The sequence below is a fragment of the Ictalurus punctatus genome, chromosome 23 (genome assembly GCF_001660625.3).
Source record: "Ictalurus punctatus breed USDA103 chromosome 23, Coco_2.0, whole genome shotgun sequence".
NCBI lineage: Eukaryota > Metazoa > Chordata > Actinopteri > Siluriformes > Ictaluridae > Ictalurus > Ictalurus punctatus.
In genome coordinates, this window is record NC_030438.2 from 3033656 (window position 1) to 3105744 (window position 72089).

The window sequence follows — 72089 nt, forward strand, 5'->3', positions numbered from 1 at the left end:
AAATCAGCTTCTTTTTTTTTTACTTGATAACAAATAACTCATCCCAAGTCAAGCATTATGGACTCTTTTCTTCTATCTCCTATTGTCCTAGTTCAAACAATCTCACAGCACACATGTCCCTCTGAGATAATCTAATCAGTTAGGCTCACACCTTCCTACTTACCACCAAATGCAATTACTTACCACCAAACACTGGTGGGGAACCATACTACATGCTTCCACCCAGGCTACAGTCTCTCCCAGGGTCTCTCCCAAAGTACTACATCCATCATCCCGCTTCACCATTGACTTTATTCCAGACTTGCCCTCCTCTCAATTCCAAGCTACCATAGTACTCTTCCTTCCTTACCTACCGCATTCTGATGCACAAAATGTACTGTTATGGCACTTTATCTTCAAATACGTCAGCCTCAACTTTGGTGAACATTTACAACAGACACCACTAATCCTAGGGGTGGTAGTTCAGTGGTTAAGATATTTGAGTATTGATTGGAAGGTCATGAGTTCAAATCCCACCACTACCAAGTTGCCGCTGTTGGGTCCTTGGCCGAGGTCCTTAACTCTCAATTGCTCAGCTGTATACATTAGATAAATGTAAGTTGCTCTGGATAATGCTGTTAATGTAAATGAGAGACCTAATCAAGATATTGCTTGTTTCCTTCCTAACTTTTATAACGATCACCCAGAAGAGTGGTCACATTTCTTCTCAGTGATGATTATGCCCAAAACTGCTTTCGTCACTCAACAACAAGGTGCATGCACCTTGAGAACAACAAAAGGAATTTGCTGAGAGATACAACTCTGAGGATTCCATCTCACTCAATGACCATATATAGCTAGCGCCTAAGGACTTTAGAACATGGGCGTCCAGTCTAATCCAGAAAGGGCCAGTGTGGGAGCAGGTTCTCAATCCAACCAAGCAGAAGCCACACATGATAGTCTATTGAAAGCCAAGATCAACTGATTAAACAGGTGGAATCAGGTGTGGATCCTGCTTGATTGGAATGAAAACCTGTACCCACACCGGATAAGTTGTGGATAAGATAAGGAACCCCTGCTTTAGACCATTCATAAATCTCTTGCCTTGGCTCATTCAAAATAATCAAACACATCAGTGAAGAAACCTATAAATTACAACTGCTACATCAATACCTCATCTCACTAAGCTTCAATCTTTCAGTCTATTATATAAAGCTAGGTCTACTCCATCAAATGAGATGAGATGAGATGAAAAAGATCACAGGTTTGATAAATGGGGCTTGATTGCAGTTGTAAATGATTGTAGAGAAATCAAGATTGTGAAAGGAAAGGGGGAAAAATTGATGTGCTTTTAAATATGTGAGAAAAACATGATGAATCAATATAATGTGTTAACTTACACCAGGCACTGCATGAGTAGAGACAGCACCATAAAATTCAGAAAGGTAACTTCCATATTTAAACATTAAAGCTCTAGATTCATTTGGATCACTACTTTGATATGACACACATATGGGCACTGAACTCTGTTTCACAAAAAATACCTATAAGTGCTAACAAATGGTTTAGTTTGACAGTTGGGTTCATATGTGGCATTCCATGTCATATGTGCATAGTATGAAGCCCAATTTAGTACAAAATATTTGTATCATTTACATTTTAAAAACATTTAAAAAAAAAAAATCATGTTACTGCACTGCTTAAGTAAATATAATGTGAAAATATCTGTAAATATTTTAAACATTATTTTACCACTGTATATGATCACAAAGTTTATTTTTATGCTTTGTTGCAGTTAGATCTGACTAGACGGAAATATTGCCCATGTGCTGTTTAGATTTTGGACATACACTGTAAAAAAGCTTGAACATTGTTTGTTGTACAGTTTCTAGCTAGACAAATCTCATTTGTATTTTAAATTGCTGCCCAGCATATTGCTAGTGTTCAGTGTAAATTGTTGCTTGACATTTAATAATACTAATTATCTGACAGTTTTAATTGTAACTTAATATTACTATTTATATGTATAGTACTAATGGTTGGTTAAAAATCTCTGACCCCATCCACATTTAAGTTCATCCCATGTAGGTTTTAGATTGAGAACCTATACCCTAAACAATTATCACATCTCTTATAAGCAGGAAAATACAATATAGGCAGGTAAATGTAAGCTGTGGTGCTGACTCATGTAGCCATGCTGTTACATGGCACAAGCAAAACGGTATTACGAGGGCAGGACAGCTGGTGAAATTAATTACAACAGCAGAATGTTTGACCTTACTCACTCTAAATGACTCCACCATGAGCTGTGGCTAACATGCAGGTCTCTCTCGGTCAGTGGATTTTGCTGAACTGGAAATTGAAACTATGAATAATGCACTCTGTCTTTATTAGGTGGTGCTGTCAGTCTTGATTTGGTTGCCAAATTGGCTCAAAAAGTTTATCTGTCTGTCTGTCTGTCTGTCTGTCTGTACAGCAGAACAGAACACACAAAGGCTTCTGGAACAGGAGAAGTCAGCAAGTGTCATAGGCTTCACTTTCAGAGCTAAGTATACTTCATCACAGAAGTAGCTTAGAGATTGAGTGCCCTTCAAATGTCAACTTGATCCGTTTTCATCCGGTTTGGATTTCATTTAGTGCCGTTTGACTGTACACCTGGTGCACACTCTCTCGATGTAAGTGACCTCAGTGCATTTCATTGCAACCAGAAGGAAAATGTGTAAGAGATAGATAGATAGATAGATAGATAGATAGATAGATAGATAGATACTGCAATACTGACTCGGTTAATACATAGTTAATCCTTTGTTACACTCCTAATGTGTGTTATTCAATGTTATGTGTTGTATAAGATAAGAAGGATGGATAAGCCTTTTCGATAACAAAAAAAAAAAAAAACATGGGTGGCATCATGGGCTTTTGGACGGTAGAGTATATCTTATTGCAGTTATAGCAGGACAGAGATGCATTTCATTGATCACAAGGAGGTCATTATGTATGAATAAGCTGAATGGGCTCTTTAAAGGCTTTCTGTAGCTGGATGCTGTATGATTACAGCTCCCCAGAGCCATAGTACTCTGCAGAACTGCTTCCATTTACTCATGATAACTTCATTTTAACTATAATCTTTGGATACAAATGAGTCATTTTAAATTTTCAGTAAATGTGAATGATTTATTGAGTGTGAAACGTCATGTGCTCAGTTCTTATTTAGTCAAATAAACTGGAACAATAATTTAGAAAATCATAGTAAATATCACATATTTACATCGTTCTCGTAAGATAATTTTACAGCATGACTATGACAAGCTGAACCGTTGTCAGCACTTTTCAATGAGCACTGGATGGGAGGAATGTGGGAGAAATGCGGAGCATTCTCTGTACTTCTCTCATTATGAGTTTTGAGAAGATGTGGCAAGCAAATTCAACTCAATTCTGCTTTTTTTTCCTATAGTACTTTTTACAACAGACATTGCCACAAAGCAGCTTTACACAAATTTTGGTAGATCCCGGATAAGCAAGACAGATGTGACAGTAGACAAATGTTCCTAAGATTCCAGAAGGAACCAGACTACTACAAACAGTACCTCTTATTTGAATCGACTCTCACTGCCATGGTGTCATTGTTTAAGGTTTTTCCTTTATTGTGTACAATCCTCAGTCTATCTTTTTTATTTTTTTGATTAGGCATGCTTGTCATGTTGAATATACATGACAACATGACAACTCTATCTCTCTAATGCATAATAAAAATACGATGAGTCTGTGAAGAAAATATAGCCATAACAATGGACTCGATGCATGGTTGCTTCCGTATTTAGTCTCAGTGACCTCTGCTACTTCCAGTGCTGTGATGTGAACAATGTCAATCATATTGTGAGCTTACTCGCTCTAATAAGAAGGAGAAGGGCTTTAAATTTTATGTTTCAAGTTATATCGACAACTTTGAAAGTAAGTATTATCAAGCTAACCATCTAGCTAGCTTCATTTGTGACTGTTGACCTTTTATTTATTTATTTATTTATTTATTTATTTTAAAAAATATTTCGTTTTTATAGTTTCTCTAATGTTATTATATTAATACAATATGTATGATTCTTTAGGACTATAAATGTCACTAATTTGCTGCATTTTTTTCAGTTTCTGATAAAGATCAGGTGACAGGAGAGATTAGTGTCTGAGGGTGACTTGTTTCAGATCTACTATGAGGAGGTCAGAGAAGCCACATAGTCTGAGGATTGGCAGACAAAACTAGAGTACTGAAGGATGAAGTCTATGTCCTGTGAGAGTCAATGGCTCCATCAAATCATCACACTTGAAGTGAGGACTGAAGACTCTTGTATTAGGAGTGATATTAAAATCATCATACCGTATATTTCTGAATCCACTTTTTGCGTGTTTCGTTGTCCAAAGGGCAATTATGCAAAGTAAGAATTAAACCTTGAGGATGTACCACATAATGGGACACAGCAATACTGAGATGATGCACCTTCATACCGAAGGTATTTGAACTCATTACTATACTATACAGTATGTATATATATATATATATATATATATATATATATATATATATATATATATATATATATATATATAAACAAAGCTTTTCACTTTTCACTTCAAAAACTATTTATGCTTAAGTTCATCCATGCTTCAGTGGATTCACCTGGACAATTTAGATTTGTAGTCAAGTGCTGCTGCTGTACACGACTCTTATTCACAATCTGCTCATACTAAACAACCTTTCAACAAACACTCAGTACTGTTTGTCGTTACACTTCTATACCTGTATACTGTTGTCACTCAGGTGAGTTTGCTTCCTCTCAAGGTTTCTTCCTCCTGTTGTTTCATGGAGATTTTACTTTATTTCCTTGAAGGGTGCTTTGTGACACTATCTATTAATTAAAGTGCCATGCAAATAAAATTGATTGACATTGAATTGAAATGGCATAAATAGTCTACTCAACATGATTTCAGTTTCACAGTTATGACCACACAGTAACATGACATTTAATTGTGTTCTTGTTAAAATAAGGAAACTGTAAACATATCTTGTGATGTACTGAATATCCTCATATTGGTTTGGAAATTGGTTCACATTGGTTAACATAAAGGGAATTGATGAGTGTGTGTAAAGGAGTAAATAATAAAAGCCCTTACATTTTAGCTCCTTCTGGTCGAAAAAAAATAAATAAACAAACAGGAGGAGCAAGTTTTATGTGATTTTTGACAGTCAGTTGTTTTGCTACACGGGATCTACCACGATATATTGTGTCAATGCATTTCCTCTGTTAACTACAAAACACTGACCCAAATAAATGACTCCTATTAGAAAAGTACTACTTCTGTTATATTATCGATTTTCAGGTTGTTAAGTGTGCTCGATCCATGTTTACATACAGTAGTTTAATTTGATTTATGGATTTATTAGATTAAAGAAAGTAATAAATGCCTGACAAGACTGTTCTGTCTCACCACTGCTAACAGATTATCATTAACTTGATAGCTTTCTCTAGAAATTTGAAACAGTACAATAAAATACAATTGAGTTGGTATTTTTATAGCACCATATAAAGTGCAGTCACATTCACAGTTTCGGAAATAAAAAAAGTAACTACCATGCAGTTTTTCCTTAAGGCTCGTATATGCTGGATAGCTCTAGTTTTACAGTGTGTGATGGTGGGCACACTGCTGACACCTATATTTAGTGTGTTTAGTGTCATTAAAGGACAGGTTGTGGATATACAGTGTAAGTGTAACAGGAGCGCTGTACAGTAATGATGTTCTAGTCACCCCTTTGCTCTTCAGGATTTGAAAAATAATTTCACTTAGGGCTGTGACAGTGTATGACAGTAACTTTAGCGTTATTCAAGGACATAAGAAAAACAGCACTTGAAATCTGGTAAAGAATCTATAATGCCCTGCATATCGTAAAGAGTTCAACACTGTTCTTTTAAACTATACGTTAAACAATGTTCTTGCAGTTTTAGTCATTGAATAGCACTGCTGCTGCAGTACCATAAAGCATTTAATTTCATCCCCCTCAAAATAGAAAAAGAAGAAACTGTGTTGTTGTTACGAAACACAACTCAAGCAAGAAGTAAGCGCAGGAGTGACGTCTTTATTTAGACTTAAGCTAAGAACCGGAAACTTAAACACTTATACCTTAACTCGGAAGGAGTCATGAAGCACAAAACTTAGAACAGGACTAACACTCGTTTCACTCAGGCATTGAACATTCATTTAACTCAGGCATGAAACGTTCATTTAACTCAGGCATGAACACTCATTTAACTCGGGCATTAACACTCTCAACGACCTGCCCTTTCCGGATAGGATTGGACATCCCTGTGTTAGTGGCTATACAATAATGCATTTAAGTGCAAATCTTGGGGCAGCTTAATAAACTACAGCTGTCTTACATACAGAGACTGTGTCTCATTCTCTAAAGTTGAGGCCCAATTTGGAATAGAATGCTGATAGCCTGAGACTGGAGTATATGATTATCAGAGTGTAATGCTGGAGTGTGGCTCAGCAACAGCAATGAATGTGCTACAGACTGATATTAAGGTTGTGAAAGTTAAGCTGGACCTTCCACTCGACATAACTGAAGAAATGCCTAATCCAACTCTTTTACCTACATGGTACAGTCACTCAAGCAAGTGACTAGACTATTCCACAATGTATCAACTGCTTTATGCACTGTCAAAAGCACACTTAAGCTGTGATCTGAGAAAAGCACACACATGCTTACCGCAATTGCAGATGCATAAGCACTGAGGTTGTTATTAATGTCTCCATTAATGGTCTGATGCAGCCTTGCGCATAATGCATGCAGTCAAATATAAAGGAGCGGACATGATTCATAAAGTGTCTGATGATACGGTGACTGTGGGTTATATCCCTAAAATGTGGCACAGTTGGTAATGATATAATGCCAAAATTCACAGCCTAATCATGCAGCCCAAAAGTACTATTGCATGTACCAATTGAACCCAAACAATACTGAATGTGAATGTCCAAAATAGATTTGTCCACTTTAGAGACTCACTCTAAAACTGGGTTTCCGAAACCACAACAGTGGATGGATGGAGTTTTTAATCAGTTTTCCCCATAGCACCATATAAGGCAAAGCTGTATTCCCAAAAATAAAATAAATACTTATGAGTCAGCTTGAAAACCTTATGTTCAGTCCATTTAAAGTGTGTTTGAACCACTTTCATGCAATTTTCTGTTTTTCTCTCTCCAGATTCTTTGATGTCTCTCTAAAATCCTGGCCATGAAACTCTTATGGACCGGGCTTCAAGGTTTTAGAATATTTTAGTCATACTTATATTAGTTGTTTTCATCTATCATGAAATATCCATTTATGTCTTTTCTCCTGGTCTTTGTTATGAGTACTTTGCTCCTGTTAAATGGTAAATGCATCATTCAAGGTAACTGAACAGTGTAACAAACAGTATCATCTGATCAACTTTAACTACTAAAAATAACATTGTACTACAATCCTTATGTGAAATGTCTGAAGGAGAAGCTTTAATGTAAGATAGGATTTCTTTATCTTGTGTTTGTGGATATTTCAGTTTTGCTTTGCTGACACGGACACAGCAGTGCTGCTCTTTCTGGGAGTTTTACTCATAGATTGTCATTTGTTGTTGCTATCAAATTCTTTGGGATTAGATTATATAACACATACTAAAATTATCTAGAAATATATAATCAGAAATGTTTCTAACACTTAATTTTGGATATTCCATTGTAGATGCACACCAGAAAATCAATAAACAATCTATAGACTGGCATTAACCTGTCAATCAACAAATTCTAAATAACACATCAATAGTTTATAGTTGTTTAGATTAGTTTTTTCTTTTCTGGTTCCCAGTCTTATCTCAGGTTAATTTTCCAGTTAGTTTTGACCTCTGACTATTTATGACCCTTTGTCCAAAATAACAAGCGTGCAACGTAATTCACATGATGGCAGTTAGGACGGATGCAAATGCAGATAAGAGCTTTATTAGAGTAGAGATAGACAGACAAATCCAAAACGTGAGACAATAGCGTGCTCAAAAACAGGCAATAGGTCAGGCGATTGGAAAACGGGCATAAACAAGGCTAATCAGGAATCGAGAAACGTGGACGAGAACAGGATCAAAACTATGAAACAAAACACGATAAACAACGGATTGGTACATGGAAAACTCACGTAATACTTCGCAATGAACAAAGAAAACGAGGGGTTTAAATACAAAACATAATCAGGGTGAACACAAAACAGATGAGACTAATAATCACACATACGGGAAACAACCAATGACAATACGGGGGCAGAGACAGGACAGAAATCACAACAAAACACAAGTGTCAGAAGTAAACAAAAAGTCAGTGTCACTGACAAACCCGGAAGCATGCTCACACTTTGAGCTCGCGCTTCCGGTTTCTGAGCGTGACAGAATGTTGCTAAAGCAACAAGTGACCTGTATACATTTGAGACATGCCACAATTCCAGAATCAGTGACACGTGACTTTTAGAAATTTAAAAACATTTTTTATATATGGTTCCCTGATGTCTTCCAAATTCTCTAAACAGACAACTGCTTGGAAACTGTCAGGTGTTCAGTGTAATAGAATGTATATAACTTTTCTACAACCATACATATGCAGTACACATGGCATACACTGTATACATTCAAACTGCAATATTTCAAAACTGTGTTGTTTATGCTACAGAAGCACAGGTACAATTCTTAATTCCACAGAAAATAGAAACATCTCTGACAGTGACTGACAAACTATCTGAGGTCATTTTCTCTAATAAGAGAGCTTGGACAAAGAACTGATGATTCTTCCCTCTGCTCATAGAAAGACAGGAAACAGATGTTCACACACAAAAAAAGCATGGATACCATTTCGATGTTCCATTATTTGCATGACTCAAGAACAGAATTTCAGAAGACCTCTAACCAAGGGCCATTTTTTATTTCACCAACGAGTGCTCTTCAGTGGCCTCCAAGATTTATTTTCATATTAAATTCTGAATTTATGGCTTCCTACATTACCCACAATACTGTTTGAATACGTGCTGATAGTGGCACAGTGGAAATTTACCCTTGCTTCATTTCTACATAAAGAGACTGATGCAGCAGTGCTTTGGCATTTTAGTCTGTCCAGCTCTCTTACTTCCTCCTCTGTACACTATGCCTCAAACAGATGCGATTCTAAAGCTTCAATTTTACTTTTAATTCCATCATCAAAGTCATTGTGCCTGTCATCTCATAGAGCACTAACTAGACGAGCCAAGTCTCAACCGTGATTCAGTTAAATGATTCGGAATGATGCTTTTAATATATACTTTAATTTTTAAATACCTTGTAAGTATACAGTTACTAACAGATGCAACTGTAGCTCATCTGTTGCATAAATTCCAGCACCTCTATTCCCTGTCTATCTGAAAAGCACCTTTTAGCATGAGCATGGCTAAAATATTGTTCAGATTTATATCCCTAGCACAGCAGTGATATACTCACTATATAAATGAAAATCATCCCACAAATTCACTGTCATTACTCAATCTGAAAAACCACAACACATCTGAACCTTCAGTGCTGTCCTGTGGCCATTTAAATAGTGTTTACAACTGTTCCCCTCAAGGTGGTGGTGGTGGTGGTGGTGGTGGGGGGGGGTGTCGGTTGAATTAAATTATATAAAATCTCATTACACAGATAAAAATGCATGCAGCTCCCATTGTGACAACAACACACATCGTTAAGGATGTTCCATTATCTCATTACTATGTTGTATAGTTTTCATAGTGTTTTATCATGACTTTTTCCACCTGCTTTAAAATTTGATCCATACACACTGACAGCTGTTAAATTGTGGCGCATGGTAACTGTTAAAGGTTAGAAAGACTGGAGAGAAGAGGAATGAGTGTGAGTTGCACTGGAGCAGAAAGAGTGTGAGTCATTTATCATGCTAATCTAAATGCCCACTTATCATCGGACCTCATATAAATCACTGTCATATCTTGCATGAGTCCTCATTATGTACAGGGTGCTCTAAAAATCACAGCTCAGCAGTGAAAAAAATGAGATGTGTGCTTCACCCGCAAAACATCATCAAGGATTTTACCCTTGTCATCCAATTTTTTTTTATTTTTTTTTATGGGTTTAGTGGGTCTAGGGCATGTCTTGAATGCTACTGGCTGCTGTGCAAATTAAGCCTCTTGATACAACCTACCCTAATTTCCTGTTTAAAACTGAAATATGTCAAGACACAGAATCAAATCACAAGCCTTAAGCCATTTTATGGGCACCATGAGTTTCAGGTTAATGCCTTTAAAGTTCCAACTCTGGTGAGCTGCAATAACCAGTGTATTAACAACTGAGCCTCAACTAGGCCTAGTATTTAAGACATGGTTTTTTCAGTATTGGGGCTCAGATTTTTTTCTTTAATCCTACTGTTTAGGGCTCTGACTCTTGTTCTTTCTTAGTGTTAAAGGCTCTGACTTTTGGAAATTTCCAGTTGCTAGAACTCTGAATTTGTATTTAATCCTACTACTTATGGCTCTGAATCTTGGTTAGTCATAGTGGTTATGCCTCTGTATCATGGTTACTGCTTAAGGCGTTGCTCTTGCTTAGTCCTCCTGTTTAGGGCTCTGACCTTTGTTTAGTGCCAGTTGTTAGGGCTCTGAATAATAGTTACTCCTACTGTTTATGACTCTGACTTTACTTAGTCCTAGTGTTTAGTTCTCTAACTCTTTGTTAGTCCTAGTGTTTAAGGCTTTGACTCTTGCTTACCCCTACTCTGATTCTTAGTTAGTCCTAGTGTTTAGATCTCTTATTCTTGGTTTCACCTAGTTTATCTGGATAGCATACAATGTTGAGTAATGTCTAATTACAGTATGAGTTTGCAGAGACAAACAGATAGAAATAGAGGATGTGGTTATTGATTTAATGTTTTAAAGTTTTATTATCCCTCCAGAAGAAGTCATCATACTATATATTGATGCGACTTTAATAATTATATCAGGTTTTGGGAGGGAAAACATTACCTTGAATACTTATGATATAAAATATTTTTTCTTTTCCTTCTAGTTCCGTTCACAATCTATAGATCTGTCATAATAATAATAATAATAATAATAATAATAATAATAATAATAATAATAATAATAATAATATCATCACTACTCACAGGACAAGCTTATGCTTACAATTCAACTTTAAGTACAGGACACATTGTAGTGCTTGACCAGAATATGAATAAGTAGAATAAACTCAGTGAAAATAAACAGACATGAATAAAACACAACCTTAGAGGGCACAGGAAAGAGAATAAAACCACAACAGGAGCATTTTGAAGCCTTTCAGCATCAATAAACTTCAACTTCTGCCGCAAACAAGCCATTAAGCTTCCCACCATGATTGGAAAAGAGATCGGAATCTGCCACAAGCTCAGGATGTTCCCCTTTGCACAGAAAACCAGGGATAATGAGTGTGTGCATGTGTATATGTGTGTTTCATGCTCTTCTCTTTGTCCTAGCACTCCCTCAGATCAGTGAAGCTTTGCCAAAGGCACCAAAACAATATTTTCATTTGCTGTTTTAGCAAGTGAGTCTTGCAAAAACAGAATCAGTTGCTTTTTGGTGATCAAAAAAGATCTGCCTTATACTTTTATATGTTTTAATTCACTCACTATTCAATATACAATGTACTACTTTTAAAGAAGCATCATTTTTTTGTTATTACCAAGGGCATACTGGAGACTCACTTGCAATCCCGAACTTAGACAATGCAACATAACAGGTGCCGCATTGTGGTGATGTACTTTACCTGTGGAGGACAGTATGTTTCCTGTATACATGCAACATGATAAAAGTGTGTGGCTTGACAATCCAGTGTTAATAATCAGTTTTTGTGGTGTTTATGAGATTAATATTTTGTATGCAGCATTAAAATACCCTATATAGTCACCTTCAGAATTACTGTCACCTTTGTTAAAAATGGGTGTTTGGTAAGTTACTTTAATAGAAACACATGTACACCTGCTCAGGCCTGCAATTGTTCAGTCAGCCAATCATATGGCAGCAGTGCAATGCATGAAATGAATGCAGATACAGATCAAGAGCTGGCTCACATCGAACATGACAATGGGGACTTTGACCGAGACATGGTTGTTGATGGGCTGGTTTGAGTATTTCAGAAACTGTTAATCTGAGACTCTAGCGTTTAAACAGAATGAAGAAAAAAAAGTTAGTGAGCCATGTAACTCAAATAAGCACTCTTTACAACTGTGGTGGACAGAAAAGCATCAAGGAATGCACAACAAACTGAATCTTGACATGGATGTACTACAATAGCAGAAGACCACATCAGCTTCTAATCCTTTTAGCCAAAAACAGGAATCTGAGGCTATAGCAGGCACAGACTCATCAAAACAGATGCCTTCCTGTCAGATTGAACCATTCTGGTCATTCTTCTACAGAAGAAATGCTGCTGACTAGGTGTTTTTTGTTTTTCGCACATTATGTATTTACTCGAGAGACTGTTGGGTGTGAAAATCCCAGGAAAGTAGCATTTTTAAAGAAAATCCTCTGAAATAAATTGGTACCACCTTGCCACCATAAAGGCTATAAGAATACAGAGAAAGGAATCTGAGAGCACTCCTCAGTACAGAATCTCTCAAGATCCTCCAAGGTTCTATGCCTTCTCTTATGGCCATGCCAGAAGCCTGGTTCTGTTTTCACCAACCATTTTTGAAACGGTGAACCATTTTGTTGAAGGATTGGACCATGACCCAGTTGTAGCTTCTTGTCAGAGGCAGTTCGATTTTCATTTAATCTCTCTTACTTCATGGAGTTCATAATGCCATGTATATTATCAAGGTTCTCAGGGATTTTGGAGGAAAAATAGCTCTTCATGAACACAGATCCTCCAGCATACTGAGCAGTGATTATGTCTATGTTTACCCCCCCCCCCCCCATCCCCCCACCCCCCAAAAAACAAAAACAAAACAAAACAAAACAACAACAAAGCAATAGGAATAGGATATCCATGAGCCTAATGGAGAGTACCATGTCAGTGCCGGTGCCAGAACTCTGAGGAGTCACAGCATGGTGGCGAAGTCAATGTAAGAAACACACCTTAATGAAATCTAATAGTAAGATCACAAAGTGGAGCTGAAACCAACAAAGGAGATTCCTTCTGGTTGTGTATTTCTTTCAACACTTTTCAAAGATATTATAGAAGTAAGCATTATGGTTCATTGCAGCTCATAAACCCTTAAATGCCTACGTTTTGCCAATCATTATTACATATTCGGGTCGTTTGAGATCCGGAGTATATAACTAATGCTGCCGGATCTCTAAAATGTCCTAATATTTTATTATCAATTACAGAATAGTAAAACACAGCATATTTTGTTATATTTTGATATTTTATTATTTTTATAAATTATATATATATATATATATATATATATATATATATATATATATATATATATATATATATATATATATATATATAATGTGTGTGTGTGTGTGTGTATGCACTGTTGAAATTACACACTTATAATACATGCTAAAATAGTATAGTTCAATGATTTCAGTCACCATAACAAAATTTAAATTATTACAATATTTTATATTTTTGTTATTAAATTAATTTTATCATGTGTAATTTTCATAGCTAAAAAATATTATCAAGTAATATTATGATAGACAAATATGCCAGCTTATGCACTTCGGCAGGTAAATTCAGCAACTGCCTCATATTCGGGATCTGGAACATTCAATACGTCATAATCATCAAAATCAATAGTTTGTTTGCTGACAACTTCATAATCATCTCCACCATCAAATGACCCTAATATTTGATTAGAACCTTGTTCTTCAGTAAATCGCTGAGCCATGACAAGTTTTGTAATATTTCTTTTATGTCTGTGGTAATTATGATTGACACATTACATCATCATTATTTACCAAACATTCCCACCTTGGGTAATAAAAGTGAATTGTACTTGAGCCGTGAGAGATTCAAATAAATAGATTGAGGAATACTAAGAAGGTGGAGGTCTAATGTGAAAAAATAAATGATGGGGAGGGTACTGGATAACGTCCCGGGTCACTAACAACCCGAGGTATGTGTTTAAATGTTAAAATAATAATTCTTATGTTTAAAGGTATGTAATTACAAAACTGTTATAATAACTATTTAAGAATAACTATGATTAAATATCAAAATAAATGGTAATGTGCTGTAATAGAAAAACATGAATCAGAATAAGGCCTTCCTGGCTTAATATGAATTAGACTTTGCAGGTTCCCACACTAATACAGCCATCAAAATGCGAAAGAATAATTCAGCCAAAAACAAAATGTTCAATGTACACGATGGTCCCTGTACCCACCAAAATTTTACATTTGGCTCAACTGATCCTTTAAAAATAGTCAAGCATGGAGAGGCTAAGAGTAATTTCATTTCACTGTGAATGTTACTAGGTGCTGTGTTTGAGCAGCGGCAATATAACATTAGTGCTGAAAGCATTTGTGCAGAGTACCATATTAGGGGAAATCAGTGAGTATTGTGGCACCTCAACCCAGAAACAAAGTTGCAGCAAATTTGTCTTGATGCATTGCTGTTTCACCTCTTTTCTTGACGAATGTTGCTTTATTAAAATGAGATTGAGAACTGTTTTAATGTAATGGTCATGGGAGCTTAGAGTTGACAGTTAGGAAGACTACTACGCTTTGGCACAATATGCTATTACGCTAGGACAGCCGAAGACCAGCCCGATCTGCAAATGGTCTGCCTGACCATGCTGGCTTCATGATCAGGTCCAAATAGTGATCCTTGCATACAAGTCAGATTTCACATGACTCATTTACACACATCACCAGAGCGTACTGAACCAATCATACCTGGAAAAACATATAAACCAAGATAGTAGCGATTCACCTCATATGCTACCCAAGTGTCCCAGTTCAATGAGATCTCAATCAGTTATCTTACAGAGGGCTCATCATCTGCAGATTGGAGGGACTGCATCCAAAGCTAAATAGCCAAACATCTAGCACTCCACATGTGATCTAATATCATAGGACATAAATAGGAAGTCATAAGTGCATCTGTACTTAGCACTCTGGCAGCGCAAATCTGGGCATAGTGCTTCTTTGCTAGCGACCCAACATAAGCCTGAACAGCATTGACATGCTCATACACAACCTGCTTGTGATTCCTCATGTTAGTCAGAACAGGCACCATTGTGAGCTGGAATCCATACTGAATGCCCCATGTAAGTTGGCAATAAAGTTCATGCAAAAATTCTTAAAGGGATAGTTCACCCAAAAATAAAAATTGTCTTCAATCACTCACCCTCATGTTATTCCAAAGTCTTATTCCATAAGACTTTCATTCATATTCAGAACACAAATGAAGACATTTTAATGAAACCTGGGAGATTTCTGTCCCCCCATTTACAGTCCAAGTAACCAAAACTTTCAAGCTCCAAAAAGTTCATAAAGGCATTGTAAAAGTAGTCCGTGTGACTCCAGTGGTTTAATCCAGATTTTATGAAGTGATACAAATGCTTTGTGCATGAAAAAAAAAAACTCAAATTAAGTCTTTATTCATAAATTATCTTCACTTCCGCATAGATTTCCAACACGCGTTCATGAGAGAACCATGACACGTGTTGTGTTGATGTGAGAGCAGGCAAAAAATGCAAGTCCTCCTCTATGTCGAAATCTGCAGACATCTTTGTAACAAAGCTCTCACATCATACATACATCATACCCGGAAGAACATCATACCTACGGTCAAGAATGGTAGTGGCAGCGTGATGGTGTGGGTATGCTTTGCTGCGTCAGGGCTTGGGCAACTTGCAATAATTGAGGGAAACATGAATTCTGTTCTCTACCAGAAAATATTAAAGGAGAATAGCCGGTCTTCAGTCCGTAAGTTGAAACTCAAACCCAACTGGATTATGTAGCAAGACAATGATCCAAAGCATAGGAGTAAGTTCTAGAAGAAAGTGAAAGACTGATCTCCAGTTATTGGAAGCATTTGGTTGCAGTTATTGCTACTAAAGGTGGAACAATCAGATTTTATGTTTAAGGGGCAATTGGTTTTTCACATGGGTGATAGGTGTTGGACAACTTTTTTTTTTTTGCTTCAATAAAGCAGGATGTACCCCGCCTTGTGCCCGATGGTCCCTGGGATAGGCTCCAGGTTCCCCGTGACCCTGAAGGATACGTGATATAGAAAATGGATGGATGGAAGTATTGTGTGTTTACTCAGGTTGCCTTTGTTTTATGTTGAATTTCGTTAGAAGATCTAAATCTATTTGGTGTGATATATATATAACCGCAATTCCGAAAAAGTTGGGACAGTATGGAAAATGCAAAAAAACAAACAAAAACAGTCATTTGAAAATTCAATTCAGCCTGTACTATATTGAAAACACATTAACAACACATTATTAGATGTTTTACTATGCGAATTTTATTTATTTTTGAAAATATACACTCATTTTGAACTGCAACACACTCCAAAAAAGTTGGGAAAAACCCTGTCTGATTGGTCTCGCCTCCGTTCACTGCCATCTTCTTTTACCGACGTTCAGCAACTTAGTAACAAACCACTTCAAGTGAATGACTATTCGGGGCTAAAGAAAAAATCTTTGGGGATACAGCCCTGAATGCCCAGGCCAGGTAAACATGATTTACTTTAAAAATGTATTTTACTTAAAATTGTTTTCTTAACAATAAATTTGTAATGCAATTTTATTGGCATCAGTAAATGTAATCAAATTATATAAATTTAAAATGTAATGCTTACATTACTGTGTTATACGAAAAAGTAATTAGAATACAGTAATCTGTTACTAATGTGTAATAATGTTTATACCCAACTCTGTTGATGACAGAGCTTGGTCCTGTTTTTTTTTTTCTTCCAAACTTCCAAAGTGGAAATTTTTTATGAGTAATATTGTACGACAAGTCTACGACTGTTGTCAAAGTATCTATAAAAGCTCTCCCTTGTTTTTGTAGCATTTTAAACCTGTATTACTCATCTCTAAGGCGTGTGTAGCCCTAAATGCCCTTTGCTTCACTTTATTTTGTACAACAAACATCTAAAATACAGTATGTGATAATATTTAATTTATTATTTATAGGTCTTAATAAATGCCTGTAGCTTTTATACCATGTGTGATAATAGCATATGTACTAATAATGTTATGCACTCTTACAGTAGGCTATAAATCTCATGTGCTTATGCAGTTACGAAGCTACGGAACAGCTACGAAGGTGTTAAATTCTCATTTATAATAACGTTTAATTAATTACTCCACTCTTGCCCTGCCAGATAGGCATTAACCATTAATTTAACAAGAGAGCATAGACAAATAGTGGCCAAAATGCCACTGTGGGTGTTTTCAGAGACATATTGAGAAAATGGCATAATTAAAATCATACTCTAGATGAATCGGGTATTCATAAACTCACCCATATCTGTTTTTTTGACACCAATTAGCATGAAATATGAGCAATGGTTTTTGGAGGCCAGACCTCATCTGGCCAGTCATTACAAATGGCATTAGATGGTAAAAATGCCATAATGGCTGTGATTTCTGTCTAAATGAGTCAGCTAGGAAACCAGAGGAAAGGAAAGGAACTAATAATGAACCACATTCTTACATTCACAAATGATTTTGCAGAAACATTTTCTAATTGAGCCAGAGAAACAAAAAACAGAAGCTAAATTGGACCTGGATTGCTGTATGGCTGATGATTTTCCTGGGTCTAACAGACCTCCAATAAAACATGATATTACATTTTTAAGATCCTTGTATATGAACATGTAATTCACATTCCAGCTGCATGATGGGTAAAATGAGCTAATGTTTATTTCTTATTGATAGAGAGGCTGGCCCAAATGTCTGTTCTTGTTCTTATTGTGATTGTGGAATAAGTCAGCTGCCTCGCCTTTAAACAGAAACTGAACAGGAACAGAAAAACTGTAAAATCAGATCTAAACACAGGCACTGTTACAAACACTAGACGTCACATAGATACTATTCTTACATATTAAGAAATGCTATGAGTTTTAGAACCTGGTCTAACATGACTTCTTGATAGCTGTTAACTTATTTCAGTGTATTTATGAGATGTTATTGATGTTTGCTGAAAAGAAATTGTGCATATTATACATAAAGTACTGTAAGCAAGTCATGTTTAACACTGAGAATCACTGTTCAAATGTAACATTCAAAAAGATATGTGCTGACATAGGGCCAGGTTTAGTGAAGAGTTAATATCGAAATTTAGCACGTCTATATTTAGACTTCAGATTTAACTACAAAAAGCATGGCCCCTAAAGCCAAATTTATAATCACTTTCGACCTTTCAAATCTGATTTGTCAGGTTTTAATTAATTTTTCAAATACAGCAACTCTGCCAGTGGGGCCAGCTATAATTTATAATATTAATATTGCACATACACAAATATTAATACTCGTTTTAATATGGTATAGTTCCTATAGTAACAGCTAATTCACAGGAACTTGTGCACCACATAATCTGCACTATATGGCCAAAAGTATGTGAACCTGTCCATCACACCCATATGTGGGTCTTCCTTAATTGTTGCCACAAAGTTTGAAGCACACAATTTTCTAGGATGTCTTTGTATGCTGAGGTATTATGAATTACCCTTCACTGGAACTAAGGGACCCAAACCTTTTCCAGCATGACAATGTACCCGAGGCCCGAAAAGACACGGTTTGTCTAGGTAGGTGTGAAATAACTCAAGTTTCCTGCACAGAGCCCTGACCTCAACCCCACTGAACACCTTTGGGATGAACTGGAATGCTGATTGCGCACCAGGCCTCCTCACCCAACATTACTGCCTGACCTCACTAATGCTCTTCAGCAAATCTTCACAGCTACGCTCCAAAATCTTGTGGAAAGTTAAAATTGTGGAAAATTCTTGTGGAAAATTAACAAACGTGAATCAGGTGCAGGTGGTCATGTGACATGTAGTGCAGTGCAGTGGCTGATGGGAACTGAAGTCCAGTGTTTCCTTGATATATGAGACCACCATGTGGAAGTCTACAGAACAGAGGACTGTGCTTTGTGGTTTCTTGGTAATGGCAAGCTTCTTTTTATTTATCATTGAACTTTGAATGATAGAAAGGGAGGCTATAGAAGGAATGTCTGTTTATAGCCATGACAGTATAAGTGATAAAAACTTGCCTTGTTGACATTCCACATTAAATCGGATAAAAAGTATGTGTTAATGTGATAATAATGATGTTTGCTTATCCACTGACTTTTTGTAACCTATCCCATACCACATGTTTTTAATATTTACTTTTTCTCTGTGTATCAGCAGTATAGAGGCCAGTAGGACCTAATAAATCACAAGCATCTATGAAAAATTACTCAAGGTCCCCAGGTGACTAATACAGAGTGAAAACCATACCGGAGAGTGTTTTATTATTTATTTTTTTATTTACAGAGGGCTTGGATTATCATGTTCTAGCAGAAAAGTTTGATAAACTGCCTAACACTGTTTAATATGGTTCACTAAAACACATTTCAAAGATAAAGAAAGGTTAACCTTCAGGCACAACTTTCTCACAACCAGCAATCTAATGACTTTTTTTTTGTCATAACATTTGTGACAGAAGCCATTTTACAGCTTCACACCTCCTAACAATGTGCTGAAGAAAATGAAAATGCCAGCATGTGTTGATAAAAAGCAGGTTTTCAAGGTTGAATTGACCTCTGTGGACTAAACGCAATCCCATTATGCACCAATCCAGAGGGGTTGTTTATGCCTCAAAACTGCCTTCCATCACTAATCGCAGCCAAATGTTGTTTTAACGGTGTGAGCATGTCGTGGCATCAGCTATAAAATCCTCCTCCAGCCGAGAGCTATTACATTAAACAACTGTCTTAAGATATCAGCATCTAAGAGGAATGCTGATGATGCTAAACGACAGTAATGCCTTAACGATAACTGTTTTCTTGTGGGAATTTAGGAACAGAGATGACAGAAATTAGCTTCCTATTTTGAAAATCAGGATGCACGTTAATCACTTATGCTCTTTATTTTTTTTTCAATATACAGTTTATACAGGAGAAATTTAATATGATCAAGGTTCCAAACACAGTGTTGTGTGTGTGTGTCGTGTACAGTGCATCGGGAAAGCATTCACAGTGCTTCACTTTTTCCACATTTTGTTATGTTACAGCCTTATTCCAAAATGGATTAAATTCATTATTTTCCTCAAAATTCTACAAACAACACCCCATAATGTCAACGTGAAAGACGTTTACTAAAAATAAAAAAACAAAAAAAAGCACATGTACATAAATATTCACAGCCTTTGGCATGACACTCAAAATTGAGCTCAGGTGCATCCTGTTTCCACTGATCATCCTCGAGATGTCTCTACGACTTGACTGGAGTCCACCTGTGGTAAATTCAGTTGATTGGACATGATTTGGAAAGGCACACACCTGTCTATATAAGGTCCCACAGTTAACAATGCATGTCAGAGCACAAACCAAGCCATGAGGTCCAAGGAATTGTCTGTAGACCTCCAAGACAGGATTGTATCGAGGCACAGATCTGGGGAAGGGTACAGAAACATTTCTGCAGCATTGAAGGTCCCAATGAGCACAGTGGCCTCCATCATCCGTAAATGGAAGAAGTTTGGAACCAGCAGGACTCTTCCTAGAGCTGGCCACCCGGCCAAACTGAGCGATCGGGGGAGAAGGGCCTTAGTCAGGGAGGTGACCAAAAACCTGATGGTCACTCTGACAGAGCTCCAGCGTGTCTCTGTGGAGAGAGGAGAACCTTCCAGAAGAACAGCCATCTCTGCAGCACTCCACCAATCAGACGGAAGCCACTCCTCAGTAAAAGGCACATGACAGCCCGCTTGGAGGACTCTCAGACCATGAGAAACAAAATTCTCTGGTCTGGTGAAACAAAGTTTGAACTCTTCGGCCTGAATGGCAAGCGTCATGTCTGGAGGAAACCAGGCACCACTCATCACCTGTCCAATACCATCCCTACAGTGAAGCATGGTGGTGGCAGCATCATGGTGGTGGCAGGGGATGTTTTTCAGCGGCAGGAACTGGGAGACTAGTCAGGATCAAGGGAAAGATGAATGCAGCAATGTACAGAGACATCCTTGATGAAAACCTGCTCCAGAGCGCTCTGGACCTCAGACTGGGGTAACGGTTCATCTTACAACAGGACAACGACCCTAAGCACACAGCCAAGATAACAAAGGAGTGGCTACAGGACAACTCTGTGAATGTCCTTGAGTGGCCCAGCCAGAGCCCAGACTTTAACCCAATTGAACATCTCTGGAGAGATCTGAAAATGGCTGTGCACCGACGCTCCCCAGCCAATCTGATGGAGCTTGAGAGATCCCGCAAAGAAGAATGGGAGAAACTGCCCAAAAATAGGTGTGCCAAGCTTGTAGCATCATACTCAAACAGACTTGAGGCTGTAATTGGTGCCAAAGATGCTTCAACAAAGTATTGAGCAAAGGCTGTGAATACTTATGTGCTTTTTTTATTTTTTATTTTTAATAAATTTGCAAAGATTTCAAACAAACTTCTTTCACATTGTCATTATGGGGTGTTGTTTGTAGAATTTTGAGGAAAACAATTAATTGAATCCATTTTGGAATACGGCTGTAACATAACAAAATGTGGGAAAAGTGAAGCGCTGCGAATACTTTCCGGATGCACTATATGTATTATTATTAAGGTAAAATGTCCATGGGAGTATCAATAATCCCTTCTAAAGTGCCTGTTTACTTTGCCAATCGAAAGAAAAAGGATTAAATTAACCATGACAAACTGTTTCTGTTCCTCCATCCACTCCAGCTCAATCTCCAGCTTTCCATCTGAGTCCTGATATTCCATAAAGAAGCTCTCTCCTTTACAGTCATAAGACACTTCCTCATGGTTTGATTTAGTAATAGCTACAGGATCACTTACACACCAGAATGGTGTCTGGGCTTCAGCAAGAACCGTGAGAGTCAATATGCAACAATGCTGAGGAGAAGAAGAAAAAAAAAAAAAAACAGTAATCAAAATTTACATTAGTGAGAAAATCCAAAATTCTAGTTTAACAGAGAAGTCTTAAAAAATATTCATAAATTAATCTGAGGATTACCTCAATAAATGTCCCAAACTTAATGCAATTAAATTAAATATTTAATTGAATAATTTAAACCTAAATCTGGATTAAGTTAAGGAAGTAAATATATTTCCAATCAGGCTATTCACGTGAAATTTTCACCAGACTTTGTTATTAACTCAAGAAATCCACACATATAAAGAAATCCAAACATTAAAGTCCATGATTAAAGTTATGTGTAATAAAGAGGAATGACAGGAAAAAAAATATTGAACACGCTAACTGAAATTTTTTTAATACTTAGTAGAGAAGCCTTTGTTTGTAATGACAGCGTCAAGATGCTTCCTGTAGAAGGAAATTAATCAGTCGCAGTATTTAGGTGTGATTTTGGCCCATTCTTGTAAACATATTGTCTTTAAATCCTGTTCAGTTGGATTTAAATCAGGTGATTTACTAGGAAATTTTAACCTTATAACTTGAATTTAAATTCTAAATTCTAACTTGGTTTCAAAAAAAAAATAAAAAATAAAAAAAATCAAGTGAGAGTTTCCTTTGCTGTATGCTTTGGATTGTTGTCATGCTGGATGGTCCACCCATGTCTCATCTTCATCATCCTGGTGGATGGCAGCAGATTCTTCTCAAGAATCTCCTGGTAAAGGGCTCCATTCATCGTTCCTTCAATTATATGACGTCTGCCAGTACCATGTGATGAAAAACAGCCCACACCATGATGTCTGGGGAACATTTCATGTGAATAGCCTCATTGAAATATATTTACTGAAAAAAATGTTGATGGGTTCAATACTTATTTCCCCCACTGTGTTATAATAATAATAATAATAATAATAATAATAATAATAATAATAATAATAAAAGTAGACATCAGCAGTCAAATGCTAGTTTAAAAAAGCGTCTTGAGTCGTGCTTTAAAAATGCCAAAGGTCTGAGCTTCCCTAAGTTCGAGAGGAAGAGAGTTCCAAAGGGAAGGAGTATAGACAGAAAAAGCATCGTCACCCATAGATTTGGAGTGTAAGGAATTAATAAAGCAGATAAGTAATGAGGAGCCAAGCCATGTAATGCTTTGTATATCAGCATCATAATTTTAATATCGACACAGAATCTGACTGGGAGCCAGTGCAAGGACTCCAAAACAGGAGTAATATGACTGCATTTCCTGCATACTCTCATAGGATAAAATTTATGTGATAACCTAAAATTCCTTGATACCTCTATGCGTCCCTGTAGTACTTCAGTCCTCCAAGGCAAGCTGGTTTTTCCACACAGAGGGGTTTGTCGTGATCTGCTGTCTTTACTGATAACTTGCAAAGGGATGTACCCATCAGCAATCTGATCTGTACACCACACAGTACAAAAACAGTTAATATTATAGCATTCTGCTTCCTACACCGCTAAGAGCTGAGTTCTTTACGCTGAGTTACGTTTGGGATTTAAAAAGTTTAAATGAACTTGGGTTGGTCTCAGTCTCATGTATGGCTTCAGAATTCACAATGTAATAGAGTCCAAATGTCTAAACTCACCACCAAGAACTGATTTTATTTAATCTGTTTTAATCAAATTAAAAAAAATACCCCGGTGACCCTTATTATACAATAATTCTTTATTTTAAAGCAAGTGATTCCAATCCATTTTCATATGAAAATGTGTTTAGTTTCTGTCAGATTGTTGTGACACTGTATTTCATTCAGTCTGAACAGTGTTAACTGGTGTCATCTCTTTAAAAGATTAGATGAAATGCTAAATAAATACGGATGCTCCTCTATGCATTTTGTGTTATAGAGCAAATGATGTGTTCTGGTTGTTCTTTATGTTCAGTAAAATTTAGATCTCTAGCACACTCTACTGTCCATGCGTCAAAGTAAGGGTGAGCTGTAGTAATATATAACTGCATACAGTAGCTAAAAACACAAAGCAAGAGAAAGCTCATTAGTTTTCCATGAAGGAAATGGCTTATGGCTATTCTTCTGGCTAAAAATGTAGGGAAATACACAACAATGCAAACTTTATCCTTATAACTTTAACAAAGTTCAAACTGCACCTTTCCTGCAGAACAGCTGGGAAAAGTTGACTGATGCAATGCTTTCGACTGTGTTGTGCAGCTCAAGGTGCACACTGTAACCATGCAAGCCATAAACAGGATCAATGTCATCAAAATGGGCTTGCATGTCTGTTGACTCATACGGACTGGGAAACAGAAAGAGCGTGAAAGATTAGGGGTGAAAGCAGACCTAAATCTGGATTTGGAGTTGGAAAACCAAAAATATAATGTGTATATTTGGATTACATTTAAGGTGTTAAACATACTTTTAAACATATATAAATATATTAATTAAATAATCTAAACCCAGGTCTGTATTAAATTAAGATAAATCAAACTTAAAGCCGTATTAAATTAGAGTTAATCCAAAACCTACATCTGGACTATATTAGAAGGATAATCCAAAACCCATATTTAATCCATATGCGGGTTTTTGATTAGCCTTCCAATTTACTCTATATTTTGGGTTAAATCTCTAATTTAATCCAGATATTAGTTTTCCATTATCCAAAGCCTGTATATGGTGTAAATTAGAGGGACAATCTAAAAACTACATCTGGATTAAATTAGAGCATTTACCCAAAACCTACATCTGGGATAAATTGGCGGGATCATTCTAAACTTCTTCTGGAGTAAAGAATAGGAATTCCAAAACCCACATCAATTATTCAAAACTATGTATCTCCAGCTGGGTTAAATTAAAGGAAATATCCCAAACCCAAATCTGGATTAAATTAGCAGGATAACCCAAAACCTACATCTGTGTTAGAGGGATAATCCAAAAGTACATCTGAAATAAATTAGAGGGATAATCCAAACCTACATCTGGAGTAAAATGGAGGGCTAATCCAAAAAAACATCTGGAGTAAATTAGAGGGATATTCCAAAATTAAATCTGGAGTAAAATGGAGGGGCAATCCAAAAACTATATCTGGATTAAATTAAAGGGATAATCCAAATCTATATCTGGATTAAATTTTAAAAATAAACCAAAACCCCACATTTGGACTAAATTAGAAAAATAATACAAAACCTACATCTGGATTAAATTAGAGGGACAATTCAGCACCACATCTGGGTAAAATCTGATTGATAATCTAAAACAGATGATCAATCCAAACCTGAGTGTGTGTGTGTGTGTGTGTGTGTGTGTGTGTGTGTGTGTGTGTACGAGTGAGTGAGTGAGTGTGTGTGTGTGTGTGTGTGTGTGTGTGTGTGTGTGTGTGTGTGTGTGTGTGTGTGTGTGTGTGTGTGTGTGTGTGTGTGTGTGTGTGTGTGTGTGTGTGTGTTCTGTGTATGTCGTGACAATATTTAGGATCACCAGAAGATGGAGTTGTCATGCAAGTAATCTGCTCAATCCCCCCATACTCAATTTTTCATGCTCAACCCTGTGACTAAAACGTGACAAGACTGAGATGCATAGTCTTAGTAATTAAGTGACAATAAATAATGAATCAATACATACGTAGTGGATGACCCCAGGAGATTTCTTTCCACAAGCCTGTGATAATGTAAGTTCACTAGGACAAATGCAATTTCCTGTTGCTTCTGAAAACAACAACAACAAAACCAATAAATGTGTTAAAGATTAAAACATTTCAAACTATTCTATTTGCTGATAGGTAGTGTAGTACAATGGAAATGGCCACAAGAAAACAAATCAACAATATGCTGCTGCTTTGGCTGAGTATGTTCCTGTTGAAAATTCCACCCCCCCACCTACAAAACACAAACTAACATGAATTGAATGCAAAATGCAACATGCTAGTTAGCTAGTCATTTGTCTTTGTAGAGACTAGGGATGTGATTGACAGAAAAAAAAAAATCTCACAAAGCACACGACTTGACATAGCTCTATACAATATCTCTAGTATTTTGTGTTGTGCTGTACCGCATTGTTCTCTTTGCATTACAGTGTTCATTTTTCCTCAACATGTGTTTAAATGTGATATGGCAATTTGTACTATCACCGTGATGGCATTTATCACAACTTTGCACTGTACTGTATTTTATCAGTGTTTCCACCTAAAAGTGTGTTCCTGATTCAGTTCCATGCAAAAAAAAAAAAAAAAAAACCTGTCTAGTTAAAATAATTGCTACCAGACTACACATTCAGACTGACTGGATCAGGTGAGTAGTGCGTTCGAGATGCATTTTAGGTCTTTTAACTGGAGCATATTAGCTTTAAACACACTTTGTTTGAATGTCATTAAGGTGTAGAGTGTTTATCTGGTTGGAACTGACAAGAACATACAAGTAGCAAATACAAAATAAACTAATAAAGTAAAACTAATAGTCCTAAAAGCTTCTCAGAAAAAAAAAAAAAGTTTGGAAAACTGACTTCCAGTTTGCAACCCTTGTTTGTGTTTGGTTGTGCCTCCTGTCATTGTTTTCTGAGACACATTACTCTATGGGCCACCATAGATCCTGGGGGCAGAGCTTTGTGTACATCTGTGGGATTCATTCAAATGTCGAACCCACCAAACTTTAAGAGACCTAATCTTGAAAAAAAGATACTAATTTTACCTAATGTGGCTTTAATAAATTCTGCTTCTCTTAGGGCTACTGATTTGTACAACCCTACGTAGGTTTTAGGGTTAAGGTTCAAGTCATAAATGGAAGTCTATATTAGGGTGTTGAAAGTAGAGTGAACTGCAGAAAAAAATAAGCTCAGTAAGCTGAAATGTGAGATCAGAGGTCACATGTGTACATACCTGCCAAACCCCCACAGTTACACCTTTCTCAATGTACAGCAAAGAGATGACCCTGTCTGAACTGCATAATTTCCCACCGTCCTTCTTCACAATAAATTTTCGTAAGAGTGATCTCCAGCCTGGTCTACAATAATAATAATAATAATAATAATAATAATAATAATAATAATAATAATAATAATAATTAAACATTGGAGCATAGCATCCAGGTTAGCATCATGCAAGTCTATAATCATCACACTTATCTTAAAAGACATTGTTTGGCTCAGAAACAACATTCGTACAGAAAAAGTTTCATAAAATATAAAAGGTATGTGTTAAAAAAAAATGCTGTGGCAGCAGGGGTGGGTTCAAGTGCTTCCTATGAAATGGAAGGAGACTTGCAGAGAATGAGTGGGTAACAAGTGATTGTCTACACCTCTGTACGTTTTATTGCAACCTATTTATGAGCTCTGTCTTTTTTACTAGGTGGCCAGATGCCAGTGAAACAGGGCCCTGGGGAGTCAACTTGAAATTGGCCCAAGCAACTTAAGTAGTTGTGTGTTTAATTTAGTTTTAATTTAGGTCTAATTTCCTTTCGATTATAAAGAAGCAACACTGAAAATCACTCAAATAAAGAAGGAAAATGGAAGCTTACAGACAGCTCTGCTCTCTCCATCCCCAGCATCATGTGACCTCATTTCCAACTGTTCCAAAAAAAACTATAATACCATCCAATTAAATTCTACCTTTAATGCTGTGATACTGAAGTATTTGCTGAAGAACAAAGTGATTGGTTTGATATGAGTGTCATGATTTAGGCATGCACGATTGTGCTCCATGCTTAAATGGTAACTATACACGTTCCTTGGTCATTAGCGACATTAGCCTTGCCCTAGTTACAGGGCAAGATGCAAACTTCAGTCATCAAGCATGTCTTTTCTGAGCAAGAAAAAACTTGTTTGTATTACTTTTTTGGCCATATTTTTTTCTTTAAAAGGCCTTACCTGTATGTGACTGGACAGTTAATGGGCACAAGCATCACTCCATGCAGCTCTAGTGTAGTAGGTTTATCCAGAATTGGCCAGTTTCCTGAACTCCATCCAACAGTCAGAGAGGCTTGGCCAAAGTACACGTGAGAGTGTTTAATTCTGTTCTCATGTCCTCTTGCTTCCTTCACTGTGATCTCCCACATGACACCCAAACTCCTGATGACAACAAAGACAATAAATGCAACCTAGGACAGGTGTAATATTGGACACACACACAGACACAGGATACATACAAGATTTTTTTTTTATTTTTACTTTAAAAAAAAAATAAAAAAACAAAATGTGTCTTGGCTACTTGACAAAAAATTGGATAAATGTAGAACTGCACATTTAATTGTTGGCTGAAATATTCTTTTAATAATCTGACCATGATTGTTTTTTTCATAGTATACTTAGCAGATAAAGATCACTTCCAAAGAAAGCCACTTGTTAAGATCTACATCGAGGCATGGAGTTAAGGAAATAGCTAATATGATGCAGTGGCACCCTATGACATCAATCAGAGTGAAAGAAACGAAGGCAGAAGTGCTGAATCCCGTAGAGGTTTAATAGCTGTTGTTTGTGTCTCTGAGAGTGTAGAGACTATTATTACGGAGGTAAATCTCATCCTTCTGTGCCTCTGTAAACCCAGCAAGCCGACAGGGATTTGTCTAGGCACGAGGACAGAGCCAAGCAATTTATTTCCACGATTTGACAAAACCTTCAGAGCGGTAGAACAATTACTTTCACTCCCTCTGCACTGCACAAGACCTCAGGGTTGAGAAATCGAGTGACTCGGCAGGTCTAATCAGGGGTTAAAACAGCAACAAGGATCGTCAGGTGCACTTTAGTTCCTCGTTTCCCCAAATGAGTGCTGAGAGGATATGAGATGTGGCCTTCAAAGAAACCTTTAATGAGTGTGAAGACATCAAGGGGATGAAAGACACCGACTTAAGGAATAAGGAATAACAGATGGACATTTAATGCACTATACATTATACATTACATGTTACAATTACACTGCCGTACATCTCAAATAAATGTAGGCTATTTATATTTAGAAACACATACCTGAATGTTTGATTCGGATGGGTCAGAAGGTGTTGATTAATTTTCAAAAGCAGCATTTCCGACAATAGCTCCGGCTTCAAGGTCTGTATTAATGCACTAGATCTAATACATTATAGTTTCTATTATAAGAGCTCATTTACAGGGACTTGTATGGTGGATATGCCACGTAAATGGATTTAAAAATGTGTAATTGTTGATATGGTGATGTTTTCTGTGAGAAGTTGTTATTTTGCATTTTTGTAAGGGGTCTCCAGTGTTAATGCTTTATAACAGAGGTAAAGCTATTCCTTTAAATTTAAAGACAAATGGATAATTTTTTTTTTTAAATATGATGTGCAGTTACTACATAATTGTTGGCAAAATACTGTAGTATAAAATGAGTAAAACACTTTTATTGAAAAATAATCAACTTCGGGCTGGTAACAGTGTATGTCTGTCTGTCTGTCTATCTATCTATCTATCAATGCTTTACAAATACTATTCTATTTTACAAAACTGATACAGGACAGAAAAACCAGTTCGATCTACTCCGTCAGAATGAGTATCTGATACTTCATAAACACACAAATCTCAGACTAATTAGCAGAGAGATGAAACCACACACTGAACCTCAGAGACTTTTAACATGGCTCTGGCTTTTGGAGCGGCAGCATTTTCGCTGTCAGAAAACAAAACAGAGTCGGCCATGTGTGAGCCACATGATCGCTCCTGAGATTTATCCTAATTAGACTGAGCCAATTAGCAAATGTGCTGGATGGCTCTGGCATGTTTGGCTAACATCTCAACCCTTCAGTGTTTGCTATTTAGCAATGCCTTGTGGGATCACCTCAGGCCGTCTTTTTAGATTTTGTAGTAATACAACTGTAAAGATGTAGTTTAAATACCTCACATACTGTATATATTTCTGTCCATCTCAGTGTTAATCAGGATAATAGTCCTGATTGAGACAGAGGTCTAGAGTCTCTGTCTGTGTTTGGTGATCTCCACAGGTGGGAGTGGAAATAAGAGAGAAAGAGAGAGACAGCTTTCATTTTCACATTTACACCAACCACTTTTTTCACACTTACCATTTTACCAACCAAGTCTCAATTTAAAATGATCTATGGAATATTTTGAAATAGTGATGCTAAAGCTACTACACTAAAAGGGTAGCTCTGACCTGACCTGGACATAAGAGTTAAACAGGGGACAAATCAAATTTAAGTGGAACTGGGAGAAAAAAAACAACAACACAAACCCCCCACAACTTTCATAACAAAAGTCTATTTTTATTGCTCACCTGAGAATTTCAACTGTTCGAATTGGCAGTCCTGTGTAAGAATGAATGGATTTGAGTTTTCTCTTCCAGCTTCCATTACGACTGGCCAGTTCTTTAAAGAAAACTCTCCTCCAGTATCCCTTAGGCTTTTCCTGAATGCTGGCCATGTCCACTCCATCTGTCACATCCTTTATTAGCCTGGATGTCTTCGTTTTTGCTCGCTGACAGGTGTAAAAGTGATACCACATGGTGCTGAGGATAGACAGTTCATTATTAGAAGTGGAAGATAATTTGGTTTAAAAGCTCCTTTGTGTGCCTAAATTGTCATACATTTTCATAACCCTTACAGACCTATATTAAATGAATGGTTAGGGGACAAATCACATTTACATAATGTTCCCTTCAATCCGAATGTAGTCAGTGAGCCAAGACACGTTTGGTAACAGATATTTGCTTCTTTAGTTCTGGAGCTCTAAGACTAATGGTGCCAAGAAGTAATGAAAGTCTGTCTCACCCAAAATCACTTCCGTATCTGCCTCAACCTACATCCAGTTCTTTAGTGTGGTCACACACAGACTTGCTCATTTAGTGTTTAGGATACAGTATGACTGGCTGTAACATTATAAAGGCAGCCATCTTGGACAAATGGAATCACATTTTCTTTTATGGGGTTTAGTATCATTCCATCTCCTAGCCCCCTCCTCCTAAAGTTTGAAGATAAAATGCTAAACCATGCATATATTTCACAATAATGATGTGTAAATATTTTATTTCCTTTTTAATCTTCGGAGGAAACCACAGAGAGAACAGAAGCACAGAGAGAACATGCATGCTCTGCGCACAGGCCGGAGGCTGGGATCGAATCCCCAGCCCTGGGTGTGCAAGGCAAATGTGCTAACCACTAAGCCACTGTGCCAACATTGCGTATTGCCGCTATTTTACAAAATCACTTATTTAAGAATTAAATTACAGAGCCTCAGAAAGTTAATGTTTATATGTTCCAAATGTTTATACGTTTAAAGGTTACCAAATCATAACATAATCAAAAACATAAGGGAGCAGACCAAATCCATTTTTCCCCTTACTAATTTACTCAGCACTTTGATGACAGAAAGTAACTTTTACCTTTTATTCACACCATTTATACAAATCACATGTTAGCTTTGATTAAAACGCATATTATATTGTAGTTAAATTCAAGAAACTATTAGACATGTTTGCACACAAAAAGTGATTTAATGTAGATTAGAAGGAGGTAGAAACTGAAGTTGTGATAGTAAATGTCCTGGGCATAACAGACAATCTGTGCTGTAGGTCTGATCTGAGGAATTCACTTTTCGCTTTTTTTTTTCCATTTACGAGTGTGATCGCAAGATTTGAAGAGCACGAGAAAATCTGAAGCAGTGACAAGCTAAAGATCTGGACATTTGTCTGGTAAGGGTAAAAGTAAAACTTACTTGTTTTCAGCCAGCTCATGGAAATGCTTGTTGACGAAGCCAAGGCAGAAAAGGGATTCTGCATCCAAATATGAAATAATCTTCTCAGTGACCTCTGGTGGCATCCTAATCCCAGTCAAAATCAAAGTCATATATTTGATTATATTAAAGGCATTTTAAAGTTTATTTGAATTCCACTCAAGTTCACTTTATATGCAATTATTAACATCAATACACATTTTCCTTAAAGAAATAGTTTTTAAAAAAATAACAGGTAAAAAAAATCTAATTTACTCCTACTGTCCACTTACTTCATGCAGCTCAACTGCAAATAAATGTTTGGTGTGTGAAGTTTGCTTCTTTAGATTTACAAAGCTAATGTAGCTAATAAGTAACAGGTAAGGACTAAAACATGACACGGAGTGCTATTACAGGAAAATAATCACCAACTGTCCTATAATCAGAGCTGCTGTTATAGAAAAGTAACTACTACTATATAGCAGAACACTATGGCATAGGAAGGTTATCTTTAAATGCATGCCCAAATCTTCAGTAAAAACTTGCTTCAAATGACATTATTAAGATACATAATCCCATGTTTACATAAACAATTTAAAAAAAAATTAGGAGGAGTAGACTCCATACTTTGGGGGTATCTAAGATTGCTGCCACTATAATGTCACTGTGGTCAGCTACACACAGTTTGGTTCATGTTTACATAAGGATTACAGAAATTCACATAATAAGTGACATTACCAAAGCACTTGGAGTAGTTAGAGGCAGATATTTACAAAAATGTTCTGGGTGAGATAAACTTCCTTTGCTTGTTACCTCATAGCTCCAGTGCAAAACTAAAGAAGTAAACATCAGTGATCAATTACGGACATTTGTAGTAAGGGGGATAATGTGCATGCTTTTTTTTCATTTATTTATTTTTTTTAACAAACTAATTCACAAACTTCTGTGGAATAACTAATCTCTGTCTAGATGGTCAAAATCGAATCAGCTAGGTATTATAATCTTGACATCCAGGACCTTTTAAGGTAAAACAAAAAGGTTCATAACAATTGTTCTGTTGCTTTACTGCTATTATACATTTTGAAATGACCTACATGACTGAAGCCATAGTTTACACATGACTTGCCTCTCTATGTAGTTTGTAGAGCTCCTGACGGATTTGGGTGAAGGTTTGAGACAGGTGGATGATCGGTAGACCATAATGCGTTTCAGCCTGTGAAATGAAGACATACTATAAATAGCTGCAGCACATATTTGAAGAGTAAATGTGTTGAATTAGTGTTAACTCTTTTTACAGTGTGTTGGCTGGATGGTCAATATGCATCATGCTGAACAGTAAGACAATCTACATTACTATCGATTGCGAGGGAAATTATTCATTTTTACTTTGTAATAGTGTTGTTCTTGTTCTGTTTCATGTTCATCAGAGGATAACGCCTAAGAAGGCCATGTCATGTCACTTAGATCAGTACAGAATGTTTATCTGCTATACAGAGAAACAAACATGTTCTTCTGTTCAAGGTTCGTCTGCACATCTTCTAAGACCCTGAAACAAAGCCTGTTTGAAGTGCATCAAACCACTTTTTATCGGCACACAGAAGTGTGTCATGCTCTGCGTTTCATATATATAGTAGTGGTTCAGCACAAGCACTTCAGAGCGCTCTCATTATTCTATCCTGTATTAACCATCTTTCTGTAATAAACCTTTTTTTACCTTCAGAGGACGAGTCTGTGAATGTTATCTAATTTCCACGACAATTTGGCATCTCCTGGCTGGGCTGCGTGAGTCTTTTCAGCTTTTCTGGACAACAAGCAAACTGGAGGACGCCCATGGAAAAGTTTCACCCTAGATCCGGTGTTGACATGCAGGCGATTTGCCCTTTATTATGCAGAGTGAAAGACCGATGCAGCCTTACCACTGACTGGTAGGAATCTTCAAGAATTTAGAATTTGAATTTTATGAAGTCATTGTGTATTGCTGTTTTGTATGGAAGGGAGTCAGTGATATAAGAAATGCGTGTATTACATTGAGAGAAGTATTACATGGAGCGATTTCTTATGAGAAGTTCCAGGAACTTCGCCTCTGCGACGGCAGAGGTATTGGTGTTTCTTAGATCACAGCTTCAAAATTAAGATATATACCAATGGGTATATATATAGAGAGGGAGATAATAACGGTAAAAATATTTGCTAACGGAAAGAGTCCGGTTCGAGCAATAAATAAGTAAAGAGAGTAGAGAAAACTGTAAGTCCTACCAAATTGCTGTATGTGGACTCGCCATCACAGGTAAACTCTTTCACATTCTTAAGGTTTGCTCTATTGAACCTATAGGTTATATGATTAATTGAATGTCTAGAGATTTGGCACACACTAGAACCTTTTCTGTCCGTGCACGAGAATGCATATTCACTTGATTTTCATAGCATGTTAAATTGATTAAAACTTTGAAAGTTACAGAAGCTGTGTAAAAAAAAAAAAAAAAAAAAAAAAAAATTATATGGGAAAAAGATGCAGCAAAGCACATCCTGTGACACATGCTATAGTATGTACAGGGTGTCATATGTTGGTCCTAATATCACATTTATGCGAGTGAACTATGGAGAAGGCTGTTTGAACCAATATGATGTATGGGTTAAAGAATGTGCTTTCCCAGAAAAAAGGTCGTTTTAGTCTCAGACAGTTAGAACAACAGAAATTTAATTTGGAGACAAAGGAGAGAGAGAGAGAGAGAGAGAGAGAGAGAGAGAGAGAGAGAGAGAGAGAGAGAGAGAGAGACCCCTAAAACAAACAGCGAAGTATGGTTTTTGGCAGACTGGAAGGCATTTGCTGAATGGCAGAGCGAAGCACATAAAAGAGAGAAAAAATGTCATGCAGGGCCCTCATCTGTTTCTCAGTGTGCTAAATTGCAGAAAGTCGATCCCGACCTGGACTCCGCCCCACCGCGCCGCCCACAGCCAGGAAGGAGGAAGGAACCTGCAGTTTCAGAGGCACCTCCTAACGATGAAGTAGCCCAGCCTACACCACTCCATCCGAATCTGTCAGAACTGAGCCACCAACCCCCACCGAACTATGCGACAGCCATCCCATCATCACCGGTGGCATTACAAAAGAGATCCCAAATGAAGAGACCAACAACATTGCTGCCTGAGGGCTTCAGACCAACAAAATCAGACAGACAAGGGACAGTGAACGCCATGGTAAATGCCCCAAAACTAGAAGTGGCCGGAGAAGGAGGCCCTATGCTAGTTCACAGACCCTGGACATTGGAAGACATCAGGAGCATGATGCAGAAGTAGGAGGACAAAAGTTTGGGGATGAACTTCAGATATTCTGCAGAGAATTCAGACCCACCACTCATGAACTACGACGACTGCTCATGGCGAAACTTGGCACGGACTGGGTCAAGGTTTCACATGAATTCCCAGAGAACGATGTCCGCCTGATCAACCCACAGTAGGATGATGGAGTCAACGCAAGGTACAGAGCACAAATCGCAGCGCTCCAGCAGAGGCTGACAAACACCTTTCCTGTGCGACTGGACATGACAAAAATAGCAAAGTGTAAACAACAAGACTCAGAGACTGTATTACAGTACCTGTCCAGGCTCACTGAGATCCATGACGCAAACTCAGGCTTGGAGAAACCAAACCATCTGGCAGATGGGCAGGCGGCCGTCACAGCATGGGAGGCACATCTCAGAAACAGCTTTATGAACGGCATGAAACCAGAAATTGCCACTATAGTCAAACAACAATGTATCACCTGGGACACTAGAAACCTCACACAAGTGGAGAGGTATGCCATCCATGCGGAGAAGCTCTTAGGAGATGCAAAGGACAGAAAGACACAGAAGAGGGGAAAAGACCTCCACACAGCCACACTAACCATGTTACAAGCTGTTAGCGTGCAGCCCCAGCGGATACAACAACCGGGGGGCAAGGAAGAGGAGCGGCATGGAGAGCAAAACCAAAAAGACACGGACGAGGAAGGCCGGGTGGCAATCCCCACAGACACAAGTTCACATGTTTTATTTGCGGAGAAGTTGAACATTTTGCAAGAGACTGTTCAGAGCAGAAGCTGACTGACGGGCCGAGGAAGGGAAGGGTGAGGCACCTAGGAACAGAAGAGGTGACATCAGACACCCAAACTATCAGTTAGCTCACAAAGAACAGGAATATATGCACACACCCTATTATTATTTTATAGCGCTATTATTGTATTATACGCTATTATTGTTTTATAGCGTTAAAATAAACGCTATAAAAAGTAACAATACCAATACCAAACAGCTTAATAACTCTCCAACGTACCTCTGTGAGTTCATCTCGGCGTTTCTGTTGTACAGTTAGACCGGCCTTGTTTCGCTTTAGCCGTTAAAAAACTCCCTTTGTCCTTTACACGGATATCTGTTTTACAGTGAAACCTAATAGGCACGCGTCCGGTAACTACGGCAACACTGCAAGCAGGAAGCCGTTGCGAGTGCTAGCTATTACAAGCCGTCAGTGCTTCCGCCATATTGGAGAGGTCTACACTCAATTGTAAGTCAATGCAGTTCAATCGACAGACGTGGCTCCATCGGCAGTCGCCATATTGGAGAGGTCAACGTGAGCAAACGCAAGTCTATCTACAAGTTCGAGTCTACTGGCAAATCTTTATGTTCAGTTTATGTTCATTTTCATGAAAATTGCTTTGTTGCGTACATTATACATTTCAGAAAGTATATTCAGAAGATATACCATGACGACATTTGAATTCAGCCTAATTACTGTCAACTGTCAGCTAAGGTGTAGCATGTTAATGGTATCATAAATAATAATTATAAACCAGGATAACCTTGAGCAATTTCTTTACTTCTAATGATAAATTGTAATCTATTACGTGCACTAATAATAATAATAATAATAATAATAATAATAATAATAATAATAATAATAATAATAATAATGCAAAAAGTAATTTAGAGCATATATATAAAAGATTTACTATGCTAAAGCTAAAGGCTTCCCTCTAGCTGCCATCATTTTTGCAAATAGTTTTAGGTAATGCTAATATAATGAAACATGATGGGATGTGGTCTTATAGGACAATAATGATTGACAGGGTCAGGGTAATGCAGCACAATGTGAAGTCCCTGCTGAAAAAAAAACAATAGAAACCATCCCAGACATTCTAATGGTTTCCACTACAAATACCATTGCAAACAATCAGCTAACCATTAAATCCATTACTATTATTGGTCCTTAATGGTATACACTAGACATAACAAGCCACCAATAGAAGGCAAAAAATAACCAGTAGAGACCCACTGTGACCATTACAGTTTCCATTAAAACCAATACAATTCACATTATAACCATTAAACCCATTACAAATTCTATGAGGGTTTCTGTTGGGGTTTCTTCAGCAGGGTTCATTTTAACCAAAACAAAATTGATTATTTTCCACATCTTTACAACAGCACCTCCCAGAGTCTCTTATTCCTTTTATACAAAAGCAATTTGCCAGCTTTAATAATTTTTAAGTTAGTTCCTGTTATCACTCAAAGCATGGGTGGCTGTGGCTCAAGTGGTAGAGTGGGTTGTTCACTAATTGTAGGATTGGCGGTTTGATTCCCAGCCTACATGACTCCACATGTCGAAGTGTCCTTGGGTAAGACATAGTTGCATGGCAACTCTCCTACCATTGCTGTGTGTGTGAATGAGACACAATGTAATGTGCTTTGGAACCACTAAAGTTAAAAAAGTGCTATATAAGTGCAGACCAAGTTTCAGCAGCTTTAACAGTCATTCCCTCAGCACACTCTCTTTTTCTCTCACATGAATTTAATCACACAAAAAGAAACTGGAAAACACAAAGTCTTCTGCCCTGAAGGTGGACAACATACTGATGGTATATAGCACTGACATCAAAGACTTCTTCTGTAAATGTTAAATAAACCTCTTCTTACAGAAAGCTATACCATATACATGATTTTATGTGTGTTTCTTTGTTAAATGACATGTTTTTTTAAATAGTTGATTTTATGAGTTACAATAGAAATGATAATATGTTAGGAAGAGTGCATTAATATAAACCTATTTCTCAACAACTTTCTTTCATTTATTCCTCTTTGTTAACTGCTTAACCTGGTCTGGATTGTGGTGGCTCCAGATCCTATACCCAGAATGCTGAGTGTGAGGAGGGAATATATCCTGGTTTGGATGGCAGTCCATGCACACACACACGCGCGCACACGTACATACACACACAGATTCAAATACTTATTCACACACACATTCACACATTCTTGGGCAATTGCCAGTAAGTGGATTGACATTTAGCATAGCCAATACACATGTTTGTGGGTGGTGGAAGGAAACCCAAGCTTCGGATCCATTCAGGGACCCTAGAACTATGAGATGAACAACTTTCCTGTCAGAATGAATTCTAACATGGCTCATCCTAACTCTTCCCCAAATATTAAATCAATCAATCAATCAATCAATCAGTCAATCAATCCAATGAATAAATTTGTATTTTTAAGCACAGGCCTAATGTTCATTGTGCCATTATTCAGACCGTGGAGGAATAAACAGGTGAAGACATGGTGAAGAGTAATAATAATGCTGCTTGTTGGAGTGGAGAGTTACAAACAGTAGCGCATGACTTTTATTTCACATGGCTGAGGATCTGCGATGCAGTAAGATGCCCTGAGGTTTGTGAATACGAGTCCCTGTGCCCTCTCAGCATGACATTTTCATGTTCTCTGATGTTTTCTCAGCTTTCTCCGATCCGTGAGTGAGTGAGTGCTCTTGGGGCTTTAATGTCAGTTTCTGCATCGCTTGTCACTACACGCTACATGATGGCTGTCAGAAAGGTAGCCAAGGCCCGTAGAGACTGCAGCTTCAGCTCCACAAGAGAGAATTTATCTCACAAGTGAGAATTTATCTGTTTATAGGCCAGACCAAAGTAGTTCCTTCACCTCATGATGTGTGTGCCATTTTAAAAAGATGATTGACATATAAGCTTGCATTACTTATACCAGACTAGGATAAATTTTAATACTTCACGAGCATGACACTCATTAAATACATATTTCATTTTGGAATATAAAGATGTGGTGCTTTACATTTGTGTCATCTTGTAAAAATGATTGTGAAGTATGTAAATAAATGTAAAACATGGTTAGACTTTTAGGCTGTGGGGGAAAAAAAAACCCTCATAATATCTATACTGATATACAAAAATCAGTGTAATGTTATACATCAGAACTTTATTAGTATCCCAATACAAATACTCAGATTGTTGGCTGTGGCATTCAAAATATGCTCAACTGGATTTGAAGGGCTCAGTGTGTGCCAAGAAAACATACCCCACACCATTAAACTATTACAACCAGTCTGACCTAGGCAGGTTGGCCTTTTTATTTTGATTATACATACAACTATAAAATGATTCCATGGCTTATGAACTATCAAATTTAGGTACTGTCTGTTTCAGTTTGATTTGATTATATAATAATTATTTTTAAAATAAAAAATAATGTGGCGCACACAGAGAGGTGGCCATATGGAAAAGTACCTCATGCCCACGGTTAAATATGGTGGTGGCTCTTTAATGTTTTGGGGCTGTTTTTCTGCCAGAGGTCCTGGACATTTTGTTACGATACACGTCATCATGGACTCAAATATATATATAAACCTGTGTTTTGTTTGCAACTGTTTGATATCAATGTCAGCAGAGTATTTTTGTGATTTTTTTTAAACAAAAGCTCAAAAGGTTAAACAATAAAGCCAATTATCACAGCCTTTTTTTGCTCATATTTACCATGGGTGCCAATATTAGTGGAGGGCACTGTACATATCTATCCAAGAATGAGACATTGATTTCAATTCAGATGTTAGTAATTAAATTAATATTTCATATTGAAAAATAAAGATGTGACAGCTGTCAAAAAAGTTGTTGGGGCCCGTAGTGACTTCAGCTTCAGTTCCAAATGTAAGAATATATCTGTATATGAGGGATATGACATCTAAGCTATTTATAAATATAAATATGTGAACTGGTTTTTCCATATGTTCCAACTGGTGTCAAACTACTATTTATGTCAAATTTTGACATTTTCTGCTATATACATACATAAATGTATATGGATAAATGATCTCTGGCTCTATTGGATAAATGTATTTGTTTATGTATGTAAATGTATTTGTTTCCAATCTCTGGCTCTATTGGATATATTTATTTGTTCATTTAAGCATTTTAAATCATGCCACCTGATTACAAACTGTATTGCTTAGGTTTTTGTTCTTTTTCCTATGTGTAACTTAGCTAGCAAGGTTTTAGAGATCTTCAGACAGGCTGACTATGTTAATCAGTGTGTTCATTTAACTGGTTCTTTACAAAATATGAACTTTTCAGGAAGACACCAAGGCAAGGTTATAATAACAATAATAATAATAAAAAAAATTAAACAACAACAGCAACAAAACAACAACAACAACAACAACAACAACAACAACAACAACAATAATAATAATAATAATAATAATAATAATAATAATAATAATAATAATTTGTTACTCTATACGATATGCAAGGAATAAAAAGGAAAATAATCCACATTCTGTATAACATCCTTTGTCCTGAAGGATTTCCCATGGCAGAAAACTTCCAGACTATAACAAAATGTTGATGCTTGTCAACCTATTAACAAGGTTGACAATTAGACTTAGATAAAGATTATCATTGATGTTAAGATTATTCTTAATGTTATTCTTATCTTCTAAATCTTAAAAGCCTTAATATTATGTGCAACATCCATCATAATATCCATCGGCAAGTGAATTTATGCAAACCTAGCATTTAAACTACAGCCATAACAACTGTAAGAGCAATGCTGTTATAGAAAATTAATCAACACTTACAGTACAGAATCAAGAATTCTACAGTGTTGTGAAATAGAAACATAATTAACCAAAAACACTTTTACTGATACACAAGTCAGTGGCAGGTGAAGATATTGTATAGCATGAGTGGGTCAGTAATTAAAGCAATCTTGGCATATAAAGCTTATGTAACACCCCCCCACACACACACACACACCACCACCACCCTTTTCCTATTGCTTCTAGATGGTGTGATGGCACTAGTTATGTAATATTGCCAATTAGTTACTTCAGAGTGACAGTTAATTAAAGAGGTTAAGTGACGGTTCAGCAGTCTTAACACACTCTGTCTAACTGAAATCATATTCTTCAAAACTTTTACCCTAGCTTTTTAAAAATGTCATTATATAACATAGCGAGGTCAAGAAGCTTGCAACTAGTTTGTCAACTCTCATTAATTAGTGAACTTAGATGATCAAGTATGTCCACACAGGTCATTTTAATTAACACTCTTCCTTGGATGATCTCAGTAAGCCCAGGATTACAGTTCCTTGTGTTATACTGTCACGCTGGTTACCATCACTTAAAAAGCGACTGTCCCTTTTATTAAGTCTCACTCACCTTACCCATGCTGCCTTTCCTACTTTTTCTGCACTCACTAGTACACATACAGTATAAACATCCTCATAAATGACTTTTGTGTTTACAAAATTTCTAATATGTTTCTGCTTTTCACAGTTATTGTGTTATTTTATACTGTATCACTGACACAAGTAGCTGTTTATCTCTTAAAAAAGGATTCTTCAGAGATCTTAGCTTCTTAAAATGGTTCTACATGGAACTGTCTCAGATAGGGAAACTACATAGGGTTCTACAGAGAACCTTTAAGGGTAGTCCAGAGGGATAAGCTGGAGAAATTGAACTCATATTTGTAGGTCTATATGTTTGTCTAGACTCTTATAAAAATGTTTCTCAAAAGTTCTTTGGATGGTTAACAGAAAATGTCTAACTGTCTGGGGTTCTATTAATAGTTTTTTTAATAGTTCTACATACAACATTTAAGAGTTCCTACAACGGAATTTTTTTGGGTGCCAGATGGAAGCATTTTGCTATCTATCTATCTATCTATCTATCTATCTATCTATCTATCTATCTATCTGTCTGTCTGTCTGTCTATCTATCTGTCTATCTTTTAGACAAAGGGTTAAGGATTTGGATATTTAAGGATCCTTAGCTTCCTGCACTCATAGAAACAAATGGTGGTCTTCAAGGGTGGTTTAAGTGTTCATTCAATCAAGGGTTTTTAACTTCCTTAAAGAGATCTACATGGAAACTTTTCTGTTAGAGAATCTGGCATAGAGTTCTATATAGAACCTTTAAGGATTTCCCCAGAGGGAAAACTCTAGAAACCTAAAGTGTAACATGGAATCTTCTACTTGGGACCCTCTCTGATATGGAAACTATATGGAACCTAGAGGGATTCCACCAGTGGGCAAACCTTTATGCTTCTAGAGCTCAGTCTTAGGAAATGTCTTTTTTTAATCTTCTTTCTATAATTAAGAATCACGAGCTTCATAAAATGGTTTCTGATAGAGAAAGAATTTGGTGTAAGTTTAGACATAGAAGAGTTCCCCAAGAGGAAAACTGAAGAACCCTTAAGGATTCTAAAATCTAGAGGTTTTTTTTTTTTCCCATCAAGCCTCTCTCTCTCTCTCTCTCTCTCTCTCTCTCTCTCTCTCTCTCTCTCTCTCTCTCTCTCCTCTGTTTACAGTCTTAGAAAAAGGGTTCCTTGTGGGTTCTCCAGATGGTACAGTTCTAGCTTTCCAAAGACGATCTGATTGGAGTCTGTTTTGAAAGAAAAAACCTTGTTATAGAAAAGGGACAAATTATTTTATGCTTCTAATACTAGATGGAACATATATTTCTAAGAATGTATCTGTTTCTCTATCTCTGTACCTATTTTATTTTTAATTCCTGCCTATTCCGATTGCGAATCAGTTGCAGTTGCATGTTATAAATACTTGAAAGAGGAAGATAAATTAGAGTGAGAAAGAGCTGATGAGTGGCTCCATCAATAAAAGTTGAACACCATGTTCCCTTCCACTGGATGGAGCTAAAGCACCTTTACTTGTCTGGTCCTTAAAATAAAGAAGCATAGGAACACTCTTGTCATTTACCCAATGATTTCCTCCTTGTTTTGTGCTCTAATTAATTTGTGCTATATCAATCTGACCACCTTTGTTCTGGCTCTTTATTCTCAAAACAGTTCTTCTTTCAGCATTTTTGCTAGATGATTTCTCGATGGTATATTTTGATATATTTTGTTCACTGGTACAGTCATGCAAAAAAAAAAAAAAAAAAAAAAAAGAAGAAGATGATGATTTATTTATTCATTAATTCAGGAGCCTGGGTGATTTTATGGCGAGGAAGTCCACGGAAATCCAGCGTTCATGCACCGTGCGTGTGCGTGTGTGTGTGTGTGTGAATAATCCTGAAACTGGGCGGGAATTGTCCTTATAAAGGAATGAAGGGGAGGACGACTTCTCTCCATTCTGCTCTCTGCTTCAGAAGGACGCAGATGTCCCACACAGCAATGGATTTACCAGGTAAAAAAAAAAAGGAAGAACTTAAGAGGAGAGAATATACAGCTAAAGAAAGATTTTTTTTGTGGATGTAAATGAGCAGGAGAATTTGCATGTGATTTATTGTAATGACTTCATATACACGTTGGATTTAAATCTATAGATATAATGTTATCTGTAGTGCAGTTAAAAGGATAAAGTTTAAAGTTGTTGATCTATGGTGGAGGCAGATGATGGTCAAGTGAACCTTAAAGGCAAAATGTCAACATGAGTTACAATTTTTAAAGTTGCTTGAATGACAGACAGTTTCATTTGTAAATTCGAGATTCATTGCAAAGTTTATGAGAACAAAACTGTGTGAAATTTTTATTAATATAAACAGAGATTGTGCTTTGTAGAGATTTTGGTCTTTTAAAACTTAATCTGTACTGCACTTTTCTTTTTCCCCCAGAATATATCAAACAAATTCTCTGAATACCTCCGATATCAGTTGAGAAGAAGGAGGGAAAAGGCGAGCATCAGTTAGCGTTAGAGAAATAAAGACAAACAAGAGAGATCGGAGGAGGCGATTAACGCCATAAGAATTCCTCGAAGGAGTTGGATTTAACAGATTTGTAACCTTGCCTCTGTGATTATGATGGGACGCTACATCGCACAGATGTTGGTGCTTGTCTTCGCTCTCCTCCTGGTGCTTGGCATTGACGTGGCATTGGGTCAGAATGACACCGAACCCGTCGTGCTTGAGGGGAAATGCCTGGTGGTGTGCGACTCGAACCCATCGTCGGACGGCGGTGTGACATCAGCGCTTGGCATCTCGGTGCGCTCTGGGAGTGCCAGGGTAGCGTTCTCGGCCGTCAGGGGCACCAATCATGAGCCGTCTGACATGAGCAACACCTCCACCACCATCTACTTTGACCAGGTCTATAACTTATTCATTGCTTATGGATTTGGGGAGTTACTATACACTACACCTGCAATGCTAAATAACCTACAGGGTTCTGACTGCACAGATATACAACGTAGGTGTTAACAAAGCATACTGGCTCTGTTTACGTGCTTTCATTTCTAAGTGATGAGGTTTTGGAATGCTTAATAAGATAAAAAATAAGATTCAGTATTCAGTTAACACCTATGCTGTTCAGGTTCTGTTGGGCATATATCGTTAAAATTGGCACCTATAGTGTTTAATTAAATTATTCCAATGTCAGGAAGACTCAGCTTTCAGATGATAGTCATCACTGGTGAATTGTAGATTCACTTTTTATTTTGAAATTACACTTTTGTTGCTAGATTAACACCATTAGCATAAATGAATTAAATATTATATTAGCACTAATAATAAATGAACATGGGTAGGCTTAAATTGCATCCAAGTAGACTAATAGAAAAGAGTTGGACTGTGTGCTACTGTGATTTGGGCTTTTGGCATACATTTCTGTTCTTGTTGACATTTATCTGTTTTTATTATTGATAAAGACTGAAAATCTTAATACTAAAAATAAATCCACCCACAGTACACTTACTTACAGATAATACACAGCACAATACTTCTCTTACAATGTTGAATGTCCTATCTGAATCCGTTTACTTGTACATTGCTGTACAAACTCTTGCGTTAAATGAATACATGCAATATTTAATTTAATTGCCTGCTAGCTGTTATTAATTGCCAGAACATGTATTATCTCTGATGACTTTTCAGTGTACAGTATACACATGATGTGAGCACAATATGGCCAAAAACTGCATATTGTATAGCCTATTTTGCTCTTTGAAATCATATTTTAGTTACTGACTTGAAAAACGTCCTTAGAAAAATCACCTACACTTCTGGATTAATTATTAGTATTCAATTAATTTACAGTTAATTAAATGTCGCAAGAGTTAACATATTAGGTGTGAATTTAAGAATTTACAGATTTTTTTACTGTCGAATGTTTGAAATTCCCTTATGCCACACTCTTGAGAGCAAATTATCACTTACATACTGTATCAGACATTATTGCACTGCAATGCTGTTCTTCACTAAAAATCGTCATTCTGTCCGCTCGTGATCAAGATCATCAAGCCGAGGCAATAGCATCAGAAAAATCACAGACATTCCGCTGTGATTATGTAAAAAACAGTTGAAGCTCCATTGCACCATGTTATGCCCTGTTAATTCACAAATTGCACATGTGACTTTAAATAAACATGTGACATCGTGTAAATAATAATGTAATTATATGTGAAAAATAAAACCATATACCTTACATGTGAAAAATGGAAAAGTGAAAATTAATTAATTAAAATCACTTGCGAAGAGTAAAACAACATATACTACACGTGAAAGAAAAAAAAAAAAAAACGTGAAAAAAATGTTGCACAGTTTTAATTCTGATTAAAAAGGCTATTGTAAATAATTTTAAAAAATAATAATATGGAAAATGTGTAAAAGATGAAGTGTGAAGTTTTTTGTGACTATGTGTGAATAGAAAGACAAATTTTTTTTTTTATTTTTTTTTTAGAAAATAATGAACAGTATTGTAGCCTATTATTGTACAACTCTAAGCATGATATGGAAGTCATTCAGATAAATCCAGGCTATAAGTGAAGATTCGAATTGTCTAATAGGTTAAAATGCATGTGCTGCTGCTTTTGTCAGGTTTTAGTGAACATCGGCAACCATTTTGACTTGAAGGCCAGCGTGTTCACAGCACCGCGGAGGGGAATTTACAGTTTCAGCTTCCATGTGGTGAAAGTGTACAACAGACAAACCATCCAGGTGAGAATATTAAAGAGGATCTTAATGGATTAAGGTGGTAGAGCTCCGTTGATGATGAATAACTGTAATCTTGTGTTAGAGAGTAACATGCATGGAAATGATGATTAAATGACCCTATAAAGGAAAATACGGAGTGAGGAAGATTGCAACCTACAGAACTGAAATCTTACTTTTAAAGGAAGCACTAATTAACCTGGTTTGATTTGTATGCCTGGTGTGAAAAATAAACGAGCATGGAAAGGATTTGATTTAATCCATGTGAGAAAGCAGATTTAGATTTTTTTTGTAGAAGTTTTTAATGTTTAATTCAGAACAGAAGCGCAGAGGAGCACGCATCTGTGTCCTATACAAGAAAATCCCATGCTGAATTAAATCTTAGTGTGTAATTCTCTCTTATAGAAGTCATTCATGTCCATCTGAATTTATAGTATATTATACTGAAAGTGTCCATTTTTGCTTTCTAGGCTACCCTGGTAGTAAATACCCCCTTAAGGACAATGTGTGAGTTATTAAGGGAAATAGAGATTGTTTACAACCCCGATGTCTATTTGTGGAGAAATTAGGTTTCTGTAGAACATCAACAGTTTTTTTTCTTAGTTTCTCCACAGGGGCCCTTTAGCACTGTGGCTCCCAATATGTGCAGGTTTCTCGGTTATTTAGGGATTAACTTGTCTTTAATGGGATTTATTGACAGACAAATTAAAGGGAAAAACACAAAAAGTCTTAGTAAGGTGTTGGACCACCATGAGCCGCCAGAACAGCTTTATATGTGAAAATTAAATATTTATGTGATTTGTAAATAGATTTAATTCTGACCAAGTAGATTTCTTTAAAATATAGCGTTCTTGAGGAGTGCCATATATTAGCTTTAGATATACATTCCTGTATGTGTAAAAATACATTCTTGCAGGTCTAAAAATAAGTGTTTTTAGCTAAATACTCACCTACGTTTCACGTTTGTGCATTAATATCTGAGCTTTAACCATTTTTTGTGTTCAGGTGAACCTGATGCACAATGAATACCCCATCATATCTGCATTCGCCGGAGACCAGGACGTCACGAGGGAGGCGGCGAGTAACGGAGTGCTACTGATGGTGGAGAGGGAGGACCGGGTTTATCTCAAACTGGAGCGAGGGAATCTCATGGGCGGATGGAAATACTCCACCTTCTCTGGATTTTTAGTTTTTCCTCTCTAATTGCTCTAAAGATCTACTGACTCTTTTTTAAAAGAGCTTGGAGGTATTCATAATATGCTGAATATGGACCCTGGAGTTTGTGTATTAATCTTATATATCCAGACAAGAGGAACCCGTTTGGATTTTATAAAAAAAAATATATATCTTTCGCCTGAGAATGAAAATGGACAACTATATAAAAACGAAGATGAAGAACTGGGAACCCGGACTGCATATATTTATATTGACCAATGCTTTTCGTTGTGTTTGTAGAGCCTTAAAGATTGATGTGAGGTTGATTATGGAGTTGCAGACCTTCCCGATTTGAGCAACGCGTTACTAAAGCAAATTTGTTTTTGCACGAATGGAAGATCTTGTTTGTCTGTGGTGTTCATGGTGTTTCCTTTGGACGCTGAACATATTCAAAATTATGCCACACATAGGCTGCCTAATATACAGTGATTATTAAAAGAGAAAAAATATATATAATATAACCAGCCAATGGAGACAACTTAAAAACTGAAGGTCTATCTGAATTTATAAAGTACATATTATTCACATGGTGTGTTCTACATTCCAGATCTGCGTTAACTTTAACTGATTTGCTGTTCCGTGATCCTGCTCACAAATGTGCATTGTGGAAAAAAAAGAAAATCCCTATATGATGTCCCGCCTAATAAAATATTGTATTGTATGTGTATTTATTCAGTCTTTTTTAATTATTAATGACACACTGAGCCAAACAAAATGAATGCCCATCCATTATGGTAAGACAAATCATCAGGATGATGATACAGTGATTAGAAGTTATTGATTAAATATCGGCTGTCATATATTAGCACAATGAAGACACATTTGGTCTCCTGTAGGGGCATGTAAGCAGGAAAACACATTGAATGTACTTAACTGTGACCATCTAGAGATGTGATGCAGCTCTAATTTAAAGGAAAATTTATTTAACCACATCAATCATTACAAATGTCTACGCTACTACCACCAGTTGCTTATATATGCAAAGATTTAAACCATGCTGAATTCAATAATGTTTTTATTTGACCAAGTCTTCTTAGACTAAATACAGATGGGCTCATTTTGTGATTTCACCTTAGAACATTGGCACCGAGGTGCTAAAATGCTAGATCATTGTATGTTAACTGTTCATCTTTTAGTGTGATGGGACACTTCAGTTAGCCATCTAGTGTTAGAATGCTGACCAGGACTGAGATCCCTAACGACAAAAAGTACTGTGGCTAGGCTTACTGCCTGCTCATGCTAGCTGAAGCTTTATTTTATTTTATTTTTTGAGGCAGCTAACACACAGTAGCTATATATAACTTTTGCCAAACCTTGTTTGTTGTGGTAGATTTTGACAGGTTGGGCTAATGTTATATTAATTACTGGGAATATGCAAATTGAGGTAAAATCCAAGTGAACTACGTTGAAAATAATTAACTAGCTGGCTATATTTTTTCCCTAATGTTAACTACAGTATGGTATATTTCTATCTAGCTAGTTAATGTTACTTACAGCTAGCAGTATGCCTAGCTGCAGACAATTTTTAACTTAAATTACACATTTTAAAGTCACATTAAAACAAATGTCCCCACAGGCATGGGAATATCTGACACTTTTCACCGTGTGGGAATATCTGGCCAGCCCCATGAGGAAAACCTTTATATATATATATATATAAACCGGGAGCTTTTATTATTTATTTAAAATGAATAAATAAATAAAAGAGCCAAATGTTTTCTTTTGGTTACTAAGGTTAAAGATTAGGGTTAGGTGTAGGCTTAGCATTAGTTTTGTCAGTGGATGGTGCTCTGTATGGTTTTAAGATAAAGCACTTCACGTAATCACAGGAGGTCTGTCGCACAGAGAGAAAACATACACATGTGAAAAGCCAAAATACTCTTATTAGATATTAGACGGAAAAGGAAGTGTGTTGTTATGCCAAGTTTTAGAAGAAAAAAAAAAAATTAGCAAGGAGCGAGAGTGAGAAAGAACTGAAACTGGGGCACATCTATATCAGCACTTCATTTAATACATGTTGAACAGCAATAGCTTTAAAAAGACATTTAAAATTTTTTCAAATTTAAAATATTGTATTTTCTCAAGTATCTTTCTTTCTTAAGTAAGTATGTAGAGATATAACCCACTTTTACCATGAAAAGTAGGTTACAAAACAGCTCTGTTTTTTCAACACATTTTTTTTTTCTGTGACTGAACATCAAATGGCATGCATTACATAGTGTGTACAGGGAAATTATGTTGTACTCTACTTATAGCACAAGAAAATACATTTCAGTGTAAATTAATCTCCCACTCAGTATCCATTTGGTATCCATTTTTAATACCTTATTATTATTTGACAATATTTGCTTCTTTGTTAAGCCTAATTGATGACCTCTGGTGTAGAGATTTTCCTAATGCATTTGGAGATTCTTGAGTATTTTAATTATACACAATTCTACAAGGTGACTCTGAATGAATCTACAACATATTTAAAAAAAAAATATTCTTTATTCAATAAAATATTTTATTATTTAACTCAATGTACACTGGCTAATACAAAAATAGTATTATTTTGTTAAACGATTTGATGCCGGCAAAGGCTTAGCATGCACAGTTTAGCAGTATTGAATTATCAAATTATCTGTTTATTACATTTACCAGATTTCATGTTAAATTTAGAATGTTAAAATGGCTGATGCTTTTAAAGAACTTGCTTAAAGTGATGATACATATACACTTTCATACACATAGCCCCAATAATGAGACATTTCTGTTAGTTTATTCAGTTTAAAGGATTAATACAAAAAACAGAACAATATTATATAAAGAAGTCTTCCAGTTAATTAAATATACTGGATATTCATCCATTCATCATTCAGCATCCATCTTTAGTAAGCAGTTCATCCTGGTCAGGGTTGTGGCGGATACAGAACTTATCCCATGACACACATTCATTAACACTTAGGGGTAAATTAGAGTACCAAATCAACCCAGCTAGATGTTTTTGGAAGGTGGGAGAAAACTGGAGAACATGGAGGGAACCCACATGAAAATGGAGAGAACAGGCAAAACTCCACACAGGGAATAAGCTGAGCTCAGGATGGAACTGGGGACCCTGGAGTTTTGAGGATTCTTCACTACCCATGTAATATACAATAATTTCTGTATTTGAACCTGATAACTATAACTGTCAGAAGGTTATGTGCACAAGCTTCAGATACAGGGGAGAAATTTTTCTTCTTTTCAATAAGGACATTTGGAGGACATTCTGATACAGAGACTGATATAAGACGTACGAATTTAAAGAGATGACTGAAAACTCTAACATGATTCATGTACTTGTTGTTATTATGGTAACATTAACTCTCAATGCATCTTGTTGCATGTACCTACAATTGGTTCGGATTACCTGTAACATATATTCAAATATTTAAATGAGGCAAATATTAACATTTTATTTTGCAGTGGAAATATATTTATTTTGAAAGAGACCAAGGAAAAGAACAAATAACAAAGAAATCACTGCTTGACATTTGCTAACTATTAAGTGTGATTAAGGGGTTAAGTTAAAAATGATCTGCACTTCCACTGGCATTGTTTGTGCTATAAAACAGCGCTGTGTTAGAAAAGAAGTTATACACTCTCCATTAAAAACTCTGAACCATAAAACCCACATAGGTGCCATAAATCTATGTTCTCAACGACACTTTTATGAGTGCACAGATGGCTGAATACTGTGTGTTTTTAATTATGAAAAAGTAGCAACATCCAAGAAACACTTCCCGGATTAATGTGGTTTTTCTCACTCTCCTGAAAGACAATACTCTTGTTAAACTCCCATCGTGGGCTAATTTGAGCGGGCGGGTTCTTCTCTCAGCAGGATCATCCACCTCCCTGCAACTTCACAGCGAGATGCGCTGTAATGCTTCACGAATTTTGCAACTGAAATTGCATATTAATGGCACGTGTGGGGTTTTAACGCCGGGTTTTTCAGGGTTCCAGCACTGGTGTCAGTTGCGGTTAGTCATTAATCTGTGCACGCCTCCCTGATGAGAGCTGCAGCTGTAATTCTGACTCATCCAGGCTTGAACAAAGATCCTCACACACACAAAAATACATGCACACACAGACACGTTGCACAAGCACTGGGGCAGACAGCTAATGGGTTTAAAGTGATCAGAAATTAATTTTCACCAGAGCTAGCAATTACACAGTCTAACATAGTCAGCTAATAAACAGTTCAGTCATGATTTCATCTTTTGCTCGAGGCAGTATCATAGCAATGTTTATGACGATATTAAAAACCCTTTAATAATGTATGCAGGCTGGAGGAATTGTTGAGTATCATTGATTTTACACCACAAATCTTTTGCAGCACCGCATACATTTCTTTCTATATGTTTACTAGAGCAAAAAAGAGTAGCATATTTTTTTAGAATACAAGACAATATGTGGCCCTATAGGTGTCGGGACTCAGACACAGTCTCAGAGTTTAAGTCTAGACTTAAAAAGTATTTGTTTACTCAAGCCTACCATGACTAGACTTTCTGTTATGCTAAGCACTCTCGCTCTCTCCTTCTGTCGAGCCACACACGATTTTATGGAGATACTCGAGATCCTGATCCTTTCTGCTCTCCGGACCTGCCTGATCCGTTCGGATGTCCTACCTCTGGATGGAGCTCTCATCTACTCCAATTCCAGATTGCTGGGACTACGGTTGCTTCTAAGGCCAAACATACTTCATTTTACACTATCTGTTTTTAGATGAGGATGGGTTCCCTTCTGAGTCTGGTTCCTCTAAAGGTTTCTTCCTCTTAACATTTTAGGGAGTTTTTCCTTGCCACCATTGCCCCGGCTTGCTCAATTGGGATAAATTTGCACATTTAAAATCTGTATACCATGTTTATATGTTTCTGTAAAGCTGCTTTGAGACAATGTCCATTGTAAAAAGCGCTGTACAAATAAAATTGAATTGAATTGAATTTGTATTGTAAGCTAATTGAGCTAATTTGTATCATCAGTGTTATTTTCATGCTAGATAAAGTTTGAGACATTAGAGATGTTGCACATAGTTTTGACTACTGTTTTCCCACATTGCTAGGTTGCTTGGCCTGTGTCAAAAAGTGCATTAATTTATCATCAGCAACCACAATTAGTGTGTAATTTATGGCACAGATGACTTTGTCTATTTTTGATTCTATCACACTTTAAGGGTGGTTCTATGACTGTATGTTCTATGACTTTTGTATGTGTTAACCCTTCTTTTCCTTCACAGGCAGAAGAACAATTTCATTCTACTCAAGGCAAGGCGGAAGTAAACACAAGCACATATAACAAAACAGAATATTTTAAAACAATAAAGAATAAAAAGTTTTCGATACTGCAATTCAGTTTGAACTCAGTTCATGGTGTGTGATACAGTTTAGCTCATTCAATATGTGTAAAATAGTTCAGTCCATTCAGTATGTGTAATATAGTTCAATTTGTGTGTAATATAGTTCAGATTGTGTGTAATATAGTTTAGTTTGTCCGATATTAAAAAGGGGGAAAATGTAGAAAAAGAATTGTCATCCAACAATTCAAATAAATCCAGTCAGTCCTTCCGCTCTGGCAGTGAGTTTACCAGGTCTTCTTGCTGACGAAGGGAGATGAGATTCACAATCCAGGTTGGCCTGCCATCTTAATTCCGGCGTCATGTACGTCTTCACAGATACACATCATGGGAGTATCTTTGTCCAAATATCCATCCATCCATCCATCCATCCATCCATCCATCCAACTTCTATACTGCTTATCATACTGGATAGCGACTGGTGCACTTTAAAAAACAAAACAAAACAAAACAAAAAAAAAACAAACAATGGTATTATGAGGAAGGAGGATTATCTAGAAATACTGAAGCAAATTCTCAAGGTAGAAAGTTTAAGACTTGGTCGTAAATGAGTCTACCAGCAAGACAATGATCATAAGCATACCTGTAAAGTTAGAACAAAATGGCATGAAGACAACAAAATGAAAGTACTGGAGTAGCCATCACAAAGCCTTGACCTGAATCCTACTGAAAATAGGACGCCCGATTACATACCAGTATACAAGAAGATAAATGTGTAGAGCAACAAGAATTTCAGTCACTGTATAATGGAAGAATAATGCCAAAATCCTCCCACATTTGGTGTCTGAAAAAGCAGAAAGCATTACATTAAATATTCATTATCTGATTAGCATAAACGGATTGCTTTGTCTTTTTATGACATGATTAACACACACCTAGATATCCTACATCACACAGCTTCAAATTTTAATAGGTGTTAACCTTAATTTATCATAACAATTTAGTGTCTGATGCTATTGATGGAAATTGTAGAGCCTGTAATGGAATCTTTAATTGCTCAAACGTTTCTACTAAGTGGTTAAGTAGATGGAGTGTTAATAACACTTAGGTGCTATCCACCAACCTTCTTTTCACAATATCCAAAAATAATGTCAGCTGACAAAATCTGGTCACATCACAATTCTGAACAAGCAGTAACTTTTAAAACTGCTGTCTGTTGCGGCTTCTTTGGACCTCCGGACTTGTAATTAAACAACAACTCCTACTTCAGAGGTTTGAAAATAATTTATAAAAGCCAATCTAGCACAGGAAATGACTCAAGTTAAATGAAAAGACTGCATCACAGATTGGCCAGGATGATCAAAATGGCAGAAGGAACTCAGAATAGAGTTTACTCCCTTCTGTCTCTTTCTCTTCCTTCATTTTCCTCTTATCGTAAATGCTCAATGCTGCAGCAGGATAGTTTACTCAAAGCAGACTGCAGACAGCACTGTTGTTTTTTAGTAGTCAAGCATGCAGACAGAAAGGCATATATAAACTTTTGCACTCAAATACACTTGCTGCCCACTGTATAAGTACACCTACACATTAGTGCAATTATTCAATCAGCTAATCATGTAGCTGGAGTGCAATGTATACAAACATGCAGATACAGATCAAGAGCTTTGATGTCCACATCAAACATCAGAAAAAAACAAAAAAACAAAACACTGACTGACATTTATGTGGGTGGAAATGTCTTGTTGATGAGCAAGGCCAGAGAAGAATGTCCAGACTAGTTTGACTGATTGGAGGGCTGCATTAACCACTCTTTACAACCGTGGTGAATAGAAAAACATCTCAGTATGCACAACAAGAACCTTGAGGCAGATGGGTTACAAGCTTACAACAGAAGAAGATCAAACTGAGTTCCATTCCTTGCAGCCAAGATCAGGAATCGGAGGCTTTTTGAGTACAGACTCACCGAAGCCAAACAGTAAAGATAAAGATAAATAAATTAATTAATTAATTAATTTGCACCTGATCTTTAGTATATAATCATTCTTCATAGATGTATGTGTGGAGAATAAAATATATTTTCTGATCCAGAATTAAAACCTGTAAATCCCACCACCATTAATATTTTTACAATTTTATTTGGTTTTGTAACGCTTACGTTCTCAAACCAGTTGAAAAGTGGGGCAGTTTATATAAAAAGGTTTGTTGCTTCATTGAAGCAGCACCATCTCTGGTCATTGTTAGTGGAAAAGGGGGACAGTTCCCAATACAAATCTGAGTGTCACCAAAATGTGCAAGTATTTATAGAACCAAATCATAAGAAACTCAGGTTATTTCTTCAAGCACAGGTCAAGCACAGGAAAAATACCATACATCACATCAGAGAACAACAAGCTAGTGAGCATAATGCTGCTGAATATGCCATGACAGGCTGTCTACAAGCCACCCAATCAGATAACATGGCAGACTTGTGGGATGACTTGTCAGATGATGTGGGCCTGAGGGTGAATAGAGTGAACATGGATGCATCATGGATCTCAGAAAATGGTACATGAGCAGGTAGCATGAACCATCCAGGAAAGACAGAGCAAAGCAGACAAAAACAGAACCAACAAAATGCAAATAAGAAGAGCGTAACAATGAATTACTCTTATCTAGTAATATTGAATTGAATATTTAAAAAATAAAATTCTTTAATCACTTTGTAGTAATTGTTTTAGGTATTAGATGAACGATTGAAGGTGAACATAATTTGGTACAGTAGTACTGTACCTATATAGTTGATAACGTACCCCAAAACAGTATTTCTATTAGCATGTTTGCCTTGCTACTCTGGGGCTGGGGGTTTGAATCCTGCCTCAGCCTTGTGTGTGTGGAGTTTGCCTGTGCATTGGGGGTTTCTCCAAGAACTCTGGTTTCCTCTCTGAGTCCAAAGACATGAGTTGTAGGCTGATTGGCATATCCAAATTGTCTGTAGAGTGTGTGATTCTGCCCTTAATGGGTTGGCACCTTGTCCAGGGTATCCCCTGTTATGTGCCTCCTGTTACCTGGAATAGGCTCCAGGTTTCCCTGTGACCCTGTGTAGGATAAGCAGTATGGAAGATAGATGGAGGGACAAATGTTGGTTAGGTAACACTTTATTTTAGGAACACATATTATGAGTCAACTAATGTCTTGTTCTTTGTTCAATAAATCCCATTTCTCAAGACCTATTTTGCTTCCTAATTGGGGACCTATTATTTGAAAATCACTAATGAATACATTGTTTATTGCACGATAATGTGCAATAAATACTTTGTTACAGTAAGTCCTTAGACAAATTAATGTGCATGAATTTAATCATCAAAATGTACAGCTTTTTAGTCTATAATTGGAATCAAAAACATTATTTTCTCACTTTTGTATACACTATAATCAAGTTTTAAGAGTGTGCTTTGAACACAATGCCTAACAGTTGTGTATTGTCAAAACCAGATTACTCACGGATACTTTATCATACAATAAAGCCACCATGAAGTTTGGAAAGTATTAGTCTTTCTGCTTCATCTCAGTTCTGAGCACAAAAAAAAATAAATAAATAAAAATAAAAAAAGGCCGGAAATTGTGTTATTCACTTTCTAAGGGTTAACAAAAGATGTTACTGTTATTTATATATAGCTTTAGGACATAGTGTATTTTTAATTTAGCCTATAACCCCAAGGCCTCATTAACACTAATAACAATGATGAACCACTTGTGATGAACCACTTGTAGAACAGAATTTCCTCAGGAAAATGAGCAACCTGAAAATAGCAGGTTTATTATACACGATGCGTATATAACATATTCTTTAGGACTCATTGGCAGAGTGGGGATCTGTGTGCAAATAGTTTTAATCAGGGTCATAGTAGACATAGTGAAATCGTAATCCAGGATAAATACTGTTAGGCTGGCAGTGTTCAAAAACACAGTCTATAACAATAGACAAGACTAAAGGGTAATCCACAACAAGGCATTCAGCAATAAAAAAGGAGTTCGCACATGCTAGAAATGGCAAGATTTGCAATGCTCAAATAAATATTAGCTTCCTAAATATGCTAGAACCAGAAAAGAACCAGGAAGAGTTATAGATTGTGCTAATACTCAGGTGAGCACAACCTCTGCTGGCAGGGAGGGGAAGTGTCCTGAGCTCTATTTTACAGCATTAAGAATGTTTTTTTTTCTTTTTTCTTTTTTAATTATTATTATTATTATTATTATTATTATTATTATTTTTACTTTTGCTAATTAATTATGTTTGTCTAAAAATCCATGTGCTAAAATGCCATCATAATGCTTAATTCATGAGTGTATCAGACCCCCCGTCCACCTCAGCTTCAGTTCCCACTACATTGGACTATTCCACAATTATACTGCACATCTACGGAAATGATTCAGAAAGAAAGTAGCCAACTCATGCAAATGTAGGTGACGTCACATGTCGTGTACAGACACAGCAAAAATGAAGCGAAGCTACCACAGCGGTGCTGAAAAGAGAAGGAGAAAGCGTGAGGAACGCAAAAAGTTTTTGTCAAAGTCTGTGAAGTGTTTTAATTAACAGATTTTGCCTTTGGGATGAAGGCAAGGCTCAGTAAAGAACAGTGAGGCTGGGACAGACAGCAGGGTTCATTCTCTCCCTCCCTCTCTCTCTCTCTCTCTCTCTCTCTCTCTCTCTCTCTCTCTCTCTCTCTCTCTCAACGGGGTTGAGATGTGGTCTGTTGTGGGCTGGGTGTGGTGGTCCACTCTGGGCCAGAAGTCCAGGGCTACTTTTTGGTCCCAGGCCACCCCTGATTATTTCAATTAATTCTAAATAACGTGTGTTGAAAATCCGGCCCGCCTAACGATACACATCAGAGAAGCAAAAGAAAATTTGGTCATATGATCATGTTGGACTACTGTATGGAGTCGCTATGCTACCAGTATGAGCCATCTTTTTTTTTCTTTTAGTTCTTCTCAGTTATATATATGGCACTACCTTCACAGTTTTAAATAGCATGTACCCAACAGAATATACATATTGCCCTTCTATCCTACATGCAACACTTAAACAATTTAGCAATGTAAAAATGATGCTTGTACTTGGTAGTGCTTAGAGTCTTGTTCATGCTAGGCTTCTTTTAAGAGAATTAAACCACAGACTCCTTTAATTTCCTTTTGGATATGGTTCTCATGCAATTCTAATGAGCATGAGTGAATTAGTTGTTTTTGATATTAAAGAAATTAATGAATATATATATATATATATATATATATATATATATATATATATATATATATATATATTTATATATATATATATATATATATATATATATATATATATTAAACTCAACTTGACAATCCAGTTGGTTTGTCTGAATATGTAACACATAGCATGACCAAGTTGAAGTTGGAATATCTGTCTTAAGTTGAATGTAGATGTATATTAGTCTTCATATAAGCCCAATCCCTATAGACAAGTTTGTTTTTCCTCTTCGCAGACACTCTGTGGCTATAAACCTGACAAGACCTTCACTTATTTCAATAGTGTATTCCCAACAGAATATCCATATTGCAGTGCGAGCGTGTATGCACATCTTCAAATCTCATGTGACCATCTTATTGTTGTATATATGGTGCACCATGCATATATTTGCCAGTGCTTCATTTTGAATGGCATGAGAAAACTGCTTGAGAGGAACATTGTTGGAAGACTGAAGAAGATTCTGTTAAGGATGAATTGCCTGTAATTTATTTTTTCATTTGTAAAAAACAAAACCCAGTACAGCCTTATTTGGCAGAACATGGTTATCATGGGGGCAGACTTTCTGGCAAGTGAAGACACATCAGATATATTTTATATAAATAAAGTTGTAATTAATACTAGAAGAGATCACCATGCCGTCATACTCAGCTTAACTATGCAGAACTTTACTTACAAGTTGGATCAGGATTTGTTCGGAATTTGCTATCATGAAGGGAATATAACTTCTGAAAAAATAACATCTGAGAAATAGTTTGTATAAGATAAGTTAAATTCTGCACTCAGTGTTACATTATTTATAATATGTAAAATAATTATTACTGAGAATTCACACAGGATATAAGCATCTGCTACATGGGATGTATCATAAAAAGACATGTGCTGGTGTTAACTAGCCTTTGATATAATAATTGCCCAAAATGCTAAAAGGCATCACCCAGGGTATTGACATGCAAAATTGTTGAAAGATGTAAGAGTCATGTGAACATATACGTTATTAAGGCTGTATTTAGAGTTGTCTTACATGCACACAGTGAGGATTTACCGAATACTGAAATTGCACACTGGTATTTAGGTCTTAGATGTAACTACACAATTAAGTGCAATTTAGAAATTGTGTGAGTTACACACAGAGGATGGAATTACAGCTACAGGGTCAACATCATCTCTTGTTCTAAACTAAGCCATTGGTAACTACTATGAAGCTCAATAATGTATAAATGAGCAATGTCTACATTGCTACTCCTTGGGTACTCCTATCTTAATCTCCTATGTTAAACTCCATATTAATTAGTTTTGCATTAAAGACTGTATTGGCTAATCTAAATCATAGTAGTCAGTCTTTCAAGAAAGGTCAGACATCACATCATAGGAATGTGGATACAAAAGCAGAAGGAATGCCTAAATTGGACCCACTGCCACTAAAGTCATTTTTGCCTGCAGCATTATAATAATCCTTAAGGAGTGCTTTAGGCATGTTTAAAGGCAAAAATATAAGAGGAAAACAAAAATATTCTTTGGGTATAGTGCACCTACACTCACTTCACTCTGTGTGAGGTTGATATTTGTGTCGAGTTTTGGTTGTTAATGCCAGTTCCTTCGGTGCATCCATCATGCCAAAGGGCAAACTTGTGAACTCTCACAGTTCGGACTGATATAAAATGCAATATTAGACTACCATCCTCTCATACTCTTCACATACTCATACTCTTGGATACATTTCATGTACAGGATTGCACATGCTTAATAAATCAGCTGTTGAATCCTAATAAGTAAAGATCAGGAGTAGCCAGGGGCAATGTAATAACAGTGAGGTTGTGCAGGTCAGCCTAGACCTCAGAGCATCTGTGAGCGCTAATGAAATACTGCTTCATGCATTAATACAAACCGTGGAGAAATCATGACCTGGGGCATCATTCTTATTCTCTCTATGCAATCCATAAATGAGTTAATAAAGTGAGATTTTTTTTTATCCATGTCAGACTATATTGATTCATGTCAAAACCTTTGTCATGTAATTTTATTGGGATTTGAGATATAGATTATTGCAGGTTACCCTTTGAATTCTTGCTCATCATATATTAAAAGAACTTGAATTAGAAAGTGTCAAGTTGCTTAGCCTTTCAGGGGGGCACAGTGGCTTAGTGGTTTGCCTTGCATCTCCCTGCCCACCCTGACATTCTGACCACCCTTGCATGTTCTCACTGTGCTTCAAGTGAATGGCATTCCAAATTGTCCATGGTGTGTGAATGTGTGCACGATTGTGCTTTGTGATGGGCTGGCCCTCTGTCCGGTGTGTCCCCTGCCTAGTCCCCAGAGTTCCCTGGGCTCCAGACTCGCCTGTGACACTATGTAGGATAAGCAGTAAAGAAAATGGATGCATGGACTCTCAGCCTTTCCTACTCAGGAATAAGGATTCTGGAGCTGTTTAAAATAGCACAAAATGCAAAGTTTTACCACTGATATGTATAGTGTATAGTTCCTTTTCTCATCTTCTAATGTCACCAACCTCAAAGGTCACTGTTTTGAAAGAACTACACAAGAACCAAAGGTTTTATCAAAGTTTTTCCCCTTTATTTACCAAATGTTGATTTCCAATGTTTATGTTGTTCAGTTTTACCATTTATTTTGGTCGTAATTTTCTGAACTAATCTGCAAAGTCATCACTAGCTGTGCTGGTGTTTTGTTCCGATATGGCGGGAGAGTTTGTTTATACAATTGTTTACAGCAGTGTATTATTCAGTGTACTACTGTATTTTCGCTAACCTCATTGTGATTATTAATATTGATATTTGTTGAATATATTTCTTGTACTATGTTTACTGATTTGAGTGTAATTAGTGCAACAAGACATACATGTCAGATGAATATTAATTATATATAAATATGTAAATTATTTCTCTTTATTTGCTTCTGTAGACCATACAATATCAAAGCTGCATACCTCGGATGTATATTTAAGACTGTAAATAAATGCTTCAATATCAAGTATCTCTTCTCCACTCTTGATTCTCTAATCAGAATCTGATCTATACTCGGCCGCCTCAACCAGCTGAAATCTTGATTGTAGTGAGGCTTTGCTATAACTAGCATTAGCATGTGCAAAATATTATGCAACATATTATACATAACAAACTAAGAAACTAGGAAGTGAGCAATAAGTTTTACTTAAGAACTGAGAAGAAAAAAAAGCAGCCAACAAGTGCTCAGCATGTGAGCACTTTTTGCAGTTTGAAACATCCCAGGTGGCTCCCTTATATACCTGCTGAGAGAAATCAAGAGTGTGTAATGCTGTCATCATGGCTCTGACTGAGACATCAAAATGATATGCTAGTTTACGTTGTACTTTACTACTATACTATTGTCTTATGGAATATTTACCAATTATTTGTAAGAATAACTGAAAACAAACAGCACAGTATAACTATGATAACTAAAACATAGTATATCATAGTATAATATTCTTACTCAATTACATTTGCATGAAAAAAAAAAACCATATCTTTATTTAAATGTTACAAGTACAATCAAACATTCATTTATTCATTCATCTTCAGTATTTATTTTATCCGGTGTTGTGGTAGATCCGGAGTCTATCCTGGCATCATTCAGAGTGAGGTGGGAATACACTCAGTCCATCACAGGACACCATGCACACACGCTTTAACATCTAGTGGCAATTTAGTGTAGCCAATCCAGCTATTAGAAACTCCCCAGAGACTACTCCATGAACCACCATTCTCAATTCCACCACTGCATTCTCAATGAATACAATTTTTTTTACAGAAAGATTACTTTATTAATTAATTTATATATGTATATATATATATATATATATATATATATATATATATATATATATATATATATATATATATATATATATATATATATACACACACACACATAAATATCTTGTCAAATTTGCACAGCTTTAAACTTGGTTGGCTTGACGACATATTGATGGATGAATACATTCAAGTTTTCATTATGTAAGAAAACGTACAAACTTTCACTTGAGTATACTTTTTCTGTACTGCCCCTCCAACCCACAAATTTCAATGGCCTGTTCCTGTTTGATTTTTGTTTGCCTTTGATTTGCCTTATGTCTAGTTGTTTTTTCCAGTTCCTGTTCCTTATCAACACCTATCTCTTGTGATTAGTCACGTTGTGTCTAGATTGTATCACCTTGGTCTCTTTTGCTTGCAATCCCACTTGTGCTAGCCATATATATATATATATATATATATATATATATATATATATATATATATATATATATATATATATATATATAATATATAATATTTATATGTTTTAATAATGAGTTTGCAAAATTTTGTTTGTGTACATGGCCATTCTTAGCCATGTTATCATCACTCTATTTTTCTGTTCCTTATGTTTAGAATCTGGTTTCTGTGGGTTTGGCCTTTGCCTGCCAGTTTTTGGACTCTGATCGTCGTATTGCCTTTGTTAACCCTGTTTGCCTGAACTTTGACCTCTTGTATACTGCCTATGCTTTTCACTGACAACACTAATAAAGGAGTTTACACTCAAGGTTTGCGTTTCCACAGGCCTCCCGCTGGACCTGATGTAACAGCTAGTGCTGTCGGACTAATTGTGGATGGTTGCAGGTGAAAGTGGGCGGTCAAGCAGCCAGTGCAGTGGAGAGCGGGGCATAAAAGACTATAAAAAACTCTATCACAAATAGTGTAACAATAATAAATAATTGAAGCAAAAATGCTTCTTTGGAACTCTCACTAAAATGATTAGATGTAGGGTTGCACAGAAAAGTATTAAATTATTGACTACAGTACAATACACTACCAATAATAATGAAACTGTTGCTGACGTTGATGTATGCCTGTGTGCTTTATGTATTTGTAGCTCATTACAAAATGATAGTTGATGATAGTAACATCATTGTTATGGTGTGAAAGCAGCACCATTGTTGTGACAATCTAGTGCCAGCAGCATTCGATTTTACAATCGTGTTTCAGCAAATCTTTACAGGTTTTCATAACAAATCATTTTATTAGGGGGGCATCGTGGCTTACTGGTTAGAACATTTGCTTCGCACCCCCAGGGTTGGGGGTTCAATCCTGCCTCTGCCCTGTGCGTGCTCTCCCCATGCCTTGGGGGTGTCCTCCAGGTACTTCGTCCCCCCCCTCATCTCAAGACATGTGTTGTAGGCTGATTGGCATCTCTAAATTGTGTGTAGTGTGTGAGTGTGTGTGTGATTGTGCCTTTCTATGGATTTGCACCCTGTCCAGAGTGTCCCCTGCCTTGTGCCCCATTTCCTCCGGGATAGGCTCCAGGCTCCACATATCCCTGTGTAGGATAAGCAGTACAGAGAATGGATGGTTGGTTACAACTATTATTACTTTCTGCACTAGTAAGCATTAATTAATATCAGCATTTATAAACCATAATGGTAAATCTACACATTCATTTGACTCGTTTGTTTAAACTTATTTAATATGTTTTTTCTCCATCCATGACCTAAAAAAAATCTCACTCATCACGTTTGCCAATCATCCACCACAAAAATATTAAGAGCGGATTTCTTATCGGCTGGGATCATTTTGAAACATTGTGAAGGTAGGCACACATGTAGAATATGTCACCAAACATAAGGTTCATTAGCAGTGAGTTATAATGTTTGATGTTTAAAAGTGTAAAGTCATTTGCACGGGCTGGAGGGTGGAGGTGGATTGACACAAAACTGTTTCCTGCAGGTTGCATGTTTTATTTTATGTCATTTTTACTGGTGATTGCATTCAACCTCGGTGGGTGGAATTAGACAGGCAGAATCAGAAAGAGTAAGTCAGAGCCATGGTTAATAAGTAATGGTGAAACATATGGTGTGTTTATAGTCTCAAACCTGACATTCAGATAAGTCACTTTTTCTTTTGTCAGAAAATTACTTAATTGTTTAGCAGCAAATGTCGGCTGCCACACACACACACACACACACACACACACACACACACACACACACACATATATATATATATATATATATATATAAAGGTTCCTAGGCAGAGAGCAGAGATCTAGCACAAACTGCTAAATTTTACCATTGATATGTATAATGCCTTTTCTCATCTTCTAATATTAGCAACTTCAAAGGCTACTGTTTTGACTTCCCCACGTTTTGTATATTATTAAATGGGTATATTTGACAGTCCAAACAGGAAAAGCAAGTGCAGCAGAATCTAACCAAAGCATATAGTTGAGGTTGGCTCTCTGGCATGTCTAGAGTTTCTAGAGTAGACTGATAACTCTCTCTGTCTGTGTGTGTGTGTGTGTGTGTGTGTGTGTGTGTGTGTGTGTGTGTGTGTGTGTACAAAATGAAACACTGAAGAAGGATGGTACATATCCTTCTTCAGTGTTTCATTTTGTCTCATCTTCTGTTTTATCTAGATCAGATAACCATCCAAACTAAAACACACACACACACACACACACACACACACACACACACACACACACACACACACACACACACACACACAAAAAAAAAAAAAAAAAAAAAAAAAAAACACTATATATTGCTATAACGTTTTGGAGATTATATAAGATAAGCATCACTTGTCATTTAGTAACAATACTATTTCTTAGAGAACAGCTGATGTTTCAATCCCTTTGAACTCATATCGTTTGCTGTGGAAAAAAGTGGTTAATTACAAAGTTGTTGTGTTGCATCATACTTAACGGATTTTCTCATTTATAACACAGCCAGGAATAGCTACTATTATGACACAGGAGTGTAGGCAGAAGCAGATACAGGTCAGCGTCTTTATTATACACGTAAATCAAATAAAGAAGGAAAACGCGGTCTCCACAGGAAACCGAGAAACTGGAATCGAGGCAGGAAACTGAACAGGACATGTAAACAAGACCACTTAGCATGTGAAGTGCATTCATACTCATTCAACATAACTAATGTAAATACTGGATTGATTTAAGACACACCCTTGACAAACAACCAATGCTTAAACAGGGAGTAAATCAAAACAAACGAACAGTGCGTGTCCATACAAGACTCTTATGCACGCGCGCTCTGCAGCAGTCTTTGCGCTTCGACGCCGCAACGCCATCTGCCGGCGGGAGCGTTACAGCTACTGCCATGAATAAACAACATTAACAGTAAATAACAATTTGAGACGAAGTTGTGTAGGATATCTTGCTTCTCCAACATACACTGACCCTGCTAGCCCACAGATTCAAACTATAAACGAATTAAAAGATCTATCTTACACTCAAGATGAATAAAACAGCCGGACTCACAAAGACTGGATTCGGATGAAGTAGGTTTATTAGCAGTCAAGCAAGACAGCAAACAAACCAACTGGTACCAGGTGTGCTTGCCACATGAAGGTGTAACTAGTTCCAATGCTCCTGCTGGTTTACAATCTCCTTATATACATTCTCATACATGTTCCAACTTTAAGCAATCACGTGTTTCCTTTTTTTGGACATCCAATCAAAGGCTCCACACGTATCCTGGTTGTGTACCTTCACATTATCTCTAAGGTTTTTTCTATTTTACTGCTGCCCTAAACGTTTCCTTATCTCTTACCTCAGGCTATTTTCTCACAACATTATTTGCATCATCATTTTTGACAGTTATACTGTAGGGTCTATTATCTTTTATAGCAGTTATTTCCTTATCTACTTTTGATCTATTTCTACCTCGGATGAGCGACAGACTTTTCTCTTGTCATGGGTGAGTGAGCATTCTAACTCTTATCTGTATGCTTATCTCTTTTAGTTATCTATCTTGTACCACTGTCTCCTCCATCTTGCTCCTTGTCTGACCCTTTTTCGGGTCAGACTTGTGCTTGTAACTATTCGATGTTTTATGAATTTTTCTAACTTAGGCATATGGACAAACATCAACCCTGGCCTTCCAAGGCGAACCCTGGACCTTCCAAGATGGTTGATAGTCCACACAAGCCCACTCTCACATTTTGCCAGATGCCCTTAATCTCAAACTTCACAATGGCCTTGGTGTGTTAATAAACTGTGAAACTGTATTCTGTAAAAAGCAAAGAGTAATGTTTCTTTTTTTGTTAATGTTAATGTTCTTTTGGATATATTCTGTTAATAACTAAGTCCATCCTAAACTCTATCCTAAATCCTCTGTGTGTGTGTTCTTCAGGTCTGCGCCGGGGTACTTCTCTCTTTTCTTCAACAGTGCATCTGTCATGAGGCTCTTCTGTGCTTGTGTGCATTCTTATCTTTAAAAGTGCATCTGTCATAAATTCCTCATTCTTGTGCTGGTGTGCTCTTATGCACCCATCAAATTGTCTAATGTCAGAATCCAGCTGTCTTTAGGTTTTGACATTTCACGTGACTCTTCAATATTAATTATATATATTTTGTTAGATTATAAACTTTATATCTTATTTTCATTAATTTCCTACAGTTGTCTGTGTCAAAATTTCTTTAATTCTAAAAACTTTAATCTCAAATGGAAGTGACATATTTTTGGCCTATGTTAAGGAGAAGATAATCTACAATTACAAACTACAATCACTGGTTCTTAGTAACTCCATTTTTACTTATTCAGTCCTTCTCACACAATTTGGCCCTTTTTTAATTTTTTTTTTTTTTTTAAAGGAGCTCCCCATCTGCTTTGACAATCTGTTTTGATGGGATTCTTTCTGTTTTTTTGCACTTCACTCATATCTCAGCTGCTTTATGTTTCACCACTCCCACTCTATGTGGTGCAATGAAAATGATAAGTTGGGCGTGATCACAGTGCTGAATATCAACACATCCGAAGCACCTCCAGAGGAATGGAGCTGCACAAGATCCCCATTTTTTTTTTTTTTTTTTTGCCATGGATGAAAAAAAAAATCTGATTATGTGACACTACTTCTGAAATGCATGAAAATAGAAAATCTCAAATAGATTCTGAGAATCTCATCTCAGGATATTTTTATCTATAAATATAAAGGGAAGTATTGCAGTGTACTAGCCATACACCATTATTTGGATTAGCGTTAATCTGAGATAATCTGATAATTATCTATTAAGACTTTGACCTTTTCACAATTACTCCAGTCCCGTCAAATTGGTGATCATACTTTTGGGATTACTGCATCAAGAATATACAACACCAAAACACTTGTTTTTCATATTTTCCAAACTATAAACTATATAGAATTATTCTTATGAACCGGGAGGTGGAAGCAGAAGCAGGTGCAGATCAACGTCTTTATTTCAACACAGCAGACAAATCACAGGAAACACTCAGAGGTTCAAATAATACTGCGCGAAGTATAACATAACACGAGGGCTTTAAATAGCAAACACAATCAAACTAAAACACAGACACCTAGGGCAAATAAAGACACACCCTCGAAACGGGGAGAACCAAAACAAACAAAGGTGCGTGTCCATCTGCAACAGTTCAGTCTCGTGCACGCGCACTCTCTGAAGCCGCGCCGCAGTGCCATCTGCCGGCGAGGACGTAACAATTATACAGAACAACAGGCTCTGCATCGTCCATAGGAGAAAGCAGGAGCGAGATCTAATGCTGAAATGAGAAGAATGTCTGGATTATTTATTTAAATGGTGTGTCCTAAAGTCCCTGCAATGCAGGCGTCTGTGAATACTTCCTTATCTGGACAATTAGCTGCTGGACGGATAGTCCCAAAAGCAGGTGATGAGCAAGACAAATGATCTGACATGTGGAAGCACTGTGACTAAAAAAATCACTGTGTTGACTGTTCAGTGGCATGAAGGTCAACTTATGTATGCAGACATGAAATTGCGGCTGGCCACACATCACATAAGCACGCTGAATATGCAGACATTTTATGTTTGGCTTGGATGGTATTATTGAAAACTTGGAATGTTGAGTTGCAGACTGTTTTGATTTTGCTATGTTGGATGTTTGGGAAAATGTGAGAGTAAAGGAAAGGTAGGAAAATGAGACTTGACATCAACATATCAACGCCCTTGAATTGAAACCTGTGTGGTTACGTTTTCAGGAACCTTTACGGGGATCAGACATACTACTCTAGATGATTCTGAAATTGGTTCTGGAAATAGACCGATGCACAACTTCTGTCTTAAGAGCTGCTTACAAACAAACAGACAACTCACTGTGCAATGTGATTCCCAAACAGGTCAGACTCAAGTCTTTTGGGCCAGGATGCATTGGGCCATGATTGGCCAAATCTACAGCTATATTACTTTCCAACACTACTGCAACCCATCCACCAGATTATGTAACCATTGTGTTGATAGCCACACTCACACATACCATGTTTTTCCCTCTTGTTAATGTTTCTGAAGTTTGTTCAACTGGTCCTTTGAAAAAAGTAAAGATGGAGATGCAGAAACAACTCATATCCATGATATATTCATGCCATAACCAGGTGGCTAACAGAGCTAACATTTTCTGTCTTCCCACTATATTTTATGTTGATATTTTAATATTGTAAATGAGGAAGCTTTCAAAACCAGGCAAGGAGCTTAAAAGGTACTTGCATTGAAAAGTTGCAGATGGTCAATGAGGAAATATAGAGAGAAATGACATGGGGTATATTTTTCCTTTTGACATTGTTTGCTTGTACAGTGCTGTAAAAAAAAAAAAGTATAAGTATATTTCTTCAGTTTTTGTGTATATATCATACTAAATCTTTCAGAAATGAAAACAAAATCTAAGATAAAACAAAGGCATCCTGAGTAAACACAAAATACAGTTTTTAAATGATAATATTATTTATTTGATGCAAAATGTATTTACCGCTGTAGTTACTAATTCCCCAAATCTATCAAACTGCATTCATAACTTGGCACAGTAGTGAACATTCCCAGAAGTGGCTGACCTTCCAAAACTCATCCAAGAGCACAGCAGCTACTCATCCAGGAAATCACAAAAGAGCCAATGACAACATTAAAGAAACTACAGACCTCCCTTGCATCAATAAAGGTCATTGTGAAAATCCCATTGATATTTTACATATTTTTAGTACACCTGGGTGACTAGGAGCAGGAAATTGTTCAACCATGACTTCCTGTTTCACAGGGGCATAAATATGAGGTAACACATAGACACTATATTGCACTGTGACGAGGATGGTTCGAGTGGCCAAAACATCTTCAAAGATCACAGCTGGAGAATTGCAGAAGTTATTTGCGCCTTAGGGTCAGAAAGTGTCCAAAACTACAATCCGAAGTCACCTACATCACCACAAGTTGTTTGGAAGGGTTTTAAGACAAAAGTCTCTACTCTCATCCAAAAACAAACTCAAGCATTTTCATTTTGCCAGTTTGCTTTTTGACAATAAACACAAGAAGTGATTTTTCCGCACACAGAGAGGTAGCCATATGGAAAAGTACCTCATGCCTACAGTTAAATATGGAGGTTGATCTTTAATGTTTTGGGGCTGCTTTTCTGCCAGAGGACCTGGAAATTTTGTTAGGATACATGCATCTTGGACTCTACAAATATCAACAGATATTAAATGAAAACCTGAGCAGTTTTCTCTGCCAGTAAGCTTAAAATGGGCCGTGGTTGGATCTTTAAGCAGGACAACGATCCAAAACATAGATCAGAATCAACTGCCATCCCAGTCCCCTGACTTGAAACCCATAGAAAACCCGTGGAGTGAACTGAAGAGGAGAGTCCATCAGCATAGACCTTGAAATCGGAAGGATCTGGAGAGATTCTGTATGAAGGAATGGTCTTAGATCCCTTGCCATGTATTTTCCAACCTAATCAGGCATTATAGGAGACTTAGAGCTGTTATCTTGGCAAAGGGATGTAGCACAAATTATTGACTAAAAGGGTGCCAATAATTGTTGCACACCTATATTTAACAAATACATATTTATTTTTATATAAACCTGTTTTGTTTGCACTTGTTTGATATCCATGAGTGCAGAGTATGTTTTGTGAGTTTTCCGAACAAAAGATCGAAAGATTAAACAATCAAGTCAAATTTTCACAGCCTTCCTTGCTCATATTTACCATGTGTTGCCAATATTAGTGAAGGGCACTGTATGTTTTTATTATTACTAGGTAGAATGTCTCAGGCATTATAATGATGTTTAAAAATAATCTACTTACAATAAAAGAATTAACCGATTTTGTTTTTTGTACCACACACGTCCTTGTTTAGTTGCTACAGCTCGTCCAGTGCAATTGTATTACAAATGTCTTAGTACTGATGATCTTCTAATTTAAAGTGATTACCCACTGCTATAGAATTTGTCAAAATAATTTCAGTGCCATGCAGTTAACTCTTATGTAAAGTCCAACCCCAGTTCTCTTGGAGAAACAAGTGTGGCTGGTTGCATGCATTATGTCAAAAACACGTTCTTCAGATGTTTTAATCTTTACTTTCCACTATGCACCTCGCCCCAATGGAATGAGAGACAGAAAGTGATAGGAAGTTGTTTTGCTCTGGCAGTTTTAAAATGTTCTTATGTGTTCAGTGTGTGCAACTCTCTCTCACTTTTCCCCCTACAAAGTTGCAGAGTGTTTTATTAAAATGCAAAACTGGTGTTGTGTGTATCTCTCTGCCCGCTGAGACGATGCTAGCATCCACACACTCTTTGTGCTGCTCCTTCTCTCAATGTGTTTTCACTTCCCCATCCTCCTTTTTCTTCTTTTGTTTGCATATATCATTTTTCCTTCTGACTTTGCTTCAGAGAAGTTTAGGGCAAGTAGAGACACTTTTTTCTGATTGTTCTGAACAGGGAAGTGTGAGAGCTTCTCAAGCTTTTCAGGACTAAACTTCAACATGCAGCATTTTTTTTTTTGTCGCTGCACTCACTTCTCCACCTGGGTTTAACCTCCCCAAATACCCTGTCATTCTTTGTTAAACATTGTGTTCTTGTTGACAAAAAAGCTATAGAAATGCTAACATGTAACCAACATGCTCAGTGCCACTGGTTCCATATGGCAAAGGTCAGCTGCAGGGTTGTCAGCCGGGTACCACCGCTCAACAACGTTTCGCCTCTTTAAAACCCTGAACGTCTCCTGGTGGCGGAGCAGTGGCAGGGATGGGTTAGATCTTGGATTAGATGTTACTACCCCAATACTTCTCCTTTGTCCTCACTCAGAGCCAAAAGCTGCTTTTCTCAGCCTCTTCAGACAGGTCTTTTTAGGGCCCTCTACTGGTTTGCTCCAGTTACTCCCATATGCCTCAGGAGGTGAACAATTGATGTTCCAACCAACCCACTGCATCGTACTTCTACCCAGTGGATGATGGTTCTCCAGCCAGCCTGCTTACACTCAGTGACGTGAGAGGAACAAGATACAGTAAAAAAAAATTGCACAAAAAAAAAAAACTGTGGTTCCATGACCATAATTAATTGTTCTTGAAAGCCCTGGCAAGTTTGAATTTCTGTTGTCCAAGTAATTTTAAGTGGTATGCCACTTTATTTTGCGTGTGGCTTTAAAAATTGCTACATATCCAGACCACAATTTGCAACAGGGTAATTGAAGCCAAATATCCCTTGTAGATTACTATATCCTGTCACTGGAATGGAAACCTGAGGTTGTTGCATGGCCCTTTGAAGGCAAGTGTGTGCTCTCCTTCTCTCTCTCCCATAAATGCTCCACCTTTTGGTGTCACTCATTAAATGCCAGGGCCTCTGTGTAGTATGAGTCCCAAGGGAACAATGTTGGTTGATCACCTTAAACACAATGAAATGGGGTTAATCCAACTGAGGAGTGCCTTGTCAAATTCTAATATGGCATGAATATAGCCTATTATGCCTTATGGTGATGGCAATGGCTTCTACGGAATCTACCTGGATTCTGATTAGTTCTCTATAACTAAACCTATACACTCTAGCTGCAATAGTACTGAATGCCTAGGAATGTGGCAGGTCAAACACAAAGTTTATGGCCAGGAGGGACCATAGTCTTTGCAACAGGGGAAGTTGTTTCCCTGCAGGTGGAGCATTTAATGGTTGGTTTTGGCAAGTGTTGCAAGATCTCACTTACCGGGTAACATCTTGGGTAAGTGTGAGCCAATAGTAATATTCCTGTAACATTTGAGTCATGCATGTCATATCTGGGTGTCCTGTCATGACAGATGTGTGGGCCCATTTCATAAATTGGTCCCCAGCTCTGAAACATATTCCTCTCCCACCAGGCATGTATTCAGTGTAGGATTCATCTACTGTGCCTTATTTGGGTGGTTCCTTCTTGTGCCTAAGGGCCCATTAGGGCCCATTAGTGTTGAAGAGGGCAGTTTTCTATTCATCCCATTCCCCACAAGTATAATGGTACTGAACTATAACAGTGTTAAATCGTCTATAATTGACTCATGGATGTAGGGTAGCATGGCAATTTTTGTGTTATCTGAGCAGTAGGTTGATGCACAAAGTATAATGAGCACTGA

The 72089-nt window shown here is 36.9% G+C and overlaps 2 protein-coding genes across 4 annotated transcripts; one reads left to right on the top strand and one right to left on the bottom strand.

Moving 5' to 3' along the window:
* Nucleotides 1-21675: 21675 nt before the first annotated feature.
* fbxo15 (F-box protein 15) lies at nucleotides 21676-36576 on the bottom strand. Of its 3 annotated transcripts, none has more exons than XM_017452674.3 (10): nucleotides 36026-36573; nucleotides 32841-32927; nucleotides 31718-31822; nucleotides 30282-30512; nucleotides 27908-28108; nucleotides 26922-27045; nucleotides 25673-25755; nucleotides 24208-24353; nucleotides 23379-23503; nucleotides 21676-22066 (listed from the first exon to the last, which is right to left on the bottom strand). In XM_017452674.3, exons 1-10 carry the CDS (start codon nucleotides 36037-36039, stop codon nucleotides 21797-21799), a joined length of 1386 nt encoding a protein of 461 aa, XP_017308163.1. In that variant the 5' UTR covers nucleotides 36040-36573; the 3' UTR covers nucleotides 21676-21796. The 3 variants fall into 3 exon arrangements, with proteins under 3 accessions (XP_017308163.1, XP_053530943.1, XP_053530944.1); XM_053674968.1 differs by lacking the exon at nucleotides 36026-36573 and adding an exon at nucleotides 33429-33591; XM_053674969.1 differs by lacking the exon at nucleotides 21676-22066 and adding an exon at nucleotides 22419-22885 and having other exon boundaries at nucleotides 36026-36576.
* Nucleotides 36577-43033: 6457 nt separating this feature from the next.
* On the top strand, nucleotides 43034-47798 carry cbln2b (cerebellin 2b precursor). Its single transcript, XM_017452810.3, has 4 exons — nucleotides 43034-43188; nucleotides 43616-44083; nucleotides 45809-45928; nucleotides 46928-47798. Exons 2-4 carry the CDS (start codon nucleotides 43799-43801, stop codon nucleotides 47123-47125), a joined length of 603 nt encoding a protein of 200 aa, XP_017308299.1. The 5' UTR covers nucleotides 43034-43188; nucleotides 43616-43798; the 3' UTR covers nucleotides 47126-47798.
* Nucleotides 47799-72089: the final 24291 nt, after the last annotated feature.

Bases quoted from the DNA above. Each gene is read 5' to 3' on its own strand.
- fbxo15 (XM_017452674.3), bottom strand. The intron at 23,504-24,207 runs GTGCAGTTTGAA...TGTGGTGTACAG, and splicing joins CCAGCTGTTCTGCAGGAAAG to ATCAGATTGCTGATGGGTAC. The intron at 22,067-23,378 runs GTATCAAGGAAT...TCTTCTCCTCAG, and splicing joins TACTACAGGGACGCATAGAG to CATTGTTGCATATTGACTCT.
- cbln2b (XM_017452810.3), top strand. From the start codon at position 43,799: ATGATGGGACGCTACATCGCACAGATGTTGGTGCTTGTCTTCGCTCTC. The intron at 44,084-45,808 runs GTCTATAACTTA...TGCTTTTGTCAG, and splicing joins CCACCATCTACTTTGACCAG to GTTTTAGTGAACATCGGCAA. The intron at 45,929-46,927 runs GTGAGAATATTA...TTTTGTGTTCAG, and splicing joins ACAACAGACAAACCATCCAG to GTGAACCTGATGCACAATGA.